Consider the following 72,089-nt stretch of genomic DNA (forward strand, 5'->3'; position numbering starts at 1 on the left):
CGTTAAAACTCTCTTCTTCTCGTGTGTGTGTGTGTGGGTATGGGTGTGCCAATAAAAAGAGGAAAATGGTTTAACCTTTCTATCACCCAAGTGTGGTAGATTGGTTATGCCATTTCCCTCTTTAATAACAGGACTTGAGTTCAACTCCTCGTCGGCTAGATCTTTAAGGGCTCTTGAATTAGTTTCCTACGACGTTAAATTAAACTCTCTTCTTGTCGAGTGTGTGTGTGTGGGTGTGTGTGCAGACCAATAAAATGAGGAAAATGGTATAACCTTTCTATCACACAAGTGTGATAGATTGGTTATGCCATTTCCCTCTTGAATAACAGGTCTTGAGTTCAACTCCTCGTCGACTAGATCTTTAAGGTCTCTTGGGATATTTCCTATGACGTTAAGACTCTCTTCTTCTTCTTCTTCTCTCTCTCTCTCTCTCTCTCTCTCTCTCTCTCTCTTTGTTTTATTTTCTTCTCTCTCTCTCTCTCTCTCTCTCTCTCTCTCTCTCTCTCTCTCTCTCTCTCTTTTCCTCTCTCAATGTGTGTGTATGCATTCTTTGTTTATGCATGTGTGTGTGCGTTTTTGGTTTATGCATGCGCTCTCTCTCTCTCTCTCTCTCTCTCTCTCTCTCTCTCTTTCAAAAACACAATGTGTGTGTGTGTGTGTGTGTGTGTGTGTGAGAGAGAGAGAGAGAGAGAGAGAGAGAGAGAGAGAGAGAGAGGGAGAGAGAAAGAGGGGAAGGGAACATGAGAGTGAAGAGAGGGAAGGAGCATACTTGGCTCTCCTTCCTCTCCTCGTGTGTGTGTGTGTCTGTGTGTGTGTTTGGAGAAGAAAGAGAGAGAGAGAGCGCGGGTTACCTTTGCTTGCTTGAGCGCGCGCCGAAAACTTAGATATGAGATCCGAGTTTTTGGATGCTCCTGGGTATTTTTAAACCTCTGTCGGCATCACTATAGGCGTTGTTATGAGCGTCGCTAAGTTACCCATAGCGACGCCGTGGGTTTTCACTTTTGAGCGTCGCACTGCGAGCATCGCTAATATTAAGTACCTCTTGTAGTGAGGGAGGTGCCGTCGGTGCGAGGCTCTGTAGGTAAGGAGTCCCTCCCTGACTCCCCCATGGTGTAGTCTACGGAGAAATTCCGTAGATCGTAAGCTGCTGCTGCGGAGTGTAGCGGACAAACAAATCCTCCGTTGAATGGAGGTACTACTCTCCTAAAGAGATGGCCCGCTGTAAGTCAGGATTTACGACCGGTGGAGGAATCTGAGAAGAGTAGATGTAGGATGGCCATGCCTGCAAATAACAAAAGGAAAAACTATGACACTCATGGTTTATGATAAACTACGTAGACACATTATTTATTTCGTTGCTTGTTCTCACCGACTCAAGACTCGAGTCCACTGGAGGTAATGTCCACCCCGGGTGGGAGCCCACCTAAGATGTGAACCAACCAAAAGAAGAGCCAGCTGGCTTCTCCTCACCAGTTGGTTTGTCGTCTGACATCTACATTACAAAGAGCAATATAAGATTAAGCTTTCTACCCTACTCACTCATCTATAAATACGTACACAAGTATATTACCACACAAACATGTAGATACGTATACATACTAGTAGACCTAAGTAGAGGCTAGTAGTGCCAAAGGTCAACTACACCTCTTTAGATATCATCGCAGTCTCAACCGTGGTAAAACCAAAGGTACGTTGCGGTAATCCATGCATGAGTGGATCAATGACCACAACACCACGATTAAAAAAGGACTATACCCAAGAGGAAGTGTCTTACCTTCGGATGCTATGCTCCCGTATTTAGTGCCTACATACATGCATAAACAGATATATATGTTCACACATATATATGTTAAGGTTGTAAATGTAGCCATCGTTTTGTGTTGGGCTGCACCTAAATTCAACGTCTAAGTGATCAATTGATCATAACATTACAATTCTCTCCCAGAGGATATATTAGCACACAAACACGTAGATACATACACAAACTAGTAGACCTAAGTAGAGGCTAGTAGTGCCGAAGGTCAACTGGATATCATCGCAGTCTCAACCGTGGTAAAACCAAAGGTACATTGCGGTAATCCATGCATGAGTGGATCAATGACTGTAACGCCACAATTAAAAAAGGACTATACCCAAGAGGAAGCGTCTAACCTTCGGATGCTATGCTCCCATACTTAATGCCTACATACATGCATAAACAGATATATATGTACACACACATATATATTAAGGTTGTAAATATAGCCATCATTTTGTGCTGGCTGCACCTAAATTCAATATTTAAGTGATCAATTGATCGTAACATTACAATTCTAATGTAATGAAATAAGTAATTCTATTTCTCTCACTGAGTCTCTCTCTCTCCATCCCAGATTCATGTCTGCGCCTCCATGTAAAGCAAGCACTCTCAGAGATGAGAAGCCAAACATGGACGACATCTTCTGTCAAGGCATGGAGGTCACGGCTAAGGTCATGGTGGCTTTGGACTCGGGTACCACTTTTTTGGGCTTCACGTATGTCCACAAGAGCGACCCTAGGGACATCCCCCATGTCCTAGAATGGCCTCAAAAACTGAGGTAGCCGCTTCATCCCGTTATTGCAAAACATAGATCAGCATGTTTTACAAGTGGAACCCATTGTCTTCTACCTACATCCTCCAAGCTTGGGGATGGGTTGCCCTTCGCTTTCTCCTCTTTCTCTACCTCTTTCCCTCTATCTCTCTCTTTCTCTCCCTCTTTCCCTCTCTATCTCTCTATCTCTATTCCTCTCTTTCTCTCCCTCTCTATCTACTCTCTCTCTTTCCCTATCCCTATTTCCCTCAATCTCTCCCTTTATCTCTCTCTCTCTCTCTCTCTCTCTCTCTCTTCCTCTTTCCCTCTATTTCTCTCTTTCTCTCCCTCTTTCCCACTCTCACTCTATCTCTCTTTCTTTCTTTCTCTACCTATTTTTCTCTCCCTCTCTCACTCTATCTTTTTCTCCCTCTATCTCTCTCTCTTTCCTTCTCTCACTCTATCTACTCTCTCTCTTTTCCTATCCCTAATTCCCTCTATCTCTCCCTCTTTCCCTCTCTCACTCTATCTCTCCCTCTCTATCTACTCTCTCTCTTTCCCTATCCCTATCCTTATTTCCCTCTTTCTCTCCCTCTATCTACTCTCTCTCTCTCTCTCTCTCTCTCTCTCTCTCTCCCCCTCTCCCCCTCTTTCCCTCTCTCTCTCTCTCTCTCTCTCTCTCTCTCTCTCTCTCTTTTCCTCTTTCCCTATTTTGCTATCACTCTCTCTCTTTCCCTCACTCTCTCTCTCTCTCTCTCTCTCTCTCTCTCTCCCTCCCCCTATTTCTATCTCTCTCTCTTTCTCTCCCTATTTCTATCTCCATATCTCTCTCTCTCTCTCTCTCTCTCTTTCCCTATTTTGCTATCTCTCTCTCTCTCTCTCTATTTATCTACCTCTATCCCTATTTCTCTCTCTCTCTCTCTCTCTCTCTCTCTCTCTCTCTCTCTCTCTCTCTCTATGTAACATTTCTCTCCCTCTCTCACTCTCTTTATCTATTTCTCTCTCTCCCTCTCTCTCTCTCTATCTAACATTTCTTTCCCTCTCTTTAAGTCTCTCTCTCTCTCTCTCTCTCTCTCTCTATTTATCTACCTCTATCCCTCTCTTTCTCTCACTCTCTTTATCTATTTCTCTCTCTCTCTCTCTCTCTCTCTCTCTCTATCTAGCACTTCTCTCCCTCTTTATCTATTTCTTTCTCTCTATCTAACATTTACCTCTCTTTATCTAACATTTCTCTCTCTCTCTCTCTCTCTCTCTCTCTCTCTCTCTCTCTCTCTCTCTCACACACACACACACACACACACACACACACACATCTAACACTATCTAAACAATCATTTTCAAAACGTGCATGACAAATCAATCATTTCCAAACGTGCGTAGCAAAGCAACCATTTTTGAACGTGCTTAGTAAAGCAACCATTTCAGACAAGCGGTGCGAAATAAACATTTCCTAATGAATGAGGTATGTTATAATGGATTCTCTATTTCCTCTATTTTTAAAAAATTTATGTGTGTGTGTGTGTGTGTGTATGTGTGTGTAGTAGAAAACAAAAGGGGAGGAGGGAGGATGTGCTTTTGTGTTTACCTCTTCTTTGTAGGGCGGTTGAGCTTGGAATAGGTTGAGCGTCCAAAGAAGATGGCGAAATACCCCCTTGCTGAAACATGGACGAAACCCTCTTCGACAAAACTTGAGAAGCTTGGAGAAGGAGAGAGAAGGGGGGGGGGGGGGGGGGGGGGGGGGAGGGAGATGGGGGGTAGGGGAGGGGAAGGGGGGGAAGCTTGGAAGCGACGACAGAGACCAAAAACGTAGGGCATGCTGCAAAAATGTGGCATACTCTGCCTTCTTTCCTTTTTTAGGCGCCAGTTATTACCGCGCCTATTAACGTCCATATTACCTCGGCCACTCATTTCAAACGGATACATGCGAATCCGAGGTTGCAAGGGGGGGGGGGGGGGGGGGGTTACAAACCACCCCCCTACCCTCAGCAATACATTATTTCATTTTTTAGCCTTTTGAGTTTTTTGATGAAGATTTTTAATTTTTTTGTAGTACTTTTAAATGTTTATTAATTGAATTTTTAAAGATCTCTTCTAGTTACAAATAATTTTAACACTCATTGTCATTTATTCCCTTTGACTTTTACTATATGTAATTTTTCTTAATGGAATTAAGTGTTTTTCTAATTATTTATTTTTTAGGACACATGACTAAATAAACAACCTTTCGCGTGTGCAGGACATTGACTAGGATGATCGTGGTCCTTCTGGAGGCTCTGAGCAAGATTGTTGGCTCAAGGAAAAACTAACTTGTCCTTGGCCAAGTGCAAAAGGGCAATTCTTGGCTTGAGGCGCATTGCTTTGCAGCACGTGGAGAACGAAGGGCTTTGGCATCTTCAAAAAAGCGCTCAGAGAGATGATAGTGCGACTCATCCGTTGCTTGAGGAGGTGCCCCATTGGTCTGTGATCGGTGGTGGTGCACCAGCGCGCAAGACCGAACGGCAGAGGCAAGAGCGACTGGGAGATTTGGGTGCACCGCATGGTGATCCTGCCGTTGGCTCTGCGTCGGCAGCTCCTACGGCGTTGGAGAGGGGAAATGGGGGAACACACCCGGCATGAACGCAAGGGCCTCTCTATAGCTTAGGGCATTCAAAACACCCCTATCCTCTCGGAAAACACCTTCAAACACACAACTCACACTAGCAGACCACCACCTGCTCGATTGCCACTGCTCACACACTCCACAAAACCACCACACGACGCACACCTGTTGCCATGGCCTGTCTCCACCCTTGCACACGCACACAACAACTCAATCTCACTCTCCCACACAACACCATCGGTCCGGGGGGGCACACACTTCCACACAGCTGGCACCGGAGAGAATCATGAAAGCAGGAGAAAGAGAAGGGGGGAAGGGGAAACCACAGCAAGAGAGGAAACAACCGCTCGATTGCACTTCACCAAACACTTATACAAACTCACATTGCCATCACCATGGCCATTTACACAAGAAAAATGCAAAGGGCTTGACAGGCACACCCCTCTGTCCAAAAGCTCCACTTTGCAGGCTTCAAAACGGGTTCCTCAAGCCAAAAAAAAGCCCCTAATTTGATCAATTTTTGACTTTGATAGGGTGGGGGGTTCAATTTGGGAAATTGCACTTTCATTGGTCCATGGGGCACCCATTTTTGGTATTTCTTGGGAAGGGGGGCACCGCTTTTTTCCATCTGCTCTCTTTCTCTCTTTTGCTCTTTGGGCGAGGGGGGAGGGGGGGGGGGGGGGGCATTAGCGACGTCGCTATTGCCCCTTGGTATTTTTTTATTTTTTATCTTCTTCATTTTTACCCCTTATGGCCTCAACCTTACACTGCTCCATTTTTGACTTTGGCTCTCCCTTTCCTCTATCCGCTCCTCTTTTGCCCTTGGCTTCCTTGGCCCTGCCACTTGGTTTGTCCTTCTTTGTCCGGCCACTTGGCCTTGCCCACCCAACTCTCTCTCTCTCTCTCTCTCTCTCTCTCTCTCTCTCTCTCTCTCTCTCTCTCTCTCTCTCTCTGACCCTTGCCCGCTGCTGTGGGACCTTCCCCTTACCTGAGGGGGGGAGGCAATAGTGATGTCGCTATTGCCCCCTCCCTTCGCCTCAAAATTTCGGGCCACCGCGGTAACTCACTGGTGCCGGGCTCCCTTGCCACGTCACCTCCTGCCCCTCCTTTCCTACGTGGGTGCGCCACCTGCGCCGCCCCGCTTCGCCGGCCGCCGGCCGCCGCCGCCAAAACCTCCTCAATTTCCGCCTGCGCAGCGCCACTGGTGCTCACGCCATAGCCCACGAGCTCCAAGAGCTCTCCACCTTACGATACCAATGGGAGGTACTCGCCCCAGCCTTTATAGTGTGCGCCCATGCCTTCTCTCTGCCCATGTGGGGTTTGTACCCCGCCACGTGGCAGTTCCTGGTGTGAGCATCCTTCACGCCCTCACAAAACCCACCATTTAAACTGAAAAAAACCTCATTTTCACTTGCATTGGGTACTCTGCTTTGCCTTTCTCAGTCGGCCTATGCACTGGCCTTGGAGCCCGACCACTAGTCCACCGCGTCCACTTTCAAATCCTCTGCCTGCGGCCCCATTTTGGGATTTTCAATGCCATCATTCGAGGCAACAAAAAAGTCAAAAAGCACCTGCAAACCTCCCACTGTCAAATGCTCTTGACTTCGTCTTGCCGTATCTAACCGACCGAATATCCGATTGACGTGTAGTCGATTCGTGCAAGCTCCACATAATGCACACTTCCACCGAGAACCTTGGCGAGGCCGCAAAACTGCCATATGACACATCCTCCAATGCGATCAAGTGAGCACAAACCCGGCCCCTGGAAAATCTTCTAATGGCCATAACTTGCCATCCAGAGCTTTGATTCGCATTCTGAGAAGACACGCATGCTCCACAACTCGAGCACTACACATGTACACACTGACACCAACCCGGGCCACCTGACACCAACTGCCCTGTCCGTCGGGGATCTGCTACACACTTCAACTTTAAACTGCAATATCTTGAGCACTAGGGCTCCATTTGACGAGCCGTCTGGACCGGCTTCTAGAGCACACTGATCACTACACTATAGCACAAAAAAAACCACATCTCGGGCATAGAAGGCCACCAAACTGCTTGGCTCTTTGCAGTACACCTTTGGCCTAAAAAACCGCTTCAAGCATACACCTCCGCTATCCTTTGGCTGCCTAGGGCCTTGGCACCTGCCCTAGCCTTCTGCATTGCACTCACATGCTGCCTCTTCCTGGCATTGACCATCTCCTAGCTTGGACCATTTTTAGCTACACCATCATTGCCCACCCCCTCGTTGAACATTTATGTTTAACCACACATGGCCTTATTTCACTAAAAAACTGCACACCACAAACAAACTCTCTGTACACTGCAAAAACACCTAACATATGTACAAAACTGGCACCTACTACCCGCTTTCCTCATTCACAAGGGTTGCCCAACCCCCTGCTTTACTTGTAATCACCCTCCTGGGTCAAACACTTTGCATTGGTCTCTTCCATCCACCTGCAACAACAGCTTTGCATAGTGCCACACCAAGGCACACACCCAAATGCATATCCAAACTGCCAACCACATGCTTCTACCACTCCAAGCACTCCTTGGCAAACTGCCCATTTGCAACAGAGCACTTTGAAGAACACCAAATAGACCACCTTCGTGCTCACCATCCAAAGACCTGCTTGTACCATCTCTCGCACCAAGCAAACCTAACACATCTGACCCGCCCTCCTATCCATGTAAAGCTAGATCCTCGTCTAACAAATCCTGTACCTGTTCAACATCATACCCTGCTTGGCTCTTTGCAGCACACCTTTGGCCTAAAAAACCGCTTCGAGCATACACCTCCGCTATCCTTTGGCTGCCTAGGGCCTTGGCACCTGCCCTAGCCTTCTGCACTACACTCACATGCTGCCTTTGCCTAGCGTTGACCATCTCCTAGCTTGGACCAAGTTTAGCTGCACCAGCGTCTTCATCGCACTTTGAGGTAGAGGATGAGTACATGTTTGACATGTGTGATGAGTCACTAGCTCATGAGTGCGGCGTGTGCAAAGAGGATTGTCAGCTCTGCACTAAACGAGTTGCCAAAACGGAGGATGGATTGATGACGAGTGCCCGAACACCTCTTTGCAAGGTGCATGGTACTCAGTGCTCCGAGCATCGTTGGAAGTACTCAACTTGCAAGAAAAATTCGGTTGGATTAATGCAAGTGTCGATGCACTACTTCTGTAAGTATGGAATGTAGCTTTTTCATACTCTCTCCCTCTCTCTTTATGGTGTCGTCTTCTAGGAATTATACTAATACGCATGTTTGTTGTAGTTTGATGGGCAAAATGTTGCTAGTTGATCACCACATGCCTCCAGATTGTCGATGAGCTAGACGTATGTCACTGCACTTGGAATGGAGTATGATCACATCCTTGCATTCGTCAACGATTGCATGCTATACCGTAATGAGCATGCATATGCTACCTCATGTCCCGTGTGCGGAGAGGCATGATACAAGACAGGTGTGAACGGGGCACACCTACCCCGCAAGGTATTAAGACATTTTCCATTAATTTCTCGCATCCAACACATGTTTAAAAGCAGGTCTACCATGGAGCTTCTCGCGTGGCACGCAAACCATCGCTCAAATGATGGAATGATGCGTGTCCCTATCGATTCACGTGCATGGAGGCACATCAAAAATCAATGGCCAGAGTTTGGGTTGGATCCTTGACACTTGAGGCTTGGGTTAGCAAGTGATGGTGTCAACCCCTTCGGCACTAAGTCTACTTCATGGAGCACTTGGCCTGTGGTGATCGTCAACTACAATATTCCACCATGGGAGACAACCAAGAAGGGCAATATACTTCTTTCCTTGCTTGTGCCAGGGAAGTACAAAGTGTCTGATATTGACATTTACCTCAAGCCCCTCATCGAGGTGTCGGAGGAGTTATGGAGAGGCATTCCTATTGTCGATGTCTCACTTGCAAAGGGGGGGCAGAGAGGCTCAAGTGAGGGAAATCCTTATGTGGACTATGCACGAGAGATTTCTGGTAACCCCCTGTCCTCTATCTCTCATTCCCTCATTCCCTCTCTCCCTTTAGCTCACTTTAGTTCACTCATCTCTCTAACCGTATGATATGTATGCAGGGTTGTCCACATCAGGCCACAATGCATGTCCTACTTGCGGGCCATCGTTGGTGATGGAGAGGCCAGATTCCTTGCGCAAGGTAATCTATCCAAACAACCATCGTTTCTTACCCCAAGGGCATATCAAGCACAAGGCTCCAACAAATGGGAAGGCTCTTAAAAGCTCAGAATGGTGGATTGGGCAACCATTTGGGAGGAACACCACAACAACAATCTGGCTCTGTGTCCTCCACCAAAAGGTATGTCAAGGTATTCCATATTTTTAAGGCTTCCATATTGGAAGGATTTTAAAATACAACACCTCTTGGATCCCATGCACATATTCAAGAATGTAGCCCAAACACTATGGGACCACATTATTGGCAAGAAGGACTCTTTGGGTGCGAGGGAGGATTTGAGGCTTTTAAAATGTCTCCCCACCTCTGCCACTCCACGGTGTGCCCCAAATGGAAAGATTGCGCTTCCTAAAGCACCATGGATGCTAGCAAAAGATGAATTAGATAAGGTGAAGGGTACCCTCGCCTCTATTCGCACACCAACAGGATACATGAGGTCGCTAAAGGGAGCTTTCACAAAAGCGAAGAAGGGTGGAAGCATTCAATTGTATGGTTTGAAGTCCCACGATTGGCACAAGATGCTTCAGGTAATCTTCATACTGCCTATTCTATCTATAGTTTGTGTGTATTCATGACTATCACTCACTTTCCCTTTCCCTCATTTACATTGTAGTTCATTCTGCCGGCGAGTATGTGTATATGTCAGGACAAGAAAGTCGGGGATGCTATTTTCAAATTAGGAGATCTAGTAAGGTACACCACAAGACTCCACTCAACTACACCTTTTTTATGTACACAATAATTTCAACTAGCACTTAGTGTATCCTTGTGTGTTTTCTTGCAGATTTGTGAGCTCCAAGGAAATTGAAATAGATGCTATCACTACTGCTCAAACACTTGCAACAGAAACTGTGTGTGCCATTGAAGATGCATTTCCTCGATCGGTCCTTCTTAGTCAAATTCACCTCTTGGTTCACGTGGTGGAGGAGATAGCTATATGTGGAGTAGTGCACACACGATGGATGTTCTTCTTAGAAAGGTTTTTAAAGACTTTCAAAGATTTTGTGCGGCTATGGTCTCAACCAGAGGCATGTATGGCCGAAGGGTGGATTGTTCAAGAGGCATTTGCTTACATATCAGAGTATTTGGCATAAGTTGATCCTTCAATGCCTCGCACGTGGTCACACGAGGAAGATTCAAGGATGACTTCACACTTGACAAGTGGAAATGGGAAACTACTTAACATGGATATGAATCTATCTCGAGTGGTCAATAACTTTTGCATTCTCAATGCAAAGATTATGACCAAGTGGGTGGACATGTGGACAGTGGCAAAGGCCAGTCGTTTGCAAGAGAGGGAAGCATGCAAACAAGCACATGGAGAAAGGAGGGCACCCCCAGTGCCTAGACACGTTGCATGTTTCCCAAAACTCATTCGTGCAGACTGGATTCATGAGAGAATGACCGAGGCAAAAGCGCGCGGAGAAGACATCACCAACAAAGAATGGGAGTATGCACGAGGCTGTGTACCAAAGGTAGAGTACTCATATACCTAAACCATATTGTCTCACTATTTCTTGAAATTATCTTTAATATGTATTCGATAAATTAATATAATTTTCTATTTTGTAGTGCCTTTCCTTTAACTCTATGTGGTCAAAGGGTTGTCACTTTCGTACGCGCCACATTGACGAGCGTAGAACCACCATGAATTGTGCCATCATGGGCAACTTTGACACAGATAGTGATGAAGCCAGGTACTACGAAACTATTGAAAGGATATTAAATGTTAATTTTAGAACCTTTCATAGCTTTATCTTCGAGTGCAAGTGGTTTGCAAATGTGTCTAGACAACATGAGAATGGCCTCTACATGGTGGACTCTAGTGTGCATCACACAGGGAGGTATGACAATTTAGTTTTACCATGCAATTGTGAGCAAGTGAGTGACATGTACCTTTTTTATTCTTATTTACTTGTTGTAGCATTAGTTATACCAATGTTACTCACTTTGAGCTTCTATTTTATAGGTCATCTATATCCCAGCAATCCACCAACCAAAACTTTGGTTCGTAATTCCCGTAACACCTCGGGGGAGAACCATTTTTTCCACTAATGAAGTGGAGACTATCTTCGACCCTCTTCCACCTCCGACATTGGATGAAATGGAAACAGAGGAGAGGGAGGTCGATGAATCAAGTCCAATGGCAGCAAGTATTAGCGAGGATGATTATCATGATGATGAAGATGATGAGATGGAGGATGAAGATGATGAGATGACGACGATGATGATGAAGATGATGAGATGGAGGATGACGAACTCGAAGATGATGAAGCCAGCAATGTATCCACAAATGACAATTCCATTTCTCTCTTTATTAATTTAGGAGCCATGGGCTTAGAATTGGATGGTGCTTCATGTAGAGATCTTTTGGAAGATGATTCATAAACATTTTGCAATTATGAAGTTTTTTGGTCGTGTAATCCATTCACCTCTCTCTCTCTCCTCTTCCTCTCTTTAGATTTGAGAATATGCTCAATTATGTTAATCAATTGACAATGAGTGTTTTAGTTGTAACCAAGGGTAATCTTAAGCTAGGTTCAGACGAGGTTGGAGGAAGAAAGGCTTTCTGGAAGTCTACCACTGCCTCGTCTGAACAATGTTGGAGGAAGAAGAGCGAAAAACAGAGAGAGGTGGAGAGAGGCCAATAGCTCTTCCGAGGGAGGGGGGGGGGGGGGGGGGGGGGAAGAAAAATGGCGGGCCCGGAGGAAGATGATACCTGCTCTGCAGCAAATAGGCTTTTGCCACCCAGCTTAGATGCCCCTATGGGAAGCATTTCTGCCACAACGTCTGAACCGCTATCATACAGCTTCTCTCCCATGCTAAGAAAGATGCCAGGAAAATGCACATCAAGTTTGTTTGAAGCTTACAGGATTAATGAACAGTGACTAGGGCCTGGTAAGAGGCCAAGTTCAATGCTGAATGTATGACAAATGCGGTTGAAAGAGCCAAAACATTCCTTAATGATGCTAAAAAATGATATTCTTGAAGTGGGCACAGATGGGATATTGTGACCTAGAACTGTAGTGCTTGAAGTGCTCTGTCGGCCTGTCTTTACAGCTCGTCGATTGGAGCTACGCTGAAGAAGTTATGGCATATTGAAGTTTGAGTCGATTTAGATCCGTACCGGATTGGGCAACTGCAGTTTAGGTGATAGAAATGGAATGAATGCACGGGCCTGAAGTGCTCAATTTCTGGAGCGCGTCGGTCTTTTCAGATCGACGATTGGATTTACGGTTGCCAAGTTATTGGCCGTTAAAGATTCACCGGGGGCCGGTTCCGTACCAATCTGGTCGGCTCAGCCGGAGTGCCATCTGGGAATTTTGAGCTTCATCTGGGTTCTGGAAAATGGTATACGTGCTCGAGGAATATCTTGTTCAGAATTGAATCTCTTGCAGTGCATTGATTTAGTTAATGCTCCAGTTGAATTGAATTTGTCGGCTAAAACATGATGTGCTTAACAAAGCTTTGGAGGGAGGTTCATATTAATTTACAGTAATGCTAAAAGACTTTGGAGCCGAATGCCAAGCTTAACATTGCTTGGCTGACTTGTATGCCAAATGTGGTGCCCTTACAAAGCTGCCCGCCCAAATGAAGCCTAAAGCCACCCAAGCCAAATTAAGTTGGCCGCCCAATGATCACCCAAAAGGGGCTTAATGCAAGTGGGAAAGGGAAGAAAAAGCTTCATGGCGGGCAAGCAGGCAACGTGCAGTGAACTGCGCAGGTGAAGAATGGCTCGCGCCGGCCTGTACGAGCGGAAAATGGAAGTGCTGCAGTGACGAGAAAGCACCTCCTCGCCATGGCGATCATTTTTGGTCCAAGTCCCACGACATTTTGTGCAGGTCGAATGTCCGCCTTGCCACATCATCAAGAGGAGGTTTTTACGCCTCCCTAGCAACGACGGCGCCGTCGTTGCTAAGGGAGAGAGAAGCTATTAATAGGGTGTTTTTTTACATGAAAGAAAAGGGTATTATTCACCTGCGAGAGAGGTTGAAGGGCATTAAGGGAAGAAAATGAGCAAGGAAGCAAAGAGGCAAGGAAGTCTCTCTCTCTCTCTCTCTCTCTCTCTCTCTCTCTCTCTCTCTCGCTTGAAGGACTTGGAGACGCGGCGTACTCTCTCTCTCTCTCTCTCTCTATCGGGCTTGCACAAAAAGCCTACCTCTCTCCGAGCTAGAGAAGGGGCAAGAAGGAGGAGTCGAAGCCGAGCTAGATAAAGAGGCTAGGAAGCAAGGGTAATCTCTCTCTCGGCCCTTGAGAAGAAAAGGGAGATGGAGAAGGGCATCGAGCAAGGAGGATAGCAAGGAGGAGGGCAAGCAAAATAGGGAAGGATATTGAAGCTTTTCCGAAGCAACTAAGGCGGGAAATTTATGGAAAGCAAAATAAGATTGAGAAGGAGAGACCTCAGAACTCTTGAATGAGCTCGGAAGAGGAAAGCACAAGGCAGGCTAAGCAAATGTATTGATCAAGCAAGCGTTAAAGCTTCGGATAGCAATTGAAGAGCAGGAGGAAGTTAAAGTGCAGAGCATAAAGAGCAGGAAGTTGCAGGATAATCGATAATAATTGAGGCTTGATGATTGAGGCAGTGAACTGACTTGAAGCTTGCAGAATCTAATGGAACTTGAAGCAGATAAAGAGACAAGAGATAATTACCATCATCATCATCAGCTAGAGATTGATTTAGCATTTTGTTAAGTTCGGTGTCGTTAACGGCCCGGTTAATCCTATTAAACGGGAGCTTAAACTCCTACTTAGCAGATGATCCAAGTGACGGTGCTGTTAACAGCCCCCCTTGGCTAAAGATTAAGTTGTACTTAGAGCATTAATCAATTAATTGATGATTACGGTGATTGCGAGAGTCAGTTGCATCATTGTCTCTTGTTCTCTTTCTTTCACACCTCCCACAGGCAGAGGCCCGGCGCCTGCCCGGCTCACGTAGCGAATACATATCCCCCGACACCGGGCCTTATATCCCCGGCCTCCTTCTCCCCCCTCTTTCTCTTTCTCTCACTCTCTTTCTTTCTCTTCTTTTTTATATTTAAAAATTATATACAATATTCTTTAATTTTTATTGAGAGGTGGGAAACACCAAAATTTCAAGGGGGGGGGGGGGGGAGTTAATCCAGAATTTGAAAGTTTAGGCGTTAAATTTGGGCAGCGGATGTAACGACGATAATAACAGCGAATAAAGTCGCGGTAATACTTTAAACACAAAAAAACCCCTCCCTCCTCTCTCTTGTTTCTCTCATTGAATTTACACATTCTCTCTACAAAACGTGGTAAAACAGCATGGTAAACACTTGGAGATTTTCATAGTGTGAGAGAGTTCCCATGGCCTTCTTTTTTCTCTCTCTCTAAAGCGCTATTGAGAGGTTTCTTGAAAAGCATGGCTTGGAGATTAGATGTGAGCTCTTAAAGGAATCAAAACAAGTGATTCATAAGAGGAGAGAGAGAAGTATGTTTGGAATTTGTAAGAAAGTAATCTAAAGATAATAAACATCCTAGTAACAATTGGCTTAAAGGTATTTGTGTATGTTTGTGATAGAGATTTTTAAAAAGCACTATTGAACATTCTAAAGAACCATAACAATTCACAATTGAAAATGTGTAACTGTCTAAATCCATTAAAAAAAGACTAGAAAAAATTTAGAACAAAGACTCGAGTTAAAACTATAATTCAATCCTTGTTCAGTAGGAGGAAACAAGGTTGTAAGCTAGTCTCTGTTGATAACCTTGAGCGGGTAAAAATGTGATAATAATAACATTTCTTTTGATAGGCAAGAAAAATAGGTTAATTACATTTAATGGGTTACTTGATACAAGCTAAGGAGCACCAATTTGCTAGCTATTGATGCTTTAAAAATACATGCATGCTTCTAGCTTCATCCATGCAAATATTCTCGTTAAGCTAGTAACGAGATCCTTGTTTAGTGGTTGGCCCTAATCTATGTCGAAAGACTTCAATGAGCTATAATAAAGAAATGGGTATACATATATAAACTATGGCAGTACCACCACTCATGTCACACTTAGAATTGCATACCATCAATTGATTGAGTCAAAATATAAAAATTATACCTCAAAGAGTTGGGAAACATGTAAATGTAAAGATAGAAGGATGCATGGCCAATGTAGAAATTATAATGCTAGCACTATCAATAATGTTTATGAATCTGCTAACTCAAAAGAAGCCTCTAAACATGTTGATACCCTATGTTCATGAGTAAAACCTTTAAACATCACCACCATCTCACATTTTCAGCCTTGAAAATCAAAGTGGTGGTACATTTCAAATTTTCATTTTCAATGAGTACCATATATTTATCTAATGGCTTCATTCCTTACATTGTAGACTATGGGTCAATAGCATGAATAGATGGTTAAACCAAAGGATTAATATCATGAATAGATGGCTTACAAAAAGATCCCCATGGACACCTGCTACTACTACTGCTACTGGAACATGTCTTCACATTTTCAACATAATCTTATTTCGATGTTTTATAATCTGGTTAACTAAGGTGCAACTCTTTGTAAGTATAATATTCAATTTGAGAATTTTGAATTAGTTCTTTATCATACAATCATTTTTGGATGTTCTTTCATATAGTTATATCCACCATCATATAATTACCATAATCTTAGAATTGCAAGCACTCTTTGCAATAATTAGTAATTAACTGTCAATTTCTCTGCCAAAAACTTATTAGGTAATTCATATCAAGACATCTTCTCCTTGCAATATGTTGACATAGGAAAGCTATGTGTGTGTGTGTGTGTGTGTGTGAGAGAGAGAGAGAGAGAGAGAGAGAGAGAGAGAGAGAGAGAGAGAGAGAGAGAGAGAGAAGATGCTACATAAGCTAGAGGGCATGATGACAATCAATACTGCTGATCATGGTGTTCGCATGAGTGATATAATCAACTAGTGGCCTAGAATCTTGTGGGCATGTACAAATGGTTTCATCTTTCAGGACATACGGACTTCACTCAGCCGCAAATGTTCCATGCCTCAACAAATATACAAACACCCTTTGAAATTGTTAAAATGGTTGGAACTTGCTGCATGTGTGGATAATTTGTTGCATTTGAGAATTCCCTAATAATACACATGCTACACAGATGCACACACACATTTATGCAAGATAAGAGTTCCTTGGGATGATGAAAAATCGGAGTTTTTTTGGAAATGTTGAGCGATAGTGCTTTGAGAGGTAGAGAATTATCAGCTATTGAAAATCTTACTATTATTCTTTTATGTCCAATCAAAATCTTAAGCTCAAATCATTGTGATCACTTTGCATGCCCTAATGACCACAAATTGCACAATGCCCTCTGAAGGCATGGATCATTAGCTCCATCATTAGATAATCTGCCACATCTTAGGACTCCATCCTTTGAAGGATATACTCAAGAGGCCCAAGGGAGTCTATTTCAAAGAATGTGAAGCCAGAGTTTGTCACAAAATTTTATATTCTTTAAGGGCACTTGTAGGAGGATATTCTCAAAGAGACAGTCAAGAAAGACTTTTGACTATTTCAAGTGCAATGACCTATATTTGCATCTGCAAGAAATTTGATGTTATGTAAGGAGCTGATATATGCAAACAAATATACCACAAATCACAAGTCAGGGGCCACCAAATATAATAATGTCCTTGAATTATGTGATTGGAGATTTGCTATGTGGCATGATATGCATGTCATATTGTTACTTGGAATCTAGTTTGGTTTTGAGGTCTCTTGAGTTGATTTGCTAGGTTACTTTCAGATTATGGCAGGTATGTTTTTTGCTATTCTTCAGAATATGATGTTCAATCAAAACTAATTAGAAATAGTGATTTTTAAAAAGTTATAATTTAGGCTAATAAGAGATGTACATGAGCATGCTTTCCCACAAGAAAATATGTGCATGCATGTTACATTTGATTGTCTGGTGATTGAAGGAATACACAATCTAATGTAGACATTTCTCATGCCACACTAATATTTGAAAACACCGTTCTAGTGTAATACAAGCATTAAAAAGCTCAAAAATAACGTTTGAGTTTCAAAAGCTCGAAAACAAAAGCTCGCAAATATAGAATCCCCTTGTTTGACTTGTCTTCTTGAGTGGGAGTGTTTGGTTTCAGTTATGGTTGACGTGTTCAAACAACATCTTTGTAATTTCTTTGAATGTTTGTTTTGTAGTAGCAAAATGGCTCCCATAGTGATGTCTAAATGCTTTAGCCAGGGGAATGAGGTTTTGGCCATAGCGTTCAATAATATCGCGACATGATTGTCCAGGGATGAACGGGAACTCTTTTAGTTAGAAATTGGGACCAAAGTCTTTGTCATACCAGGAAGCACAACTTGTTGGAAGAGTGTTGACCGTAGTTACCTTACCCGTCACCAAGAACCCTTCCGTCAATTCTTCATTTATATTGACGACAGTCCAAGAGATTGGTTTGCCAACCTCAAACTACTTCAACTCAGAATATGGTTAGGCATAGAAGACATGTTCTACTACTTGGCGATGTGTTCCCAAATGTTAAGAATTGCCGAAGTCACTAAGAAGTTTGAAGCTCTAGCAGTTATCATAGGAAAAGAAAAGTTGGAAGATAACTACAGACCACGTTATCGCGTGGGAGGTATGAGAGAATACCCTGTTATGAGAGTTAAAAGAATATTTAGAGAATTAGCTCCAAGACACCCATAATATTGTAATGAGATCATAAAAATCAAATTTTGATGACTAAAAGAAGCATAGACCCAGATTTGGTTCACATGTGTACTAGGTTTTCTCTCTCTCATTGTCTTGTTTTAGATGGATCTTCTTAATTGTCTAGATAAGCTCCCGAGTGACTTTCCACAAAGAGCCTTTTTTTATGCGGTTGAATTTAGTCTCCATTGGGGAATCGAAGTGGTTCGAGTTTCAAAGGGGACTAGAGATTACCTTGTACCCAACACTTATGTAGCATGGGAGTTATATATTGAAGCTCATCCTGAACATCGAACACAAGTTCCTGATAGTTTTATGACCAACCCACAACTTTGGGTGAAGGAAAAGATCCAAGAAGGCAATGTTAAAGAGCAAGGATATGTTCTTTACCTTAACTTATACTCTCTTTTGGACATACTGAGTCGTGAACTCATACTTAGTAAGAAGGCTCTTAGTGAGAAGGTCATAATCAAAGTGTGAAAGAAGTCAAATGGCGGTAACCAATTCTATTATGTACCCCAGGATTGGTTCAATAAAGTCAATGGACCTATCCTCAAATATAGCCCTCACAATGTCACCATTACCTTTGATTACTGCGAGAAACCAAGGTGCATTGGTGACTTTGCCCAAGCACAACCAATAGCAATGAACTCGATTAGATATTTCTACAGCAATGATGTAAATGAATGACATGCCCATGTAAACTGCTTTACTGGATTATCACCCAAGGATGTATCACGGGGGGAAGAATGGTACGAAAACAAAGACGTGACTTTTAGTGCACAGGTTGAAGTTCTAACCTTTGACACCCGAGATGTGAACAAGTATAGGGGTAGAACCTCAGTTGTAGGAACCAATAATTGATTCATCGGAACCTTTCATATTTATGTATCTCCCTAGAAACACTATGTATCTTTTTGTCTTCTACGGTTATAAAAATTTGATTTTTATATAATAATTTGAGGATATAATAATTGAGTTTGAATCTTGGTTTTATCAGTCTAACTAACTTGAATGATGGGGTGTGTGTATAGATGACTAGCATCTTACCTCAAGGGATATGGGCGGATATACTCTGTCGCCTTATGGTGGTGGAAGAGCATTTCCAAACTAGCATGGAATGGAATTACAAAGACTTGTCACTACCATGCATAACAGAGAAGCTGTTGCCACTTTATATTGATCCTAGGAATAGAGTGCTTCTGTACAATAGTACACTGAACTGATACTAGGGCTACTTATGAGACTGGTACTAGTGCTAATTGTGTGCTGGTAATGAACACGTTATGGTACTTAGATTATTTGTTTAATATAAAAGACTAGAATGGTGCTATTTTGTGTACTGGTACTGGTGCCAATTGTGTATTAGTGCTGTACTGATATTGGTATTGGTACTGGATTATACTGAACTGATACTGATGCTACTTGGGTACTAGGGATAATGGTTCTGGTGTAAAAAATGGGTGGACCTGTTGCCCGGCTAGGATAGTATAAGGAGAGTGTGTAAATGTCCTTGGGAATTATTTACTGGGGCGAGTTTCGCTAGGGAGTACTTGGTGTATTATAGTTACTAGTACTGTAACTGGTGTTGTTTGGATACATTATTATACTGGAGTGGTATTGGTGCTACTTGTAAAAATCGTACTGGTATTGTATTGTTTTGCCATTAACACACACACACACACACACACACACACACACACACACACACACACACACACACACACACACTTTGTATTGTGTTAATTTATATATATTGACACTGGGGCTACTGATATTGGAGCCAGTTCTGGTACTGATGCTACTTGTGGACTGGTCTTGATACTGGTGCTATATTATACTAGTTTGATACCAGTACGATATTATACTAGACTGATACTAGTGTTGCAAATGTACTTGTGGTGATGCTACGTGGGTATATATTGTACTGACAGTGGAATTGAATTATACTCAATTAGTACAACTGCTACTAGTGTGATATACTGGTAGTATAACTGGTGAGGTTTTATAGTGAACTGGTATTGGTGCTACTTATACTAGTACTTATGTTGTACGGGCATTGAATTTGTACTGGTTCAATAAGGCTTTTATACTATAAAATACTGGATGAGTGCTACTTGTATACTAGTACTGGTGCCACTTGTGGATATATACTACACTGATCCGGTACTGGTGATACACCATGAGTACCTTCTTCTCTTCTTCTACTCCTTCTTCTTCTTCTTCACAGCAAAACAGGCTTTTTCACTTTCACTTCACTTCATTCCACTTTCATTTCACTTTACATGTATTATATTTATAAAATATATACATTAAATCACTAAACATGTATTATATTTATAGAATATATACAATAAACACTTATAAAATATATACTGGCTCTCAACAAGACCCTTATAGAATTGGCTATTTCCTATCTTTGAGGGTCAAACTCTTGGTTTTGACATTGTTCAAATATTTGTGAAATAACAATATGTCAGGGAACTGGTAAACCATTAAACTGCATGTAGACCAAAAAAGTAATAAAGTAGTATCAATACTAGTACTACTAAAATTTGAGACTGGTACGAGTACTGGTACCTGTGTATCAGACTATAAAAAGTTTGTTTAAAATGATGTAATTGGATACCAAAGTCTCTTGAAATTTTGCTTTCAATTATAAGGTTACTTACACAAAAAGGTAGTACCTATGTGAAATGGATAACAGCTAGTGTACCAATTTACCAGGATAGCAGGATAGCAGTACCAGTACTATTAGTACTAGTACTGGCACTAGAAATTTGAGATTGGTACCAATACTAGTACCAGTACCAATACTAGTACCAATACCAATACTAAGTATGCCAATTGGTATACCAGTTTATAAGCATCGCAATTTCAGTACAAGTACTAACAATACTGGTACTACTAGTACTGGTACTACCACTACGAGTACTAGCACTGGCTAATACCAGTACAAGTACAAGTATACCAGACCTATATCAGTACCAGTATACGGGCTCTTTGCAAGCATTATGGAATTACCTATCTCCTATATAAGAGTACTAGCTTATACACCTTTTTGGTATTCTCGACATAAACAATGTCTGGAAATCAGTTTGCCAATAAACTAGTATAACATTATGACAATATAGACTTGTAGCAGTATCAATAATAGTACTGCTAGTACCAGTGCTAGCACTCAGAGTATGAGACTAGTACCAGTACTAGTATACCAACTGACCAGGATTGCGGGATAGAAGTACTTGTACTACTAGTACCAGTACTGGCATTGAAAATTTGAGAATGGTACCAATACCAGTACCAGTACCAGTGTACGAGACTGTAAAAAGTTTGTTCAAAATGATGTAATTGGCTACCAAAGTCTCTCAAAATTTTACTTTCAATTATAAGGTTACTTACACAAAAAGGTAGTACCTATGTGAAATGGATAACAACTAGTGTACTGATTTATCAGGATAGCAGTACCAGTACTTGCACTAGAAATCTGAGACTGGTGTCAGTACTAGTACGAGTACCAATACTAAGTATGCTAGCTAGTATACCAGTTTAAAAGTATTGCAATTTCAATCCCAGTACTAACAGTACTGAGTAGGCTGAAAGCAAAGGATGGTGGTACAAAAAAGGGCCAATTTTTTTTCCACTTGTTTGGTCCTTTGGAGGGAAAGTTTTGAGGCCCAAAAGTTTTGGAATTTGTATTTTTTAGCTATAATTGTATCTCAAAAATACAAGTTGTGCAGTTTCACAATGGGCAAGCCCGTGTGAGAGTAGTGGTGTAATTAGTAAATGTAGTGGCGTCCGTTTGAATTGAGTGCTTTCTGCCAGCGCTTGGGCTCTCTCTCTCTCTCTCCCCTGAGACTCATAGTAGAGCTGCTCTCTCTCTCTCTCTTTGTCTCTCTCTCTCTCTCTCTCTCTCTCTCTCTCTCTCTCTCTCTCTCTCTCTCTCTCTCTCTCTCTCTCTCTCTCTCTCTCTGAGCATTGTAGCAGAGCTGCTATCGTGTGAGTTCTCCCACCATGAGGACCCCAAAGGCCAAGGGAGATGCTGCCAGCAGAGCGTCACCTTCAACACGCAAACAGAAAGGGAAGGCCAAGGAGGGAATGCCCACCCATGGGAGAAGCAATAGCAAAGGTTCTTCCACCCCCGCCTCTCAACAAACAGAGCTGGAGAACAAAAGTAGTCCCAACACAAGGGCTAGTGCAAAAAAGTTCAAGGCTTCTGAAACTGACTCCGAACGGACCTCACACCGTGTCGATGAGGATGAATCAAAATCTGCCAACAAGTCAAGATGTGGTAAGCTATTCATTGGAATCAGGCTTGTGTTAATTAGATGATGTAAAATTTTGAAGTTAAATGTTCAGTGTAAAATTTGATACCTTGGAGCATCGCATTTGTAATCCATATGCATATGAGAGAAAAATTAGAAAATTGACTTGGACCATGCTAATTATCCAGCTTGCTCTATATTATTAAGTGTATTTTTCTAGGATATTCTAGAAAAGTGGTTGTGGAGCTTCAATGTTTGTGGATAGAAAGGTTTAGCTGAGACAATGTACACGATTCTATAGTTTCCCTGCTTTACGTTAGAGCTTTGTATATCACATGCTAAGGATTAAAACTGAATTTATTGCAGACTATTGTTGAAGGTGGAAATAGAGTATGGATAAATCATATTGTAAACACATTAGTTATTAGTTATTAAATGTACAGTAACAAATGTGGTACTTTGGATTTGTTTCACAATAATTTCTGATTTGTTTGACATTTCAGGTAAGAATAAAATGGAGGAGTACCCTCAACAAACCAGGTTCTGTTATACAGCAGAGGACTTGCATGAGGAGTATGGCCTTAGTCTAGAAGGACCTGACTGATGAGGACTTGCCATCCGAGCAGTGGTTATCTATTTTCAAGTACAAGTTCCAAAAGAACATCAAAATTTATTTAAATCATTTGCACCCACATCTGGTGGATGACTGCAGATTTCTATTCTTCAAAGTTTATCAGGGACCCCCTTCATGTGGTGAGCTGACCACCAAATTTTCTAAGGGTTATGCGTTCGAGAAATGTGATGCAGCAAGAAAAGACCCAACACGGCATAGAATAGTGTCATAATAATCAATATCTAATTCTCCTAAATGATTTTCTCATATTAAACTGATCATTTAATGTGGGGAGGTACCAGGGGAGAAAAAGCTAGAATATTGGTTAAGCTAGCAGACCGGCCGCAGTAGGGATCCAAAGGAGGGAAAATAGGGATCCAAAGGGGGGGCCATCTGCAAAAGAGCCATGTGCAACAATGGGCTAAAAAGACCCTAAGGTTCAGCCCATTAAGACTTCCAAAATTCAAAGGTTGTGTCCAAAGGTCAACCCTAGGAAAAATTGGATGCTTTGTGTGTGCTCTAAAAGTCTTTGCACATCCCTACATGGGAGGGGGCGAGCCCTAAAGGTAGGGGATGAGAGAGAAAGCCACACACACACACACAGGCTCCCTTTTCACAAAGGGAATTAGGGACACATGTCAGCTCCCTAGGCCAGATGCCCACAAGGTGTGCCCAATTCTTATTGGAAGACCCTTGAAGTGGACCAATGAGAATTAAGTTAGAGTAAATCTAGTTTAATTAATTTAAAAACATTTAATAAAATAAACCAATGAGAATTAAGTCTCCTAGAAGACTATTGGGCAGTCTCCCAAGGGGTCCAATGAGCATTCAGGAGCCCAATGGCTTGCCTGATTCCTATTGGCCAGGAGGCAAAGGGGTCCAATGAGAGTTTAGTTTAATTATTTAATTACCTAAAGATCTCACAAAAGGGGAAAGGGGGACACATGTTAGAAGGCTATCACTTATGCTGCTTAATTGTAATTGGCTTGACTTGGGGAGGGCCAATGAGGCTTCAGCAAGAGCAATTAGCAAGAGGGCTCGCCCAAGAGAGAGAGGGGGCTGATTTTTGCAAGGCATTATCACAAACACACTCACACAAGCTCATGTGTGAAGAAAGAGAAGACTATCTCTTCCCAAGCTTTAATGGAGAACTCATCACCTACTCCAAGCTTGTGAGATAGAAGCCTACATCAACACTCTCTTGGCATGTGGATGCAAATCCAACCAAGAGCCAAGCTTCAATGCATGCTCATCTCCTCTACCAAGCTAATTACTAAGCTAAGCTATGCTACATATGAGTGATTATGTGAGGAGATGTACATCTTTCTCGTAAGATACTCCTTCTTCCTCTCACTCTACTCTCATACTCTGCTAGCTCTGACCATCTTCGAAGGTGTGTGAGGTCTTGGGTCTGAGAACGGGGATAATTCAAGTTGTGTTTGTTAAGTGTTTTGCTTAGTGCATGAAGTTTCCATCTTCATTGCACTAGCTAGTCTTGAAGGAACACAAAGAATTGTATTGTACAATGTCTCTCTTGATGGGAGAAACCATAATACAAAGCCTTTTGGAGGGGGGACCGGCTCCATGAAAATCCGGTCCTCAACTGTTGTCAATAGCTTAATTTCTCTCTCTTTTGAAAGTATTGTCGATGCTATCTAACTAGGTGTTATGGTTTTTGTTGCTCTCTCCACCCAAGCACTCTTGTAATTCTCATTAGTAATCTATTCTAATGAAATGCCCACTATGTTTATGCTAATTTCCGCTACACATAAGTTATTAGGCCATTAAATGTTACATTGGTATCAGAGCTCAAGGTTTCTCTTTTCTTGCTCAAGAAGGGAGGTCCTCAAGCTAGCTACAAATGGTTGGTATTATTAATTGCCTGTGAGTAAGTAGAATAGGGATTTTTCAGCCTTGCAGTGCGCCTGCCTTCGTGTAGTTAACGGGGCATCATCGTCGAGAGCTATGGTCTTAATAGTGGAGTCCTACGGGGCTTTCCTACGGCATAACCACTATTGAGCTATTAGAAGCTTGACAGGAGCCGGTGCTGTTTTGGTGTCGAAAGACCCCCTCTTCTATTCCTTGCAATTAATGGTATTCGAGCCGCATGTATAGTAGCTTGAGTGCTTTTTCTAAAGGGGTAAAGAGGAGTAGCAACTAGGGCTTGAAGTGCCAAAGTACACCTAAAAAGTTTACACCTAAAAGGTGTTAGAATGGCTGACAATAGTAAAGAGAATGAAATTAATGTTGATAACTTTGATTTTTCTCACGAGCAAGCTACTAATGATGCTTCAATGCTTGTTAACTATCTTGTTTCTAGGCTTCAACAAGCCATGGGCAATCCATCTCTCCAAAGTGAAGTGCAACGGCAACTCCGTGCTCACGGGATTCTCCAAGCTCATCACCATGACGAGAGAGCACCTAGGAAGCCTCCTTGTGAGACTACCAAAAGAGGTCTCTCTCCAATTCGGGAAGAAGAAGAGAATCCTTATGAAGGGCTCAAAACTTTACTTCTTGATGATGTATCTCCTTCCCAAAGGAGAACTCAAGAGCCTCCACCAAAGGAACGAGAAAGAAGTGAGTCTCCTGCCACCTCGGTGGAGATGGCTCCACGAAGACGGCGGGCTAAACGCTCTCCATCACCACCAAAGCGGAGAAGACCATCATATTCTTCTCCCCACCACAATTCAAAGAGGGATGATAAAAAGAAAGAGAAGAAAAAGGCGAGAAAGAGGACACCCTCTTCTCCATCTTCTTCATCCTCTTCCTCTTATGACAGCTATGGTGAAGATGACAAAGATCAAGACAAGAAAAAGGCGAGAAAGAGGTCACCCTCTTCTCCACCTTATTCAAATTCTTCACCCTTTGAAGAAAGTGATGGTGCAACCTTTGAACCATCAAAAAGAAGAGGCCATAGGAAATCCTATGCCGCATGGAAGAGGTAGTCCAAGTTGAAGAAATTCAAAGAGGGAGGGAAGAGCATCTCTTTCCTTACCTATGATGGTACCTTTGGTGCTACGGACAAAGTCTTGGCCTTTATCCAGCAATTCGATGCGGCGTTTGGAGATGAGGGCTTCACGGAGTCCTCTAAGCTACGCCATGTAGCTATGCACTTTCAAAAGTCCGCCAGACAATGGTGGTCTAGCCTCCCCGAACATGAAAAGCTTTAAGAGCTTCCATTATGAAGCAGTTTTTGGCCACCGATGCCAAAGACAAAGTACTCACCGAATGGCGAAGCTTAAAGCTCTCTCCCAATGAATCCATACACAAATATGTAGACAAGTTTTGGGACTTACAACTCAAAGCCATTGTCTTCAAAAGGTTGGATTTTGGAGAGCAAAAGCAACAATTTTGTGCGGGCTTAACCGAAGAAATGGTGGAGTATGTCAACTCCCAAAGACCACGTACCATATCGGCGGTAATACACCACACTATGGTCACCTCTCGAATCAATTTCCAAATGGGGGCAAAAAGAAATAATAAGCCCCCGGAAAACAAGGGTTCCAATGAGCCTAAGGGGAAGGACAATGTCCAAAAGTCTCCTAAGGGCAACTTCAACAAAGCTAAAGAGAAGGGAGTTTACAAAGGTAAGAATAAACTCTCTCCTGAAGAGCTTGAGCGTTATCGTAAGGATAACCGGTGTTTCAAGTGCGGCGAACAAGGGCACGCGTATTGCGCTTGTCCCCAAAAGAACAACCGCCAAGATCCTCCTAGAGCTTCCTTGGTTGAAATCCAAGAGGAGGAGACTCACCAAACTCACCACAAAGGATCTCCTCTATGCCATGCTTGGGGAAAGGTAAGAGAACATGATGATTTTATTCTCTTTGACCCTGGTTCTACTCACAATTTTATATCTATAGAGTTGGCCACCAATCTAGGAATACAATCCTACGAGATGGGAGATGTCCTACCCGCAGACAGTGCCTTCAAGGGGAAAGAAGCTTCAGTCACTCCCTTAATCGGGAAATTGAGGCTTCATGTCCAAGGCTATGTGGACAAGGAGGACTTCTTTATCTCTCCTCTCAAGCATGAGGATGTAATCCTAGGGGCACCATGGTTTGACCGCCTGGCTGCCGATGTTAAATTTCCTGAAAGGAGAATCTCCTTTAAGTTCAGGGAAAAAGACATGTATATAGATGCTAAGGAAATGGGTAACACCATCCTCATTGTACATACACCAGCTTTCAACAAGTCAATAAAGAGCTCTATTTCCGTGTACATGATTTTTGTTAAAGATTCTCAAAATGAACCTAATGCTTTAACAAACGAAAATAAAAGCAACCAAAAGGAATTAGAGTTATCCAATTTTCTCAAGGGGTTTCAAGATGTTTTTATTGACGACATCCCTTGTGAGCTACCTCCTAAACGAGGTAATGATGACCATACAATTGAACTTCTTCCAGGAAGTTCACCGCCTAATAAACCTCCTTATAGAGTTTCTCAAGCTCAACAAGAGGAGATTATGTGGCAAGTGCATGAGTTAGTTGAGAAGGGTATGGTTAGGCCAAGCTCATCTCCATTTTGCTCACCTGTGCTATTAGTGCAAAAGAAAGACGGCACATATCGTATGTGTGTCGACTATAGAGCACTAAATAGGATCACTATCAAGAATAGGTTTCCCGTTCCATGGGTAGAAGACCTATTTGATAAGCTACAAGGATCGACCTACTTCAGTAGGGTTGACCTAAAAAGTGGCTATCATCAAATAAGGATAGTTGATCAAGACATTGTAAAGACAGCATTTCGTACTACATTTGGTCTTTACGAATACATTGTCATGCCTTTTGGCTTGACCAATGCACCAGCCACATTCAACCGCTTGATGGAGAAGCTATTCAGGCCTCATCGAACCTTCACTGGAGTGTTCTTTGATGATATTATCATCTACTCTAATTCATTGGAGGAACACAAGCAACATCTCCAGGTAATATTTCAAGTTTTAAGAGAGAATAAACTTTATGTTAATCGAAAGAAAAGTGAATTTTTCTTGCAAGAGATTCAGTATTTAGGTCACATTATCTCTCAAGATGGCATCCAAATGGATCCATCCAAGTTAGAGGTAATAAAAGGATGGCCTAAACCAAGGAATCTGCATGAACTAAGAAGCTTCATAGGTATGTGTGCATACTATAGGCGCTTCATAGAAAAGTTCTCACAAATTGCGGGACCATTACACGACCTAACAAAAAAAAGCATTAGGTATACATGGTCTTCTAAGGAGAACAATGCTTTCAAAAAGCTTATCTCTCAACCTTTGCTTACACTACCGGATATCTCAAAACCATTTGAGGTCCAATGTGATGCTTGTGGTGATTTCCTTGGAGCTGTTTTCCTCCAAGAAGGGCACGCCATAGGCTATGAGAGCCGAAGGCTCGACCCTGTTGAGCAAGCTCTAGGCATATACGAAAAGGAACTCCTTGCAGTTCTACATGCCTTAGACTCATGGAAGCACTATTTATTGGGGACTCCTTTCATTCTGCGAACGGATCACCAAAGTCTTAAGTACTTCATGATGCAGACCAAGCTCTCCGACAAACAAATGAGGTGGGCAAATTTCCTTTCGCAATTTCATTTCAATTGCTCACATTGCTGGCAAGCATAATCAAGTAGCTGATGCACTCTCAAGACGGATGAGAGTGAATGCGGTTTCCATAGCAACTCACAATGATCTATCTTCAATGATAGATGAGTATGCTATTGATCCCGATTTTAGAGATGTGATTTCAGCCCTTACATTAGGGAAGAAAGAAGAACCATTTACTTTACAAGATGATTATCTTCTCTATGGCAATAGACTATGCGTTACTAGCTCCCTGCGTGAGAAAGTAATGTATGAATCTCATGATCCCCCGTATGCGGAGCATAGAGGGATTCAGTCTACCTTAAAGGGAATTGAAACATATTTCTATTGGCCTACCATGAAAGTGAACATACAAGAGTATGTTTCCAAATGCGTGGTATGTCAAAAGACAAAATTTGATAGAGGGAAGTACCTGGATTGCTTCAACCCTTGCCAATCCCTAATTCACCATGGGAGAGCATATCCATGGATTTTATCTTTGGATTGCCTAAGTCAATCCATGGGAATACGGGAATATGGACGATAGTAGACAGGTTCAGTAAACAAGCTCATTTTATACCTGTCAAAAAGACTATCAAAGCCCATCAAATGGCAACCCTCTTCATTTCACAAATTTTCAAGTACCATGGCTTGCCCATGTCCATAGTGTCGGATAGAGATCCTAGAATGACCAGTAATTTCTGGAAGGGTCTCTTTGAGAATTTAGGAACGAGGCTAAACTTCTCTTCGGCCTATCATCCACAAACTGATGACCAAAGTGAAATAGCTAACCTAACCATTCTCGATCTACTAAAAGCCTATGTAACAGAAGTAGATCAAAGACCCCAATGGGAGAAGTACTTACCCTTAGTGGAGTATGCTTACAATAACACTGTACATACTTCCACAGGAAAAGCACGTTTCGAGGTAATTGAGGGAAGATCAAAAAGTCCCTTGCTACTTAAGGTACATGGGAAGATCTTCGCTGCAGATGAGTATAGCCGAGACCTACAAGAATCTTTCCAAAAGATTAAGGATGCTATCTCTATCTCACAGCAAAGGCAAAAGGCTGCTGCTGACAAGCACAGAAGAGCCCAAGACTTTAAAGAAAACGATTGGGTCTTGTTAAAGTTTCCCAAGGCTCGATTAAGGCACACAACGGGCAAGAATCCTACGGGTCACCAAAAGTACTATGCTAAACTAGCAAAAAGGTACTATGGTCCCTTCCAAATTCTTAGGCCAATCAATGACATGGCCTATCAACTTAAGCTGCCCAATCATTGGCTCATACACAATGCTTTTCATGTGAGACTATTAAAGCCTTACAAAGGAGAGCCACCTCAAGAACCAACTATTGAAGACCCACCGGAGATCGAGGACCAAGAGGAGGTGCTGCAGCCCGAGTCCATTCTCCGACATGAAGACAAGGTACTAAGAGGCGGTAAGACTATCCGACGATATCTTATTAAGTTTAAGAATTATCCTTTTGAAGATGCTAGATGGATGCAAGGCATACAATTAAAGGATAACCTAAACCTTGTCAATGCTTACAATGCTTCCCAAGAGTAAGCAAATGTACAAAATGTTAAAAATGAACAAAATTTTTGTCTTATAAGACTCTCTTTTTCGTGCAAAAAAATGAAGTAGTATGCATGCTTAGATCAAGTTTGTGGAGACGACGTCTCCCAAACACCAAGTAGAGCTTGTCACTCTACTATGGAAGACTGATAGGACTGATGTGCAGACATGCTTGCGGCAGCCTCAGGCTCTCAAGCGCCAAATGGACTAGTCATCCATTATGGAATGATGTCGTAGGGTAACATAGGGATCCTCTACCCGCTAAGAAAAGGACTCATGAATATGCTTTATCTTCTCTACACCATAGTCGAGGACGACTTTGATTTCAAGAGAGAGGTAATGTCATAATAATCAATATCTAATTCTCCTAAATGATTTTCTCATATTAAACTGATCATTTAATGTGGGGAGGTACCAGGGCAGAAAAAGCTAGAATATTGGTTAAGCTAGCAGACCGGCCACAGTAGGGATCCAAAGGCGGGAAAATAGGGATCTAAAGGGGGGGCCATCTGCAAAAGAGCCATGTGCAACAATGGGCTAAAAAGACCCTAAGGTTCAGCCCATTAAGACTTCCAAAATGCTAAGGTTCCAAAATTCAAAGGTTGTGTCCAAAGGTCAACCCTAGGGAAAATTGGATGCTTTGTGTGTGCCCTAAAAGTCTTTGCACATCCCTACATGGGAGGGGGCGAGCCCTAAAGGTAGGGGATGAGAGAGAAAAGCCACACACACACACACACAGGCTCCCTTTTCACAAAGGGAATTAGGGACACATGTCAGCTCCCTAGGCCAGATGCCCACAAGGTGTGCCCAATTCTTATTGGAAGACCCTTGAAGTGGACTAATGAGAATTAAGCTAGAGTAAATCTAGTTTAATTAATTTAAAAACATTTAATAAAATAAACCAATGAGAATTAAGTCTCCTAGAAGACTATTGGGCAGTCTCCCAAGGGGTCCAATGAGCATTCAGGAGCCCAATGGCTTGCCTGATTCCTATTGGCCAGGAGGAAAAGGGGTCCAATGAGAGTTTAGTTTAATTATTTAATTACCTAAAGCTCTCACAAAAGGGGAAAGGGGGACACATGTCAGAAGGCTATCACTTATGCTGCTTAATTGTAATTGGCTTGACTTGGGGAGGGCCAATGAGGCTTCAGCAAGAGCAATTAGCAAGAGGGCTCGCACAAGTAAGAGAGGGGGCTGATTTTTGCAAGGCATTATCACACACACACTCACACAAGCTCATGTGTGAAGAAAGAGAAGACTATCTCTTCCCAAGCTTTAATGGAGAACTCATCACCTACTCCAAGCTTGTGAGATAGAAGCCTACATCAACACTCTCTTGGCATGTGGATGCAAATCCAACCAAGAGCCAAGCTTCAATGCATGCTCATCTCCTCTACCAAGCTAATTAATAAGCTAAGCTATGCTACATATGAGTGATTATGTGAGGAGATGTACATCTTTCTCGTAAGATACTCCTTCCTCTCACTCTACTCTCATACCCTGCTAGCTCTGACCATTTTCGAAGGTGTGTGAGGTCTTGGGTCTGAGAACGGGGATAATTCAAGTTGTGTTTGTTAAGTGTTTTGCTTAGTGCATGAAGTTTCCATCTTCATTGCACTAGCTAGTCTTGAAGGAACACAAAGAATTGTATTGTACAATGTCTCTCTTGATGGGAGAAACCATAATACAAAGCCTTTTGGAGGGGGGACCGGCTCCATGAAAATCCGGTCCTCAACTGTTGTCAATAGCTTAATTTCTCTCTCTTTTGAAAGTATTGTCGATGCTATCTAACTAGGTGTTATGGTTTTTGTTGCTCTCTCCACCCAAGCACTCTTGTAATTCTCATTAGGAATCTATTCTAATGAAAAGCCCACTATGTTCATGCTAATTTCCGCTACACATAAGTTATTAGGCCATTAAATGTTAGAATAGCATGGGCCTGGTTTGGGGAAGGAGTGTTGCAGATGATATCATTTAGGAGTGGCGGTCTTGACTGTAAAGTTGAGACATGGAGGAAGCAAAATGCTTTCTCCCCTGGAACTGTCTCGCAGTCAGTTAAGAAGGCCCGCATGACTCAAAGTGGCAGCAACATCTGTACAGAACCAGAGCAAGGTGTCAGAGGGGCAGTGGTTGACTACCTACCTGACTTAGAGGCATTGCTCCAAAGACTCCAAAATCAGGTGTCACATCCAAAGTCATCAAAACTAACAGACCTGAAGGCCACTATTCAAGTAAACAAGGACTAGCTCTACTGGTATACGAGGGTAAAGAGGGCATGGCGAAAAGTTTGATGGAGGATATTGATACCCTGTAGGCGCATCGGTGTGCTGCAGCAACAAATACCTATCCCTGATGAAGAGATCAGAGAGGTGGAGGCTGAGCTGGGAGCAAGTTAGCGCTTGTTACGACGGCACGAGGTTTTCAAAAATATCAAGAAGCTCCAAGCTGAGGTTGAACAGCAGGAGGTATTGTATTTTTGGCTTATTGCATTGTGTAGGACCGTTGAAAGTTTTTATTCTGCACAAGGTTTGGGGATTTGGCATGTTTCACTTCTTGACTGGTTTATTTGCTGACATTTTTATGGGTTTTAGTACTATCTTGGACTGGTTTGGTACTCTCTCTAACTGTTTTGGTACTTTTATTTAACACTAAGGGTAGTGCTAGAACTTTCCTTAGTACTTTATGCTGCTGCTTCATTTCATTTGGTACTAATTTGAACTACTTGGTACTATATTGGTACTTCCTTGTTTCTAATTTTGAGTCTTACACTGTACTATTTGTTTTGTTTTGGATTCTATAATGGCACAATCCATGGTACTTTTGGTGCTTTTCTGATCATTTGGTCTTTTTCAATTCTATTTTGGGACTGCTATGGTACATGTTTCTTAGTGCTTTGGTATCTTCTTTAAATGTCTTGGTACTTTCCATTTTTTTTTGAAAGTGGTTTGCTTATTTTTGGACTGTTTTGGTACTTTTTAAATTGATTTGGGTATTTAATCGAACACTAACTGGTATGTTCGTACTTCCCTTGTAACCTTTTGGTGCTTAGTTATTTTAATTGGTTCTCTCTTTGATCATTCTGGTATTGGCTTGAGAATTTTTGGTACTCATATAGTTTACAGATATTGTCTTGGGTGCTATGTGTCACAATCTTTGGTACTCTGGGTGCTTTGCTGTTCATTGGGTACTCTTATTACTTATTTTGGAACTTTCTAGTTACAGTCTTATACTGTAATGTTGAGTTTGACTTGGGTACTTTTGGTGCTTGATACTGCTTTGGTACTCTTGAAACATTTGGTACTTCAACCTATTTTGGTACTTTTGGTACTTCCCTTGTAACCTTTTGTGCTTCTTTATTTTATTTGGTTCTCTCTTTGACCATTTTGGTACTGCCTTGAGAATTTTTGGTACTCATATAGTCTACAGATTTGCCTTGGGTGCTATGTGGCACAATCTTTGGTACTCTGGGTGCTTATCTGTTCATTGGGTAGTCTGATTACTTATTTTGGTACTTTCTAGTTACAGTCTTATACTGTAATGGTGAGTATGACTTGGGTACTTTTGGTGCTTGATACTGATTTGGTACTGTTGAAACATTTGGTACTTCAACCTATTTTGGTACTTTCCTTGTAACCTTTTGTGCTCATTTATTTTATTTGGTTCTCTCTTTGACCATTTTGGCACTGCCTTGAAAATTTTGGTACTCATATAGTTTACAGATTTTCCTTGTGTGCTATGTGGCACAATCCTTGGTACTCTGGGTATTTATCTGCTCTTTGGGTAGTCTGACTACTTATTTTGGTACTTTCTAGTTACTGTCTTATACTGTAATGTTGAGTATGACTTGGGTACTTTTGGTGCTTGAAACTGCTCTGATACTGTTGAAACTTTTGGTACTTTTGGTATTTATAGTACCTTGATACTACATTGGTATTTTCTTCTAATACTGTTTTCTTTGCTAATTGTTTGATTTGGTATTATCTTGGTTCTATTTTGCAACTGTTGCAATAATATTTTGGTACTGCATGTGTTATTCCTTGCTGATGAAGGAGTACGAGCGGAAGTGCAATGCGAGAGAGAGTGCGGGACGAAGAGCACGACGATATGGTGAACTCGCTCTACTGTAATGTGTAGAGCATAGTGAGTTCTTATTAGGTTTTTACAAAAGAATATGTATACATACCTGGCGGCCCGCCCACTTACCTGGGTGACCACATTGGGCTTTATACCCCAACAACCTCCCACTTAAAGTCCAATGTGGTACTTTAAGTGTGAGAGAAGCTACTATACAAGCTAATATACAAGAGATGTAGAGAAGTGATGTACTACCCTACACCTAACTGCTTGCGAAAATGCGCAAAGCTCTCTGAGGGAAGTCCTTTTGTAAGTAGATCAGCAGGATTTTCTGTGGTGTGAACTTTGACAAGCTGAATTTGCTTATCCTCGAGCATTTCCCTGATGAAATGATACTTCACATCCACATGCTTTGTCTTTGAGTGATAAATTGGATTGCGAGCCAATTGTATAGCACTTTGACTATCACAATATAACACAAGCATCTCTTCTTTGATTCCCAAATCTTCTGGTTTTATCCCCTTGAGCTTTATAGGTTTTATCTGCTTCTTTTGTACCAACACATGCCAAATCTTCTTCTTCCACAATGGGAAATTGGTTCCATCCAGCTTCTTGATATTGTAAAGAGCAGTGTTCTATGATCCAGCCATAGCTACGCTTCACAGTAGTTTACTTTCCTGGGAAAAATTCGGCAGAGTTTCCCCTGTAAACTGACCTCTGAAACAATATCAACCTGTCAAATGAACCAAGAAAGCTTCAGATTCTGCAGAAATTTTGGCAGAGTCTCCTTTGTAAAATGGCTCTAGTGTACTCAAAAAAAAGACCAAAAACAGCTCAAAAAACCACTGTCTCTCTAACACTGTAATCTGTGGGTAAACCTGTCCTGCACCTGTACTGTCTCTCACTTTCTTGTAATAAGCATAGACTGCGACAATGCCTCAACGGCAGTAAAGCAAAGATGCAATCCCAACTGTCTAACTCACAGTCAATACATCCTAGCTGCCTATCTAAGGGTGCTCGAGGGATCGCTCCAAGACCTGTATAACCGAAAGGATCTCAACATTCGAGAATCCCCCAGCTCAATAAAACCTCACTCGACCCTCAACAAAGGCTGCAGTAAATCTGACAATACATAGACTTCCCACAAAGTCATACATCCACAAATTTCCCACTGTATGCTGTAACCGCTGCGGCGGTTGTTTGCTGCGTGAATCATAGCCAGCAAACCCTCAACAGACATACATCATCTCTGACAATACATCCCATGTGGAAGTACCTGCAATTTCAGGATGAAATCTGGAATATCAAGCAACAAACACAAGCTACCTGATGAACTAGTGGATGTCGCCTACAGTCTGTGTGTAGGTGCGCCCGTGTCGTATGTGACATGCCTCCAAGAACTGTGAGCCGTCCTTTGTTGTGTAGCCAGCCACAAATTAGCACTCTGGAAGTACAAATATCCTCAGCACTTGCAGTCCTAGGCCGAAACCCCAAATTTGCAGAGTCAGATCTGCACCCGCGGAGACCACGTAGTCGAAAATGGCATGCGTAGAACTTTGTCAAAGCCGAACGGTGGCTGAGATGAGCTCAGAATGAAAATCTGAGAACACCAAGTCCTTTGGGCTTTCCACAGGATTTGGGACCGTGTCTTTGCCTGTCGAATCTCACTCCAATCTGAGCAGGTGACTCTGGCTACCTGCAAATGCTGCCCCGAGCCTCAATCTGAGCTCTGATACCAGTTGAAGGAGTACGAGCGGAAGTGCGATGCGAGAGAGAGTGCGAGAAGAAGAGCACGAAGATATGGTGAACTCGCTCTACTGTAATGTGTAGAGCATAGTGAGTTCTTATTAGGTTTTTACAAAAGAATATGTGTACATACCTGGCGGCCCGCCCACTTACCTGGGCGACCACATTGGGCTTTATACCCCAACAGCTAGCAATCAATTTTGGTACTATTTTGGTGCATGTTAGGTACTGTTTTGTTCTATTTTGGTACTCTTTCAATAATTTTGTGCTATTGCATGTGTTCTTCCATGCATCTTGGTTGTTTTGGTGAGTAAATTACAAGAGCATTCTGTTTTGCAGAGAGAGTATGCCAGGCTCTACAACGAGTCCCTGGAAACCCAAGACCATTACAAATTTGTAAGCAAGCTCTCTGCTGGTGCGAAGAGAGGGATGACTCACACGTTGACTCCAAGGCCTCATGTTGTGGACCCTGAAAACACAATACATGTGTTTGGTTCTTGTGTTGCCTGTGGGGAGGCTTTGAAGGCTTCTTACATGGTTGGTATCTTCATGCTTCCCTGCAGGCATCAGTACCATCCACTGTATTTTGCAGGTGTATTGAGAATGGAAGATACATGCGTGAAGGCACTTTGCAACACTGCAATCCCTTCGGAGGCAAAGGCCTAGATTTCAGGGATGGTCATTATTGAAGAGTGAGTGGGGTGTTTGTGTTGGACACTACATGATTATAATATCAGTTGAATTTATGCTTTAATTCTTTCTTTCATCTTTGTGTATATGTAGGGAGAGGATCTTTCGGTGTGGACACCCATGACAACACCAACACCCCTGTGGATTGGAAGGATCTTCCTGGATACGGCAAGTCAGATGCTAGTCACATGTTCCGGGAAGATCCTTATAAGTCAGTGCATGAAGTACTGCATGACATTGGTGCCAACACAATGAAAGGCAAAAAGGGTGAGCCTGCTCTAAACTCTAGTTTGGAGGAAGATAACACTAAAGCCGAAGTGCAGGAAAGCCAGCAAGGCCCTAATGCCAGCACAGTGGAAGGGAAAGGGTATGAGGCTCATGTGGGCTCTGGTATGACATAAGCTAAACTGAAAACTGAAGTACAGGAGAAGGATAAACAGGAAAGCGAACCGATTGAGGAAGCTGATGACATTCACAATCTGATGACCATACTGCATGCTTGATTCCCTAAGTTGATGAAGATGCAAAGTCTCTTTTTAGGTATGAATCCCTTAACTTCCAAACTCATTTGGCTGATTTTGGTACTATATCTACCTTTGCTATTGATTTGTACATATTCTGGTACTATTGGTTCTTTTTGTACTACTTGGTACTATCGTGTATAGGATTTGGTACTGTTTGTACAAATTGATACTGTCCACACAATTTTGGTAATGTTAGCACAATTTGGTACTGTTTGCACAATTGGGTACTATTTGTTTCTTTTGGTTCTTTTTGGTTATTTTTATTCATTTGGTCCTTTGGTACATTTGGTACTTTTGGTACTGTTTGCACAACTTGATACTGTCCATACAACCTGGTACTATTTGCACAGCTTACTTTGGTACTTTGGTACTATTATGTACAGAACTTGCTGATTTAAGTCCTTTGGTACTTTGGTACTGATATGTACAGAACTTACTGTTTTTCTTTTTTTTTGGTGATTTAAGTCCTTTGGTACTTTGGTAATGTTATGTACAGGACTTGCTTTTTTTTTCAGACTTTGGTGATTAAGTCCTTTGGTACTTTTGGTACTTTGGTACTTTGGTGCTTTGGTACTGTTATGTACACAACTTGTTGCTATTTTTCAGACTTTGGTACTCTGAACTGTATACCTGCTCTAACAACTTAGTTTACTTGACACACATATTTTTGACCAGTCCCATTGTGAAAAATGGGCTTCCTCTATGAAGGATGTGGCAGGCCGTTTGGGGCAGTTCGACGACAATCCCATTTTCTTGAAGCTCCTGTGAAAAAATTGGCGCAAGCACCCTCAATTTAATGAAGCCAGCACGCTCCTTGTGGATGACACAAGATACAAATCAGTGAAGAACGATTATGAGTCGTGCTGCTGCATTCAGACATATGAGCCAAAATATTACGATCAGAACAAGCCGAAGTATCTCATGGATGTCATTCTACCATGGATCATAGGATGGCTAGATGAGAAGTTCCCCACCGCTTATAGCCGGCGCGCACCCCTGTTTGATGTAGAAGATGACATCTCCCTATATGTTGATGACTACTTTGTATCTTTGGAAGGGTACTCGTACCGGGTTGACCCCCCTAATGTGTAAAAGATTCTGTAAAAGACTGGCATTTTCGTGTAATAAGAAATTATTGCTGGGCATGAACCTTCGTCTACAAAAGTTTTACACATGCACTTAATTTTTATGCACATGATCTTTTTCTTGCCACTTCTTTGGTAATTTTTCTGTTGCTATTTGCATGTGAAGCCTGAATCAGCAAAAATGTCAAATAACCCACAAGAATTGATTACTCCTTCCCACTTTAATTTCTGTCCCATTGATAACTAAACCCGGATTCTTGCACCTGCCTAAGATATTTTCAACCATATTAAAGTATCCTGCTATCAAACAAGTATTAGGCAGTCTGGCTATCAAATTTGGTACTACAAGAGTCAGCTGAAAAACAAATTAGCAAGTACACACTACTCATCACAAGTAAGATTCTATTCAAGAGAATTACAACTGTTGCTGCCAGTGGCTAGACTCGTAGTTGGGGTTTATGCTGTATGGCTCCCCTCGTGGTCACTCCCTTTGTCATATGGCTTACTATTGTAGATATTTTCATATATCTCTGAGGATAGTTTAAAATGGTTATGTAGGCCCGGTATGACCTCCATGGGGAACCGTATGGCTCTAACAAGATGGGAGTAGATCATGACCAGTGGTTTCTTATTCAATAGGGTATAAGTATCAACTTTGCCCTCAACTAGGGCATAGTACAAACCCTCAACCAGAATTCCACCCTTTATGATCTTGTTATGCCAAAGGTCCTTCAGTACTCTTGGTGCCTGGTACATGGTTTTGGTGCACTTTAGAAGGTAGAAGTCCTCTTTCTCCTCGGCTGCTTTCACTGCGAAGTTATCCCCAATGGATAGTAATTGGCTCAGCACCTTAGGGTCTCCTTCATACATAGGCATGGTTAAATCCACACTCACTTGGGAGGAAAGTAGATCATTGTAGTTCTCCTCATCATCCTCGTCCTCATCACTACCTACTTGTACAGACTCTGTCAATGGCTCAATGGAGAGATATTTCCATTCTTCAGTGCGTTGTTTATTATTGCATCTCCTCCGTTGCCCATGCACATAAGGATCATAAAAGCAAGACAGCTTCCGAAAACACACATCACATGGATTGTGTGTTGAGTAGCCGTCAACACAATGGAATGAGCGAGACCCTGCAATTGTTTTGTAGTCCCATAGTGGAGAACGCAACACATCATTCAACCAGAAGACCCTTCTTGTGCTAGCACCCCCACCTTCCATCGCTGTGTTAAACCTCGCGTTTAGAAAATTGACCACATCAACTGCACACTTCATGGGCCAGCCATCGGACTTTAGCTCCTCATGCGTCAAGGTTCTCTTGATAACAACACCTGCACCATCATGCTCTCCTTTTCCATGTCCTGAAGCGGAGAAGTTGTGCATCATATGCAATTCTGTCAACTGATAATACTTGGCTACAAAATAGTATGGTCGTCTTGCCTTGAACTGTGAAGCGGCACCATCTGACCAAACCCAATGATAACGGAAACAATGTCCTTGTTGTTTCATCCAACTGTCATGCAAGAGAAAACAATGTTGAACAAAGAGCGTGTCATGGAGCTTATCGCCTGATATGTATAAATTCAGAGTCTTCTCAATGGCTCCTACTGAATTTCTGATATAAAAGATGTGCACCAGTATTGTGACCTGTTTTGACCACCAATGCATGGACTGGATCTCATTCAGCACTTTAAAGCTATAATTCTCTGCAAAATCAACAACAGAAACCACAACGTCGCTTAGAAACTTTAGCAAGCAGTCTTTAAATTGCTGGGCTTGCCACCTAAAAACAAAGTTGTGCTTGAAAAAGCTTTTCACATGATCTGAAAAAAGATGAATGAAAGTTACACTTTTCATCCTTTCCACGACTAACTCCTTTCTCTTCTTCTTGTTTCCTTCAGCATTAACCTGTCCAATACGCACATCCTTAAATATCTTAACAATCACCTCCCTGCTATTTGCTGCAATCTCGTCTGGGCAGAATGACAACTTCCTTACACCACATCTAGGGCACTCTCCCAGCAAGCATCTCTGTGCATGATATTCATGATCCTTAGGGTGAGGGCACAATATGAAATCTAGCAAGATACTTATGTGCTGAAAAACTGCCAGGTTTGCAGAACACTCACCTACTTCACACTGTGTACCACAAATGGAGCATGTACATGGATGTTCCTTTGCGTGATGCCCAAACTTGTTCTGGCGCATTTGATTGAAAGCATCCCTGAAGTATACCATTTGGATATGGTAAATATAGCAGCAAGTATAGCGCTCCTTTAATTTTCGGACAATGAATTCCTTGAGTGTCTCAAAGGACCTAAGTGACAACTCCACCGCAGGATACATGCTTTTGAATCTTATGTAGAGCTCCACCTATATACAAAATTCGATCCACATTAGAGCTCAGAATATTACTATAAAATAGCAAAGAACCAAAGTAGTTTACAGTACCAAAATTAACAATGTAAACCACCAACTCATTCTAAAATACCAAATTTGGCACTGTATTGCCAGATTTCAGGCTATAGTACCAAATTAAGTGCAGAAAAGCACCAAACTGGATTGATAGTACCAAACTGGATTCATAGTACCAAAGTGGGTACATTTTTGTACATTGCATAGAACCAACTTGTATTCATAGGACCAAGCAGGGTCCATAGTACCAAATTATGTACATTGCATAGTACCAACCGAATCCATAGTACAAAACAGGGTCCCTACTACCAAATTCTGTACATTGCATGGTACCAGCCTAAATTCAGAGTACCAAAAAGGATCCCTAGTACCAAGTTTCGTACATTGCATGGTACTAGCCTGAGTTCATAGTACCAAGCAGGATCTCTAGTACCAAATTCTATATGTTGCATGGTACCAGCCCTAATTCATAGTACCAAACCTAGTACCAAACATGATCCCTAATACCAAATTTTGTACATTGCATGGTACCAGCCGGAATTCATAGTACCAAACATGATCCCCAGTACCAAATTCTCTACATTGCATGCTACCAGCCTAAATTCATAGTACCCAAAAGGATCATTAGTACCAAATACTGTACATTGCATAGTACTAGCTTCAATTCATAGTACCAAAAAGGATCCCTAGTACCAAATCCTGTACATTGCATAGTACTAGCTTGAATTCATAGTACCAAAAAGGATCCCTAGTACCAAATCGTGTACATTGCATAGTACTAGCTTGAATTCATAGTACCAAAAAGGATCCCTAGTACCAAATCCTGTACATTGCATAGTACCAGCCTGAATTAATAGTATCAAACAGTATCCCTAGTATGAAATTCTGTACATTGCATAGTACCAGCCTAAATTCACAGTATCAAACAGGATCCCTAGTGCCAAAGTGGGTACATGTCTGTACCCTGCATAGTACCAATTTGGAAACCTAGTACCAATTTGGGTACTTTTTTGTATACTGCAAAGCTACAAAATGGATCCATAGTTCCAAAATAACAACTTTCCAGATACAAAAAAGTACCTAATTGGGACTGTGCATCTTTACTTTGGAGAATTTCTACCAAACAATGGTACTATGCATCTGTTTGGTACTATTCAGAATCTAGAGAAGCTTCAAATTCCGTACTACTGAGGTAGGAATTGGTACCAAAATGATACCAGGTTTGGCATGTTGGGAATTGGTCAAATTTTGGCATGCTGGAAATGGTACTATGGAGCTGAGTATTCGTACAATGATTGTTGGCTAACAAGTTGTGGTATTCTGTCTTAATCCAAGAGTAAAAAGGCGAGCAAGGATTACAATGTGGGCAACACATATTACGTGAGAATCATCTAGAAGATGTATGGGATGTTTGATGACACATTTTGACTCGATCCTGTGCTTACATATATCCTTTTAGTTAGGAGAAACTCTTGTCTCGGATTCCCAGAAAGCGGCCACCAAATCTCTAGTTTCGATTGTGATACTTGTATGAAGAGGCAACTGTCTCTGACAAGAACTAAGTGGAAACACTTCATACTCATCTTTCATTCCCAGTCAAGTGCTTCCTGCCGCTATAAGACAACGATGAACACCCAAGGCAACAACAATTTTGGACTGGTTCATAGTGGTTATGCTTTGATCACCATTGTTCAGTATCATCGTCAAAGAGGTTCTCTTCACGAAAAGCTCAGTTGAAGAGTGGGGCACTTTCAGCTGAGTCAATGTGTTGTGAACACCGGAAAGAAGACTCGATTGCACATCCGAACTCCTCAACTTGGAGAATGGCTGATGATGCATGATCTGCTCTAGAATTTCTTATTGTTCTAGTGTTGTTAGTCCTTGGGTCTGCCGACGCCAACATCTAGCCATGGCTTTGCATGTATTGTTCCTTGATCTGGTTGTAGCAAGTTCAACTCTCTTAGCAGGGTTGCGCTCCTTGTGTTGTTTCTCACGCTTATTTTGTGCCCAATAGTCCCGTAAAAATACTTGGTTGCTGACAGGTTCATGAATGCTCGTGGTTTCCATCAGAGCACCCTCTGTAGATGCAGGTACCCCTGACTCGAGATAGGTGAAGGAATCACGCTCAGTATCCATCGTCATCTCTGAAGATATGGTACTGTCCTGAGCTACCATGACTGTATGGTGGGAGATAGAGAGATAGAGATAGAGATAGATAGATAGATAGATAGATAGATAGATAGATAGATAGATAGAGAGAGAGAGAGAGAGAGAGAGAGAGAGAGAGAGAGAGAGAGAGAGAGAGAGAGAGAGAGAGAGAGAGAGAGAGAGAGAGAGACAGAATGGTGGACCTTCAAAAAACCTTGGCCTAAAACCTCCATGACACAATAGATAGTAGGTTGGACAAGTGGTGGACCTCTGCCCCATACCATCCATGGTAGTAGAAAAAGTAGCTACACTGCATTCACACATTGACCTTCAAACAATAGAGATAACTTCTTTATAAACAAGCTAGCTTAAACAGGTGGTGGACCTTCAAACAATCTTGGGCTAAAACCTCCATAACACAATGGATAGTAGGTTGGACAAGTGGTGGACCTTTGCCCCAAACCATCCATGGTAGTAAACAAAGTAGCTACACTCCATTCACACACTGACTTTAAAACAATAGAGATAGCTTTGTTTAATAGATCTAGCTTGAATAGGTGCTAAACCATCAAACCAACCTGGGCTAAAACCTTTTGAACACAATGGAAAGTAGGTTGGACAAGTGGTGGACCTCTGCCCATGGTAGTAAACATAGTAGCTATACTCCATTCACAAATTGACCTTCAAACAATAGAGATAGATTTTCTCAATAGAGCGAGCTTGGACAGGTGGTGGACCTTCAAACCACCTTGGACTTAAACCTCCATAACACAATGGATAGGAGGTTGGACAAGTGGTGGATCTCTACCCCAAACCATCCATGGTAGTAAACATAGTAGCTACACTCCATTCACACATTGACCTTCAAACAATAGAGATAGCTTCTTTCAATAGATCTAGCTTGGATAGGTGGTGGACCTTCAAACTGCCTTGGGCTAAAACCTCCATAACACAATGGATAGTAGGTTGGACAAGTTTTGGACCTCTAGTCAAAACCATCCATGCTATTAGAGTAGAGATAAGACTATTCAATAGAGCAAGCTTGGACAGATGGTTGACCTTCAAACCACATTGGGGTAAAATCTACATAGTACAATGGCTAGTAGGTTGGACAGGTGATGGTCCTCTACCCAAACCATCCATGGTACTAAACATAGTAGTTAAACTCCATTTACACATTAACCTTCAAACAATAGAGATAGCTTCTTTCAATAGAGCTAGCTTGGACAGGTGTTGGACCTTCAAACCACCTTGGGATAAAAAGATGAATAACACAATTGATAGTAGGTTGGACAAGTGGGACCTCTACCCCAAACCATCCACACTATAAGAGCAGGGATAGGACTATTCAATAGAGCTAACTTGGACAGGTGGTGGACCTTCAAACCACCTTGGACTAGAATCTCCATAACACAATGGTTAGTAGGTTGGACAAGTGATGGACCTCTATCCCAAATCCTCCATGGTAGTAAACAAAGTAGATAGACTCCATTCACACTTTACCATTCAAACAATAGTGATTGAACCTCTCAATAGAGCTAGCTTGGATAGGTGGTGGATCTTCAAACAACTTTGGGCTAAAACCTCCATAACGCAATGTTTAGTAGGTTGGACAGTTGTCCCAAACCATCAATGGTAGTAAACATAGTAGCTCTACTCCATTCACACATTGACCTTCAAACAATAGAGATAGCTTCTTAAAATGGATCTAGCTTGGACAGGTGGTGGACCTTCAAACCACCTTAGGCTAAAACCTCAATAACACAATGGATATCAGGTTGGAAAAGTGTTGGACCTCTACTCCAAACCATCGAGGTCATCAGACTAGAGATAGGACTATTCAATAGAGCTAGCTTGGACAGGTGATGGTCCTTCAAACCACCATGGGCTAAAACCTCCATAACACAATGGTTAGTAAGTTGGACAAGTACCCCAAACCATCCAAGTGATCAGACTAGAGATATGACTATTCAATAAAGCTAGCTTGGAGAGGTGGTGGACGTAACAAAAAACCTTAGACTAGAACCTCAATAACACAATAGATAGTAGGTTGGACAAGTGGTGGAACTCTTCCACAAACCATCCATGGTAGTAAAAAAAGTAGTACACTCCATTCACACATTGACCTTGAAAAACAAGAGTTAGATTCTTTCAAAGGAGCTAGCTTGGACAGGTGGTGGACCTTCAAACAATTTTGGGCTAAAACCTTCATAGCACAATGGATAGTAGGTTGGAAAAGTGGTGGATCTTTACCCTAGACTATCCATGGTAGTAAACAAAGTATCCACACTCCATCCACACACTGACTTTGAAACAATAGAGATAGCTTTGTTTAATAGGTCTAGTTCGGATAGGTGGTGGACATTCAAACTAACTTGGGCTAAAACCTCCATAAAAAAATGGAAAGTAGGTTGAACAAGTGGTGACCTCTGTCCCAAAACATCCACGGTAGTAAATATAGTAGCTACACTCTATTCACAATTAAACCTTCAAACAATAGAGATAGCTTTTTTCAATAGCTAGCTTGGACAGATAGTGGACCTTCAAACCACCTTGGACTTACACGTTCATAACACAATGGACAGTATGTTCGACAAGTGGTGGAGCTCTACCCTTAATCATCCATGGTAGTAAACATAGTAGCTACACTTCATTCACACATTGAACTTCAAACAATAGAGATAGTTTCTTTCAATATATCTAGCTTGGATAGGTGGTGGACCTTCAAACTGCCTTGGCCTAAAACATCCATAGCACAATGGATAGTAGGTTGGACAAGTGTTGGACCTCTACCCAAAGCCATCCATGCTATTAGAGTAGAGATAGGACTATTCAATAGAGGGATCTTGGATAGGAGGTTGACCTTCAAACCAGATAGAGCTAGAACCTGCATAACACAATGACTAGTAGGTTGGACAATTGATGGTCCTCTGTCCAAACCATCAGTTGTACTTGGACAGGAGGTTGACCTTCAAACCAGATAGAGCTAAAATCTTTATAAAACAATGACTAGTAGGTTGGACAACTGATGGTCCTCTGCCCAAACCATCCATGGTAGTAAACATAGTAGCTCAACTCCTTCACACATTGACCTTCAAACAATAGAGATAGTTTCTTTCAATAGAGCTAGCTTGGACAAGTGGTGGACTGTTAAACCACCTTGGCTAAAACCTCAATAACACAATGGATAGTACATGTGTTAGAACTCTATCCCAAACCATCCATGCTATAAGAGTAGAGAGAGGACTATTCAATAGAGCTAGCTTGGACAGATGGTGGACCTTCAAACCACCTTGTATTAAAACCTCCATAACACAATGGTTAGTAGGTTGGACAAGTGATGGACCTCTGTCCCAAACCCTCTATGGTAGTGAGCATAGTAGCTAGACTCTATTCACACTTTAACCTTCAAACAATATTGATAGATTCTTTCAATAGAGCTAGCTTGAATAGGTGGTGGATCTTTAAACAATCTTGGGCTAAAACCTCCATAATGAAATGGTTAGTAGGTTGGACAAGTGGTGTACCTTTGTCCTAAACCATCAATGGTTGTGAACATAGTAGCTTTAATCCATTCACACATTGACCTTCAAACAATAAAGATAGATTTTGTCAATGGATCTAGCTTGGACAGGTGGTGGGTCTTCAAACCACCTTGGACTAAATAATCAATAACACAATGGATAGTAGGTTGGAAAAGTGCTTTACCTCTAACCCAAACCATCCACGTGATCAGACTACAGATAGGAATATTCAATAGAGCTAGCTTGGATAGGTGGTGGACTTCAAACCACCTTGGACTAAAACCTTCATTACACAATGGTTAGTAGGTTGGACAAGTGGCGGGCCTCTACCCCAAATCATCCATGTTAGTAAACATAGTAGCTACACTCCATTCATAGATTGATCTTAAAACCACATAGGTCTAAAACCTCCATAAGACAATGGATAGTAGGTTGGATAAGTGGTGGATGTCTACCCCAAACCATCCATGATAGTAAACATAGTAGCTACACTCCATTCACACATTGACCTTCAAAGAATATAGATAGCTTCTTTGAATAGAGCTAGCTTAGACATGTGGTGGACGTTCAGACCACCTTGGGCTATAAAATTTATAACACAATGGATAGTAAGTTGGATAAGTGGTGGATGTCTTCTCCAGACCATCCATGGTAGTAAACATAATAGCTACACTACATTCACACATTGACCTTCAAAAAATAGAGATACAACTATTGTGAATAAAGCTAGCTTAGTGGATCTTCAAACCACCTTGGGATAAACCCACCATAACACAAGGGATAGTAGGATGGACAAGTCATGGACCTATGTCCCAAACCATATATGGTAATAGAGATAGTAGCTACACTCCATTCACACATTGAACTTGAAACATTAGAGATATCTTAAACAGGTGGTCCACCTTAAGACATCCATAACACAATGGATAGTAGGTTGGAAAAGTGGTGGACCTCATCCACATAATATCCATGGTAATAAACATAGTAGCTACACTCCATTTACACATTGACCTTCAAATAATTGACATAGCTTCTTTCAATAGAGCTAGTTTGGACAGGTCGTGGACCTTAAAATAACCTTGGGCTAAAACCTCCATAACACAATGGATAGTAGGTTGGACAAGTGGTTGACCTCTTCCCCAAACCATCCATGGTAGTAAAAAAAGTAGCTACGCTCTATTCATACATTGACCTTGAAACAATAGAGATAGCTTCTTTCAATAGAGATAGCTTGAATAGGTGGTGGACCTTCAAAAAATCTTGAGCGAAAACCTCCATAACACAATGGATAGTAGGTTGGACCAGTGGTGGAGCGTTGCCCGAAACCAACCATGGTAGTACGCAAAGTAGCTACACTCCATTCACACATTGAATTTGTAACAATAGAGATAGCTTTGTGCAATTTATCTATCTTAGACAAGTGGTGGACCTTCAAACCAACCTCAGCTAAAACCTCAAGAACACAATGGATAGTAGGTTGGACAAGTGGTGGACCTCTCCCCCAAACCCTCCATGGTAGGAAATCTAGTAGCTACACTCCATTCATAATATGACCTTCAAACAATAGAGATAGGACTATTCAATAGAGCTAGCTTGGACAAATGGTGGAACTTTAAACCACCCTGGGCTAAAACCTCCATAACACAATGATTAGTAGGTTGGACAAGGGGTGGACCTCTGTACCAAGCCATCAATGGTAGTAAACATAGTAGCTACACTCCTTTCACACATTGATCTTGAAACAATAGAGATAGGTTCTTTCAATAGATCTAGCTTGTACAGGTGGTGGACCTTCAAACCACCTATAGCAAAAACCTCCAGAACACAATGGATAGTAGGTTGGACAAGCGGTCGACCTCTTCCCCAAACCATCCGTGCTAATAGACATATTAGCTACACTCCATTCACACATTGACCTTGAAACAACATAGATAGCTTGTTTCAATAGAACTATCTTGGACATGTGGTGGACCTTCAAACCGCCTTGGGCTAAAACCTCCATAATACAATGGATAGTAGGCTAGACAAGGGGTGGACCTATGCCCCAAACCATCCATGCTACACTCAATTCACACGTTGACCTTGAAATAATAGAGATAGCATGTTTCAATAGAGCTAGCTTGGATAGGCGGTGGACCTTCAAGCTAGCTTGGTCTAAAGCCTCCATAACACAATGGATAGTAGGTTGGACAAGTGGTGGAACTTTTTCCCAAACCATTCATGCTAATAGACATAGTAGCTACACTCCATTCACACACTGACCTTGGAACAATAGAAATAGCTTGTTTCAGTAGAGCTAGCTTGGACAAGTGGTGGACCTACAAACCACCTTGGAAGTAGGTTGGACAACTGGTGGACTATATTATTTAGTAACAATTGAATTTTTTTTTTTTCTAGGAAGATATGGCACAAAAGAAATGTTAGAAGGGTGGCTGTCTCAATTGACTATACTTGCAATGATCAAAGGAATTGGTATCTAGATATACATGGCATGGAGGGTGCACAATTTCATAAGGTGCATCCGTTTATTACAAAGAAAGAGAATGACAATCTATTTGAAGATGTTGGCCAAGTAGTGGAAGCCTCTATCTCTATAGTTCTTGGTCATCCACAGGTAGAATGCATTGATATTCTAGTCCCAATGAATCAAGAATTCCAATTATCTCCATGAGCAAATGCATTTTCACGGATGTCTCAAAATAGATGAGACAATGCTTTCTCGAGGATGGAAGATTGAAGAGTCAAGTCAAGGTTTCACAACAAATCAACTTGAAAGCTCCATCATAGCCACACTATAGGGAAAGAAGGTGAAAGCTTTACGACCACCTATAAACAAAACAGTCAAAGTACAAAAAGTAGCACCTAAGGACACTAGTTCTATTTTGGATGTAGACAATGGATAGTAGGTTGTACAAGTGTTGGACCTCTACCCAAACCATCCACGCTATTAGAGTAGAGATAAGACTATTCAATAAAGCTATTTTGGACAAGTGGTCGGCCTTCAAACCACCTTGGGGTAAAACCTCCATAACACAATGGTTAGTAGGTTTGACAAGTGATGGACCTCTACCCCAAACCATCCTTGGTAGGAAACATAGTAGTTACACTCCATTCAAACATTAACCTTCAAACAATAGTGATAGATTCTTTCAATAGAGCTAGCTTGGATAGGTGGTGGACCTTCAAACAACTTTGGTCTATAACCTCCATAACGCAATGATTACTAGGTTGGACAAGTGGTTGACTTAGATCCCAAACCATTCATGGTAGTAAACATAGTAGCTCCACTCCATTCACACATTAACCTTCAAACAAAAGAGATAGATTTTTGCAATAGATCGAACTTGGACTGGTGGTGGACCTTCAAACCACTTTGGGCTAAAACCTCAATAACACAATGGATAGTAGGTTGGAAAAGTGTTGGACCTCTACCCCAAACCATCAACGTGATTAGACTAGAGATAGGATGATTCAATAGAGCTAGCTTGTATAGGTGGTGGACCTTCAAACCACCTTGGGCTAAAACCTCCATTAAAAAATGGTTAGTAGGTTAGACAAGTGGTGGACCTTTGTCCCTAACCATCCATGGTAGTAAACATAGTAGTTACACTCCATTCATAGATTGACCTTTAAACGACCTAGGGCTAAAACCTCCATAGCACAATGGATAGTAGGTTGGACAAGCGGTGGACCTCTACCCCAAACCATCCATGGTAGTACACTCCATTCACACATTGACCTTCAAACAATAGAGATAGATTCTTTCAATAGGGCTAGCTAGGACAGGTGACCTTGGGCTAAACAATTTATAACACAAGGGATAATAGGTTGGACAATTGGTGGACCTCTACCCCAGGCCAACCATGGTAGTAAACATAGTAGCTACACTCCATTTATGTATTGATATTCAAACAATAGAGATAGTACTATTGAATAGTGCTAGCTTGGACAAGTGGTGGACCTTCAGACCACCTTGGGCTAAACCCACCATAACACAAGGGATAGTAGGTTGGACAAGGGGTGGACCTATGTCCCAAACCATCCATGGTAATAGAGATAGTAGTTACACTCGTGTCACAAATTAACCTTGAAATAATAGAGCTAGCTTGGATAGGTGGTGGACCTTCAAACCACCTTGAACTTAAACCTCCATAAGACAATGGATAGTAGGTTGGAGAAGTGGTGGATCTCTACCCCAAACCATCCATGGTAGTAAACATAGTAGCTACACTCCATTCCCACATTGACCTTCAAAAAATAAAGATAGCTTCTTTCAATGGAGCTATCTTGAAACCACCTTGTGCTTAAGCCTCCATGACACAATGGATAGTAGGTTGAACAAGTGGTGGACCTCTGCCCCAAACCATCCATGGTAGTAAACAAACTAGCTATACTCCATTCACACATTGACTTTGAAACAATAGAGATAACTTATTTCAATGGAGCTAGCTTGAACAGGTGGTAGATCTTCAAACAAAGTTGGGCTAAAACCTCCATAACACAATGGATAGTAGGATGGAAGGTTGGTGGACGTTTGCCCCAAACTATCCATAGTAGTAAACAAAGTAGCTATACTCCATTCACACATTGACTTCAAAACAATAGAGATAGCTTTGTTCAATAGATCTATCTTGGACAAGTAGTGGACCTTCAAACCAACCTCGGCTAAAACCTCCATAACACAATAATTAGTAGGTTGGAAAAGTGGTGGACCTCTGGCCCAAACCATCCATGCTTATAAACCAAGTAGCTACAATCCATTGGCACATTGACCTTCAAACAATAGAGGTAGGAATTCTCCATAGGGATAGCTAGGACAGGTGGTGGACCCTCGAACCACTTAGGGCTAAAACCTTCATAACACAATGGATAGCAGGTTGGACAAATGGTGGACATTTGTCCCAAGCCGTCCATGGTATTAACATGGTAGCTACACTAAATTCACACCTTGACCTACAAACAATAGAGATATAACTATTCAATAGAGCTAGCTTGGACAGTTGATGAACCCGTAAACCACCATCGGTTAAAACCTACATAACACAATGGCTAGTAGGGTGGACAAGTGGTGGACCTCTACCCCAAACCATCCATGTGAAGACTAGAGATAGGACTATTCAATAGAGCTAGCTTGGATAGGTGGTGGACCTTCAAAAAACCTTCGGCTAAAACCTCCATAACACAATAGATAGTAGGTTGGACAAGTGGTGGACCTCTGCCCCAAACCATCCATGGTAGTAGAAAAAGTAGTTACACTCCATTCACACATTGACCTTCAAACAATAGAGATAGATTCTTTGAAAGAAGCTATCTTAAACAGGTGGTGGACCTTCAAACAATCTTGGGCTAAAACCTCCATAACACAATGGCTAGTAGGTTGGACAAGTGGTGGACCTTTGCTCCAAACCATCCATGGTAGTAAACAAAGTAGATTCACACAATGACTTTGAAACAATAGAGATAGCTTTTCTTAATAGATCTAGCTGGGATAGGTGCTAGACCTTCAAACCAACCTGGGCTAAAACCTTCTGAACACAATGGAAAGTAGGTTGGACAAGTGGTGGACCTCTGCCCATGGTAGTAAACATAGTAGCTATACTCCGTTCACAAATTGACCTTCAAAAAATAGAGATAGAGTTTCTCAATAGAGCTAGCTTGGACAGGTTGTGGACCTTCAAACCACCTTGGACTTAAACCTCCATAACACAATGGATAGTAGTTTGGACAAGTGGTGGATCTCTACCCCAAACCATCCATGGTAGTAAACATAGTAGCTACACTCCATTCACACATTGACCTTCAAACAATAGAGATAGCTTCTTTCAATAGATCTAGCTTGGATAGGTAGTGGACCTTCAAACCGCCTTGGGCTAAAACCTCCATAACACAATGGATAGTAGGTTGGACAAGTTTTGGACCTCTAGTCGAAACCATCCATGCTATCAGAGTAGAGATAGGACTATTCAATAGAGCAATCTTGGACAGGTGGCTGACCTTCAAACCACATAGGGCTAAAAATTGCATAATACAATGGCTAGTAGGTTGGACAAGTGATGGTCCTCTACCCAAACCATCCATGGTACTAAACTTAGTAGTTAAACTCCATTCACATATTAAACTCAAACTAAAGAGATATATTCTTTCAATAGAGCTAGCTTGGACAGGTGGTGGACGTTCAAACTACCTTGGGATAAAAACTCAATAACACAATTGATAGTATGTTAGACAAGTGGGACCTCTACCCCAAACCATCCACACGATAAGAGCAGGGATAGGACTATTCAATAGAGCTAACTTGGACAGGTGGTGGACCTTCAAACCACCTTGGACTAGAACCTCCATAACACAATGGTTAGTAGGTTGGACAAGTGATGGACCTCTATCCCAAATTCTCCATGGTAGTAAAAAAAGTAGCTAGAATCCATTCACACTTTAACCTTCAAACAATAATGATAGACTCTTTTAATAGAGCTAGCTTGGATAGGTGGTGGATCTTCAAACAACCTTGGGCTAAAACCTCCATAATGCAATGTTTAGTAGGTTGGACAAGTGGTGGACCTTTGTCCCAAACCATCAATGGTAGAAAACATAGTAGTTGCACTCCATTCACAATTTGACCTTCAAACAGTAGAGATAGCTTCTTGAAATGGATCTACCTTGGGCAGGTGGTGGACATTCAAACCAAATTGGGCTAAAACCTCAATAACATAATGGATATTAGGTTGAAAAAGTGTTGGACCTCTACTCCAAACCATCCATGTCTTTAGACTAGAGATAGGACTATTGAATAGAGCTAGCTTGGATAGGTGATGGTACTTCAAACCACCATGGGCTAAAACCTCCATAACACAATGGTTAGTAGGTTGGACAAGTACCCCAAACCATCCAAGGGATTAGACTAAAGATAGGACTATTCAATAGAGCTAGCTTGGAGAGGTGGTAGACCTAACAAAAACCCTTAGGCTAAACCCTCAATAACATAATAGATAGTAGGTTGGACAAGTGGTGGACCTCTATCACAAACCATCCATGGTAGTAAAAAAAATAGCTACACTCCATTCACACATTGACCTTGAAAAAATAGAGATAGCTTCTTTCAAAGGATCTAGCATGGACAGGTGGTGGACCTTTAAACAATCTTGGGCTAAAACCTCCATAGCGCAATGGATAATAGGTTGGACAAGTGGTGAACCTTTGCTCCAAACCATCCATGGTAGTAAAAAAAGTAGCTACACTCCATTCACACAATGACTTTGAAACAATAGAGATATATTTGTTTAATAGATCTAGTTTGGATAGGTGGTGGACCTTCAAACTAACCTGGGCTAAAGCCTCCAAAACACAATCAAAAGTAGGTTGGACAAGTTGTGGATCTCTGTCCCAAACCATCCACGATAGTAAACATAGTATCTACACTCTATTCACAAATTGACCTTCAAACAATAGAGAAAGCTTTTTTCAATAGCTAGCTTGGACATGTAATGAACCTTCAAACCACCTTGGACTTAAACCTCCATAACACAATGGATAGTAGGTTCGACAAGTGGTGGCGCTCTACCACAAACCATCCAAGGTAGTAAACATAGTAGCCACACTCCATTTTCACATTGACGTTCAAACGATAGAGATAGTTTCTTTCAATATATCTAGCTTGGGTAGGTTGTGGACCTTCAAACTACCTTGGCCTAAAACATCCATAGCACAATGGCTAGTAGGTTGGACAAGTGTTGGACCTCTAGCCAAAACCATCCATGCTACTAGAGTAGAGATAGGACTATTCAATAAAGGGAGCTTGGACAAGTGGTTGACCTTCAAACCACATAGGGCTAAAACCTGCATAACACAATGGCTAGTAGGTTGGACAACTCATGGTCCTTTGCACAAACCATCCATGGTAGTAAACATAGTAGTTCAACGCCTGCACACATTGACCTTCAAACAATAGAGATAGCTTCTTTCAATAGAGCTATCTTGGACAAGTGGTGGACTTTTAAACCACCTTGGCTAAAACCTCAATAACAAAATGGATAGTACAGGTGTTAGAACTCTATCCCAAACCATCCACGCTATAAGAGTAGAGATAGGACTATTCAATAGAGCTAGCTTGGACAGGTGGTGGACCTTCAAACCAGCTTGAGCTAAAACCTCCATAACACAATGGTTAGTAGGTTGGACAAGTGATGGACCTCTGTCCCGAACCCTCTATGGTAGTAAACATAGTAGCTAGACTCTATTCACACTTTAACCTTCAAACAATATTGATAGATTCTTTCAATAGAGCTAGCTTAAATAGGTGGTGGATCTTCAAACAATATTAGGCTAAAACCTCCATAATGCAATGGTTAGTAGGTTGGACAAGTGGTGGACCTTTGTCCCAAACCATCAATGGTTGTGAACATAGTAGCTCTACTCCATTCACACATTGACAAACAATAGAGATATATTTTGTCAATGGATCTAGCTTGGACAGGTGGTGGACCTTCAAACCACCTTGGGCTAAAAACTCAATAACACAATGGATAGTAGGTTGGAAAAGTGTTGGACCTCTACCCCAAACCATCCACGTGATCAGCCTACAGATAGGACTATTCAATAAAGCTAGCTTGGATAGGTGGTGGACTTCAAACCTTCTTGGATTAAAACCTTCATTACACAATGGTTAGTAGGTTGGACAAGTGGTGGGCCTCTACCCCAAACCATCCATGTTAGTAAACATAGTAGCTACACTCCATTCATAGATTGATCTTAAAACCGCATAGGGCTAAAACCTCCATAAAACAATGGATAGTAGGTTGGATAAGAGGGGGATCTCTACCTCAAACCATCCATAGTAGTAAACATAGTAGCTACACTCCATTCACACATTGATCTTCAAAGAATATAAATAGCTTCTTTCAATAGAGATAGCTTAGACATGTGGTGGACCTTCAAACCACCTTGGGCTATAAAATTTATAACACAATGGATAGTAAGTTGGATAAGTGGTGGATGTCTTCTCCAGACCATCCATGGTAGTAAACATAATAGCTACACCGCATTCACACATTGACCTTCACAAAATAGAGATACAACTATTGTGAATAAAGAGAGCTTGGACAGGTGGTGTACCTTCAAACCACCTTGGGCTAAACCCACCATAACACAAGGGATAGTAGGTTGGACAAGTTGTGGACGTATGTCCCAAACCATCTATGGTAATAGAGATAGTAGCTACACTCCATTCACACATTGACCTTGAAACATTAGAGATATCTTAAACAGGTGGTCCACCTTGAAACCACCCAGGGCTAAAACATCCATAACACAATGGATAGTAGGTTGGACAAGTGGTGGACCTCAGCCACATAATATCCATGGTAATAAACATAGTAGCTACACTCCATTCACACATTGACCTTCAAATAATTGACATAGCTTCTTTCAATAGAGCTGCAGCTTGGACAGGTGGTGGATCTTAAAACACCCTTGGGCTAAAACCTCCATAACACAATGGATAGTAGGTTGGAAAAGTGGTTGACCTCTACCCCAAACCATCCATGGTAGTAAAAAAAGTAGCTACACTCCATTCATACATTGACCTTGAAACAATAGAGATAGATTCTTTCAATGGAGCTAGCTTGAACAGGTGGTGGACCTTCAAACAATCTTGGGCTAAAACCTCCATAACACAATGGATAGTAGGTTGGACAAGTGGTGGATCTTTGCCCCAAACCATCCATGGTAGAAAGCAAAGTAGCCACACTCCATTCAGACATTGAATTTGAAACAATAGAGATAGCTTTGTGAAATTTATCTATCTTGGACAGGGTAAATTTTATTTGCGAGTTAATCAATTCGTGTTTTTTTGCTACAGGTGATGCTTTTTCGAGTTTATAGAAGCATGGATTTCACTCATATGTATTCTCTCTAAGGTGGCATTGTGGTATGTTAAATAAGTACCGAGGGAAGGAGAGAGAAGAAGGATTAGACGGAGAGAGAAAAACATACTTGTGAAATAGAGATAGGATCGGGGTGTGAGAGTACCGACAATGAGAGAGAGAGAGAGAGAGAGAGAGAGAGAGAGAGAGAGAGTGTGGGAGATGAGGGGGAGAGAGAAAAGATAGGTTCAAAATGAAAAAAGTCCGGCTCAAGTTTGGGCAAGAAGGTTCTCAAGCCGGTTCAGGTTATTTCATTTAGTAACTTGGTATAGAATTGTTTATGTGTTGGTTTAATGTATATATTTTATAAATATCCCACATTTTAATTGAGATGAAAGTGGAGTTAAGTAAAAGTGGAGTTTTGTTGTGAATAAGGAGGTTGTGTGCACGTTTTCTACTCACGCGTGTGTGTGTGTGTGTGTGTGTGTGTGTGTGTGTGTGTGTGAGAGAGAGAGAGAGAGAGAGAGAGAGAGAGAGAGAGAGAGAGAGAGAGTTTGCCTGTTCATATGCGTGTGAAAAGGTTTCAAAGCCGGGTCCACAAATAATGTTTTCCGAGCCCTTAGAGAGGCAGTTAGTGGTGGTTACTCATTGCACTATTATATGCCTATAATATTCATAGGGGAATAATAATCATAGTGTTTCCCGAGCCCTTAGAGAGGCAGTTAGTGGTGTCTACTCATTGCACTATTAGATGCTTATAAATCTTATAGGGGAATAATAATCGTAGTGACAAATCATGCATATTTTATTGCACGTCCCACTTTAAAAGTTAGTGGTGGAGTAGTAGATGATTATAATATTCATATTGACAAATAATGCATATATTATTGCAGGCTCCAATTTAGTAGTTAGCATATGTTGCGTGGGACCCCTCATGTCACTAACGCATGCTACTATTCCATCACTATCAATGCTTTTTGAGAGCATGCTGCTTTAGCCTATATAAATGTTACAAGGCAAGCAGCATATGCTGCACAAGTGAATCGGAGGTGCTAATCAAGAGAGATTTTTTCATTTTCCCTATACTTATACAATGCCTATAGGATATGCAACTACTGGTAATGAGGTAGTTGCAAAAATCCATGAAGAGCTTCACAAACTCCCCCCCAATGCACCCCTTGAAGAAAAGAAGACGTTTACACATAGAGAGCGTGACACAAACAAGGTGATCCGGATGTTCAACCACCTTAATCGCGCTCCCAACACTGAAGACCAGGAACTAAATGATGGCTTTGAGACAATGCGAGAAGCTCTGGGCAAGTGGGAGACATGGGGGTACATAGACAACTCTCGAAGGGCCGCTTTACAGGCGGAGATTGACCATTTGCTTGTCTGCAAACGCATAATCAACCTGGTCGACATCTCTGGCTCTAATGTGGTAGAAGATTGAGGCAAGATTTAAATAATTATGCACTAAATATATATAGTTAAATAAATATGAACTAGCACATGATAAATTATACTCGTGTGATGCAAGTTGTACTTTGTGTGTGTGTGTGTGTGCAGGTTTGATTCTCTAATGTGGTAGAAGATTGAGTCAAGATTTAAATAATTATGCACTAAATATATATAGTTAAATAAATATGAACTAGCACATGATAAATTATACTAGTGTGATGCGCGCAAGTTGTACTTTGTGTGTGTGTGTGTGCAGGTTTGATTCCCTACCTAATCATGTAAACAAATTATTTTAATTATATGATGCTTATTTTAACTATATGATGGTGTTTCACTCTTCAGTGCCTTGGTGAGAATAATTCATATGTCTCTGTTTGACTTATTATTATTGAAGTAGCTGTGATACTTTTAATCGGCCTGGTCTACTCGCACATCTTCAAGATCTGTCATAATTTAGGGTATTGTTGATATCTTGTAGCTAAACTGAACCGCCAAATGTAACTACAAGCTATTTGAAAGCCAAACGTAAAGAAAATCGATGTGAGGTTTTATATAATGCAAGAGAAAGATGAACATGTCCTTAGTATTTACCCTACTTTTAGTAGAATATACTTTCCTGTCCATGTAGGTGTTGTTGCAAACAAGGATGAATGCCTAATAAGCCAATTTGAAACTAGGAATCTAAAAAATATTGATGCTTGTACTTGTTTGGGCGAAGACCTCAAAGTAATGAAACACGCATAGACTCTTGCATATAAAATAGTAATTAAGAACACTTTACTGAGTTGAAGAACTGCATACATACATAAACACACACGTATAAATAACTATATATATTGTATAAACAAGTACTTAAAAACACTTTATCGAGTTGAAGATCTCCTTACGTACATAAACACACACATATAAATAAATAAATAAAAAGATATTATATATATTATATAAATATTATATATAAAACTATATATATTCTTAGACCGGCAACATAAAGAAATACTGACAAGCAAATGAAATTTTAACAGCATAACAACGTGAAAAATTAAAAAAAAACCTATTCCATACTTGCTTCTGTGAAAGCTTGCCTAACATTCGTTAAGCTTTCCTATTCTATACTTGCTTCCGTGAAGCTTGCCTAACTTTTGTGTATACATGAAACCATGATTATGTTTCTAAACATGAACTAAAAGCATGATTATATTCACAAGCAATCAAAATTTCGGCAGCATAATGGTGTGAAAATACAAACAAAAAGTTTCCCATTCCATACTTGCTTCCGTGAAGCTTGACTAACTTTTCTGTATACATGAAACCATGATTATGTTTTCAAACATGAACAAAAAGCATGATTATATTGACAAGCAATCAAAATTTTGGCAGCATAACGGCATGAAAATTCAAACTAAAAAAATTCCATTCCATACTTGCTTCCGTGCAGCAGAGAATGCTCACGGGAAGAAGAAATTACATACGCAAAAAAACATGTGTTGGTATATTACTTTGGTAAATCCAAAGCTCTCAACTAACTTCTATCTAGCATAATAAATATGAAATCATGGTTGAATTGATAAGGACAATCAACACCAACAACATGTCTTCAGTAATACCAAAAAAGTGGCACCCAAACACCATGGTCACACATCGTTCCATAAAAATCACAAACTAGAAAAAACGATAGATAATACCAATGTTGATGTCAATCAAGGGCAATGTGATCCGGGATCATATTGTTGCCAATCAGTCTCCTCATCGCTATCTGCATCAACTGCTGAAATAGCACGTACACATGGATCCTTGAAGCGTGAAAGATGTTGATGGAAGACCTCTGGATCACTATCTATGCAGAGACAGTGTCTAGAAAACTCAACGCAAACATTGCCCAAGCCACCATATCCAGAAAACATATCAACAATGTAGGTGTGCTCCGCAGTAAATGTCCGCACAAGCCAGCTAAAAAAAGCAAAAAATATGCGCATTTTTACTTTATGTAACATAGTCCAATAGCGCATAGTAGGAAGCATATATTCTTACCGAAAGAAGTCAAGGCTACGCGGCACCTCTAAGAGCGCGTCCTCCAATGTACTCTCCGTCGGCGCACTCCACCAGTATTCCGGACTTGGCATCGAAAGAGTTGTTGTCCACGCTCTCTCCATCTCGTCGATCGTAGATAGTACATTGACCCTTATGATAAAACAATCCTAGCAATAGTGTTTCCACCTACAAATTACAATTAGAATGTGATCTAATTGAAGAAAACTACGAGCATGCTTTTCAATCAACAAATAAATTTACTTACTCTCTCAATCTCAATGGTCTTTCGCACATAACCATCGGGGATCAAAATAAGGATGGTGTGCATCATTTTGAATCCCATCTCGATGGCATGGCTAGACACAATGCCAAAGTGATCAGTGGAGCTTAGGGTGATGTACCACCCATTGTCTGCCAGATACTTTGAAGCTATTACGGCCACTTTCTTACTTAATTTTTGAGAGAATTGATTCCATGGAGGGACTTGTATAATACGCATTGTTAATTTAATTAAAGTTACAAAACTATCATAGACTGCCCATTGTGGTTTTGAAGGATGCATACCTCGTTCTCCGAAAAATTTTCAACTTTAAAGTTTGTTGGAAAATCTGCAAACAAAAGAGAGGCCACTTCATTGCTCTTTTCCCCATCAACATGGGCTGAATGAAGAAAATCCAAGATCCTGCATACGATCAAATACATGTATTTCAAACATTCACAACACATACCACACATAGTTAGTCTTTCTCTTTACATGTGTTTACCATTTCTCATCATCGAGATAAATTTTGTAAACATCTAGCATGTTGCCAACAACGGTCACATCACAATCTATGGAAGGCCCTGCATAATCAGAAAATAAAATATTTCATCAATAATTTTTGAGTAGAAAGAAAGTGACATCTAGATATCTATACAAGCAAGTTTACCTGTGGATCCTTGAGCACCTTTTTGGTTCTTTTTGGGAGACTTCTTGGGTTTCTTGGATCTAACAAAATCCAATCGTTTCTTTATAGAGGAGATTGTACTATTGTTTACTCTTTTCGAAGAGGTGGCTTTCTTGGAAGCTGAGCCAATCTCCTCAATACCATTTTCATTTCTTTCAAGAACGTGCTCTAAAGCAAACAAAAATATATTTCTCACAAACATAATATAAATAGTATGAGCACTTTAACAATTTTTTAGTTTTTATAAATGCCAAAAATAACCTTTATATAAGCTCCCTTCATCACGTGGGTAGGTGCCTCGATTGTAATCTATCCACCAAGGGCAGTACTCAATTTCCCAGGCAATCAAACCATAATCTCTCATCCATAGTGGATACATACACTCTTCACAAGAGAGGTCCCTCCAACTTTCAACAGCAATTGGCAACTTCTCCAACAAAGTTTGATCGTAAAGCTGAATTAGCCATCTACATAAAATGCAGTTAACTTTATTTGAGCTCCTTTCCTAAGTGACTTATTTATTATACATACTATAAGTAAAAAATAGAATAACAACCATAAAGATATCAATTGTATTACCTGAATAATACTCTCCTCGAAGATTCCATAAGCTTTGGAATTTTTTCATCCGACTCTTTTGTGTTGAGCTTACTCCAAAGCTCCACAAAAGCTTTATCAATGTGGTCCCTCAATTGGTGATGAAACCATGCTTCAACGCCCTCCGGAATTTCTTCAATCATTTTCCCTTTGATCCTCAAGCATTGCTTCAAGATACTTCCCCAATACCACTCTTTACGCAAGTACATTCTAAATTTCATTGCACTAATATAACGCTCAGAAGTAACATCATCTACACGGCAATGCATCAAAGAGTGCAATATTTCATTTTTCCTATAGAGAAAACAATAAACAAACCATAAATGCATTGATTCATTTGATGATTTCATGTGTATTCTTTATCCAAAAATTATTACCTCTCTGGTGATATTTTAGAAGTTGCCAAAGAGTGGACCTTGTCTCTTGTAAGGCCCACTTGATCCTTTTCTCTTATCCTAATGAAGTTAAATAATAAAGAGAAGAACCCCAGGCCATTGGTGGGGTTGGCAATGGCCAACTTCTATGTTGCATTAGCACGAGATCAAATCAAATCAAATTTTCAATCAAATAAATCAAATTCAAATGACATGTCAACTTACAATTTTGTAGAAATTCAAACATGAACGGTGAGAAGAGAAAGTGTTTACCTTATAAGCTCTTTCTTTGAATATTTTTTCTACTCTTCCTCGAGCAACCATTTCCTTTTCTGGCAGTGAAATCGAGGGATCATTGATCTCTTGCATCTCTTTGATAAGAGACAAGTCAAAGTATTCCTTTTGTAGAGCAAATGAAAAAAAAAGTAAGATTTTACAAAATAATGTCAAGTTTTAGAAATTACATAAAAAGTGTACTTTAAGGCAAAAAAATATACCTTCCATATGAGCATTGCTAAAAAAAGAGCAGGAGCGTTGTACCAACTCTCTTTAGATGCATTCTTCTCACAAGCAAGCTCTACCTCTATCCATCGAATCCAATCTTGGGGAAAGTCTTTCATTAAAGAATCTTTGCTTGCCACAGCCAGTTTTTGGAACAAGAAGATCTCCTGCCCAAAATTTGTGCTCACAGTGGTTCTACCAATCCTAAACCACAATATCTTAAATTAAATGGCAGTAGAATGACATCAATAAAGTAATAGCAATAACTTTCAAAACAAGAAATGTGCCTACTCATTTTGAGAGCGCAAAACTAGCATAAGCTCCCCCTCTGCACTTCTATCAACATTGACAAATTGACACTTCACATAACAATGTCTCCACTTTATCATTGAAAATTCTACAACAACAAAAAAGAAAATTAGAAAGCATAGAGTAATACAAGTCAACTTTACATTAAACAAAAAAGAAATCACTTACGTGTTTTTATTAAGCGCATCCAAGTTTTCAAACGGTGATTACCATCCCAAACGATAAAATTTTTTCCCCTTAAGTCTTCCCACTCAAGGGGAAGGGAATTATCAAAATCAACGCTTATTTCTCGCCAAATAGGCCCCCATTCATCTTTTTCTAAGTCGGAAACATAATGTTGATCATGGCCTGGCTTCTTAAATGACACAAGAAATGGAGCTCCAAGCACACTGTATCCAGACATCTCAAACCTTTTCACCAAGCCCTCAGTGCCTGGACCCACCGCTCTAATGGCTTCATTTCCCATCAATCTGCAGAGAGCAATGCGAGGAAGTTCCCCACCTCTCTTTACAATAAAACCCTCTACAATCTCCTCCAATATTTGACCATGAACATCCTTTCCAAATATTGTTGGATGATCGGGAGGTTTAGCAAAGATTGTTGTTGCTTCAGACACGCTGTGAGCCACCAATTCACCTTGTGTAGCATGAATATCTATGAACACCTCTTCTTCATGCACATCACTCAATATATCCTCTTCTTCATGCACATCACCCAAAATATCCTCCTTTCGACGGACATTGGAAGAAGCAATGGAAGATTGTGCATTGGCCCTATGCCCTGTAGTGCCAGACCTTAATGTGTATCCTACTCCTACAAGCAAAAAACAATAAGAACACAACTATTTTAGTGAGTATGATGAGACAAAAAAAAAAAGAACACAAATAGCTTAATGTATTTGAACTTACTTTGAGAGACACCTATCCTGCCACGTTTAGATAGTGTACGAGCCATAATCTATCAACCACAAACAAAACAAATATTCTTAGCAATGAGAATACAAATATAAATGTCATAAAATCTAATATCTAACCAACCCAAATGATTTTCTGATATTAAATTGATCACTTAATGTGGGAGAATAAACGAGAACAAGTGTTAAGATATAGATATGTGCTTATAGATCTATCTCAACACGGGGCCAAGGGTAAAGGGGCCCAAAAGGGAGATGGTCTATCAAAGAGCAAGGCTAACCAATGGAGCATAAGACCTTAGTGTTAGCTTCATTGAAGACCTCCAATAAATGTGTGTAAAAGTCCTTTGACCTTAGGTAAGCTAGGGCTGAGCTTGAGGTTGGAACCCGGCCCAAGCTCGAGGTGCTTGTCCTGCTTGAGGTGCTTGTCGTGCTTGAGGTGTTTGTCATGATTGAGGTGCTTGATTAAGATGCTTGAGGTGCTTGACTGGCTCCATGCTTGAGGTGCTTGACTTGCTGCATGATTAAGGTACTTGGGGTGCCTTGAGAAGCTTGCCTGAGATGCTTGTGGGAACACCCCCTAGTTCAAGTGCTTTGTCATGCTTGGTGAGTAAGGTGCTTGATCACCTAAAGTCAAAAGCATTCCTACAAGAGGGGGGGGCGATCCCTTTTCCTAGGGGCTAGAGAGAGAACACCCACTCACACACACAAGGGAAGCCCCAACTTGAAGAGGCAGCAAGGAAACATGTCAGGCCCCTACCCATGTTACCTTCATGTGTTGCTTGAAGCCTATTGGCTAAGCTTCAAAGGGGTCCAATGATAAATTACATGAATTATCTAATTGTTTTAGCATTTATCTAGCCCTCTCTCTCAAAAAGGAAAGGGGGACACTTGTCTCAAGGCTACCCCTACTGCTTGTAATGCCTCCTGCTCATGATTGGCTAGGCCCAGGAGGGTCCAATGAGCTACAAGGGGGGGTCGACCCAAGCTAGCTAGGGGCTTGCTTGAGGGGTATACTCACCCACACACACTCACAATCACTCTCATTGTGTGCTATGCAAAGTGCAAGAGCTCCCTCTCCAAGCAAGTAGAGGTTGAGAGCCTACACCAACACTCTTGGCTATGGAGTGCAAATCCAACCAAGAGCCATGCTTCAATGCTTAAGCTTGACATCTCCTTCTTCTTCATTACTATGCCATTATGTATGCTAGCAACAAGAGTATGATAAGTGAGGAACTAGTTCTTTCTCCTATGAAATGTTTCTTCTTCCTCTTCCCTACCCTCATTCCCTGCTAGCTCTCTCCACCTTCGAAGGTGTTTGAGGTCTTGGGACTGAGGCTTGGGACAATTAAAGCTTTCTTCAAGTTCATGTTATGCTATGATTGTGATGCATGAAGCTTTCCATCTTCGTTGCATCACCTAGGTCACAAGGAACACAAAGAATGTATTGTAACAAGTCTCTCTTAATGGGAGAAATCATAATACAAATGCCTATAGGAGGGGGGACCGGCTCCACATAAATCCGGTCCTCAACTATTGTCATGTTCTCTAAATTCTCTCTCTTGCAAAAGTATTGTTCATGCCAAGTTAACTAATTGCTATGTTTATGTTGCTATCTTCAATTATGTCTACCCGCTATGCTCACAAAGTTATTTCTCGAAAGAATTCTCATTAATTTCCGCTATTCTCAAGTTGAATAGGCTAATTCCATTACATTGGTATCAGAGCTTTTGGTTTCTCTTTTCTTGCTTAAGAAGAGAGGTCCTTAAGTAGCCTATAAGTGGTTGATGTTGTTAATTATAATAGGGTAAGTGGAACTGGGATCTAATATCGGTTTTGTTAAGCCCACTATGTGGGGGATGGTGCATACCTCGGGAGCTTTGGACTTAATAATGGAGTCTTTTTAGACTTGCCTACGGCTTTACCATTATTGAGCCATAAGAAGTCCGAAAGGAGCTAGCCCTTGGCAACTCTGCTATGTTAGACATACTACTCTACTCTCTATAATTAACCACTTTGAGCCGTGGGTGTAGATACTTAAGAGCCAATTTTCAAAGGCTAAGAGGAGTGGCAACTAAGGTTTTGAATTGCCAAAGCATACACTAAGTACATACATAAAATTTTGTTAACATGGTTGACAATAATCAAGAGAGTAGAATGAACATTGATAACTTTGATTTTGCACATGAAGGTGCTAATGATGATGCTCCCATGTTTGTGAATTATCTTGTGACTAGGTTGCAACAAGCTATGGGAAACCCTACCTTGCAAGCCGAAGTTACTCAACAACTTTGTGCCTATGGAATCTCCCTTCCTCTCCAAGAGGAGAGAGAGCTTAGGAGGCCTCTTAAAGAGACCCCCAAAAGAAGACTCTCTCCCATTCGAGAGGAGGAATCCAAAGAGAAAGAAAGCAATGAAAGTCTAAGTTCTTCTGAAGATGTGGCTCCACGAAGAAGGCGGTCTAGACGATCGCCTACTCCTCTTAAGAGGAAAAGAGCAACCCATAGTCCTTCTCCTCATCACTTTGAAAGGCAAGAGAGGAAACAAAGGGCTAGGAAGAGGTCACCCTCTTCTCCTTCTTCTTGACCTTCCTCCTCTTCCAATGAAAGTTATGGCTATTCTCCTAGAGAATACAAGAGGGGAGGACATCGCAAATCATTTCCTGCATGGCGAAGGTCACAAAAGCTAAAGAAGTTCAAGGAGGGAGGAAAGAGTATCTCTTTTCTCACCTACGATGGAACCTTTGGTGCTACCGACAAAGTCTTGGCCTTCATCCAGCAATTTGACGCGGCCTTTGGGGACGAGGGCTTCACAAAGTCCTCCAAGAAACGTCATGTAGCTATGCACTTCCAAAAATCAGCTCGTCAATGGTGGGCTAGCCTTCGTGGCAATGGAGAAGCCCCAAAGACATGGAAAACTCTATGAATTTCCATCATGAAGCAATTTCTGCCAAGCGATACTAAAGATAAAGTTCTTACCGAATGGCGTAGCTTGAAGCTTCTCTCTCATGAGTCTATCAACAAGTATGTAGACAAGTTTTGGGATTTACATCTCAAAGCTACTGTCTTTCAAAAGATAGACTTTGCCGAGCAAAGACAACAATTCTGTGCGGGATTACCTGAAGAGATGGCCGAATACATCAACTCTCAACGGCCCGGTACTATTACCGAAGTAATCCACCACACCATGGTTGCTTCACGCATCAATTTCCATCAAGGGGCTAGATGTAATGTCAAGCCCATAGAAAACAAAGATAAAAATGATGCAAAGGGGAAATCCAATGCTCAAAATAATTCCCAAGGCACTTCCAACAACAACAACAACAACAACAACAACAACAACAACAACAACAACAACAACAACAACAACAACAACAACAACAACAACAACAACAACAACAACAACAACAACAACAATCGGTCCAAGGAGAAGGGAGTTTACAAAGGTAAAAACAAACTCTCTCCTGAAGATCTTGAAGCTTTTTGCAAGGACCATAAGTGTTTCAAGTGTGGAGAGCAAGGACATGGCTATCGTTCTTGCCCCAAGAAGAATACTCGCAATGAGACTCCTAGAGCTTCCACCATCGAAGCTCCAAAAGAGGATGCTCATTGCAAAGGATCATCACTCTCCTATGCTTGGGGAAAGGTAAGAGAGCATGATGCCTTCATCTTGTTTGACCGTGGCTCTACTCTTAACTTCATATCAATAGAGTTGGCCACCAAGTTGGGCATTCAAGCTTTTGAGATGGGAGATATAGTAGTCGTTGATGCAGCTTTCAAGGGACAACAAGCCTCTGTTACTCCCTTGATTGGGAAGTTGAGGCTTCATGTCCAAAGCTATGTCGACAAAGAAGACTTCTTCATCTCTCCTCTCCAACATCAGAATGTTATCCTAGGGGCACCATGGTTTGATCGCATGGCTGCCAACATGAAGTTCCCTGAAAGGAGAATTTACTTCGCTTACAGGGGAAAGAATATGTATATAGATGCTAGTGAGCGTGGTTGCACTATTCCACTTGTAAATCCTCTTTCTTTTGATAAGTCAATGAAGAGCTCAGTTTCTGCGTACATGATTTTTGTCAAAGAGTCTCCAAAAGATACTAATGTTTCATCAAATGTAAATGATAGGAATCAAGAAGAGTTAGACTTGTCTAATTTTCTAAAAGGATTCCAAGATGTGTTCATCGATGATATCCCTATGGACTTACCTCCAAAACGAGGGGATGATGACCATCATATTGAGCTCCTTCCTGGAAGCTCACCACCTAACAAGCGTCCTTATCAAGTCTCACAAGCTCAACAAGAGGAGATCATGAGGCAAGTACAAGAGCTGGTAGACAAAGATATGGTGAGGCCTAGTTCCTCTCCCTTTTGTTCTCCAGTCCTTTTAGTGCAAAAGAAAGATGGTACATACCGTATGTGTGTGGACTATCGAGCACTAAACCATATCACTATCAAAAACAGATTTCCCGTACCTCGGGTAGAAGATCTATTTGATAAGCTACAAGGCTCTACCTACTTCAGTAGGATTGACCTTAAGAGTGGCTATCATCCAATAAGGATAGAGGATGAAGATATCTTAAAGACCGCATTCCGCACAACGTTTGGTCTTTATGAATATCTAGTCATGCCTTTTGGCTTGACTAATGCACCAGCTACGTTCAATCGTTTGATGGAGAAATTTTTTAGACCATATCGAAAATTCACTGGAGTGTTCTTTGATGATATCATCATCTACTCCAAGTCTTTGGAGGAACATAAGCAGCATCTCCAAGTGATTTTTCAAGCATTGAGGGAGAACAAGCTTTATCTCAACCAAAAGAAAAGCGAATTCTTCCTTCAAGAGATTCAATACTTAGGTCATATTATCTCTAAAGATGGTATCCAAATGGATCCATCAAAGTTAGAGCTTTATTGGTATGTGTGCATACTATAGACGCTTCATAGAAAAATTCTCTCAAGTAGCAGGACCACTACACGACTTAACTAAGAAGAACGTTAAGTTTGTATGGACTGCTAAGGAGCAAAATGCTTTTGAAAAACTCAAAGAGAAGCTTACTTCCCAACCAGTCCTCGTGCCACCGGAACTCTCAAAGCCATTTGAGGTCCAATGTGATGCTTGTGGTGATTGCCTTGGAGCGGTTTTTCTTCAAGAAGGGCATGCCATAGCATATGAGAGCCGAAGGCTCAATGGTGATGAACGAGTCTTGGGCATTTATGAGAAAGAGCTTTTAGCCGTTCTACATGCCCTAAACACATGGAAGCACTACCTATTGGGGACTCCATTTATCCTACGAACCGACCACCAAAGTCTCAAGTATTTCATGACGCAAACCAAGCTTTCCGACAAACAAATGAGGTGGGCAAATTTTCTTTCGCAATTTAATTTCCATATTGCTCACATAGCTGGTAAGCACAATCAAGTTGCCGATGCACTTTCACGACGACCAAAAGTTAATGCGGTGTCTATAGCTACTCACAATGATCTATCCTCTATGATAGATGAGTATGCTACTGACCCTGACTTTAGAGACATAATGTCAGCCCTCGCTTTGGGCAAGAAAGAGGAACCATTCACCTTGCAGGATGGTTATCTTCTCCACGGCAATAGGCTATGTGTTACCCATTCCCTTCGTGAGAAGGTTATGTATGAATCCCATGCTCCTCCATATGCAGGGCATAGAGGTATTCAACCTACTCTCCGAGGAGTAGAGACGTATTTCTATTGGCCTACCATGGAAGTGGACATACAAGAGTATGTTTCAAAATGTGTAGTATGCCAAAAGACCAAGTATGATAGAGGGAAGCAACCTGGATTAATCCAGCCATTGCCTATTCCAAATTCACCATGGGAGAGTATATCCATGGATTTCATCTTTGGATTACCCAAGTCTATCCATGGGAATACAGGAATATGGACAATAGTCGACAGGTTTAGCAAGCAAGCACATTTTATTCCTGTCAAAAAGACTATTAAGGCACATCAAATGGCAACTCTCTTCATATCTCAGATTTTCAAACACCATGGATTACCCACATCCATCGTGTCAGATAGAGATCCTAGAATGACCAGTAATTTCTGGAAAGGTCTCTTTGAAAATCTAGGAACAAGATTGAATTTCTCTTCGGCCTATCACCCACAAACGGATGGCCAAAGTGAGATAGCCAATCTTACGATACTCGATCTACTCGAGAGTTATGTTACCAAAGTAGATCAACGCTCACAATGGGAAAACTATTTACCTCTAGTAGAGTATGCCTACAATAATACTGTACATACTTCTACGGGGAAAGCACCTTTCGAGATCATAGAGGGAAGACCTAAAAGTCCCTTGCTACTGAGAGTACATGGGAAGATCTTCGCCGCCGATGAGTATAGCCGTGACCTACAAGAATCTTTTCAAAAGATTAGGGAGGCTATAGCTATCTCTCAACAAAGACAAAAATCTGCTGCTGATAAGCACAGAAGAGCCTTAATGTTCAAAGAAAATGATTGGGTCTTACACAAGTTTCCTAAGGCTCGATTAAGGCAAACGACGGGCAAAAATCCTACGGGCCATCAAAAGTATTATGCTAAACTAGCAAAAAGATACTATGGTCCTTTCCAAATCTTGAAGCCTATCAATGAGACGGCTTATCAACTCAAGTTGCCCAACCATTGGCTTATACACAATGCCTTTCATGTAAGCTTACTTAAGCCCTACAAAGGAGAGCCACCAATTGAACCAATTATTGAAGACCCTCCCGAAGTCGAAGACCAAGAAGAGGTGCTACAACCTGAAGCTGTCCTTTGGCATGAAGACAAGGTACTACGACATGGTAAGATAATCCGACGGTATCTTATTAAGTTCAAAAAATATCCTGTTGAAGATGCTAAATGGATGCAAGGAGTACAACTTAAGGATAGTATGAACCTTGTCAATGCTTACAATGCTACATTAGAGTAAGCAAATGTACAAATTTCTTTTAAATGAATCATGTTTTTGTCTTATATGACTAGTCCTGTTTTTAATTGTGCACAAATTTAACTAGTATGCATGCTTAGAATCATGTTTATGATGACGACGTCTCTCAAACACCAAGTCGAATTTGTCACTCTACTTTGGGAGAATGAAATGGACTAAAGAGAAGACATGCTTGCGGCAGCTATGTCTCCCAAGCACCAAATGGATTAGTCATCCATCTTGGAAAGATGTCGTAGGGTAAAAAGGGATCCTTTACCCGCTAAGTACGATTGACTAATGACTAAGACTTTATCTCTTCTACCTCATAGTCGAAGACGACTATGATTTCAAGAGAGAGGTAATGTCATAAAATCTAATATCTAACCAACACAAATGATTTTCTCATATTAAATTGATCACTTAATGTGGGAGAATAAACGGGAGCAAGTGTTAAGATATAGATATGTGCTTATAGATCTATCTCAACACGGGGACAAGGGTAAAGGGGCCCAAAAGGGAGATGGTCTATCAAAGAGCAAGGTTAACCAATGGAGCATAAGACCTTAGGGTTAGCTTCATTGAAGACCTCCAATAAATGTGTGTAAAAGTCCTTTGACCTTAGGTAAGCTAGGGCTGATGAGCTTGAGGTGGGAACCCGGCCCAAGCTCGAGGTGCTTGTCCTGCTTGAGGTGCTTGTCGTGGTTGAGGTGTTTGTCATGATTGAGGTGCTTGATTAAGATGCTTGAGGTGCTTGACTGGCTCCATGCTTGAGGTGCTTGACTTGCTGCATGATTAAGGTACTTGAGGTGCCTTGAGAAGCTTGCCTGAGATGCTTGTGGGAACACCCCCTAGTTCAAGTGCTTTGTCATGCTTGGTGAGTAAGGTGCTTGATCACCTAAAGTCAAAAGCTTTCCTACAAGAGGGGGGGGCGAGCCCTTTTCCTAGGGGCTAGAGAGAGAACACCCACTCACACACACAAGGGAAGCCCCAACTTGAAGAGGCAGCAAGGACACATGTCAGGCCCCTACCCATGTTACCTTCATGTGTTGCTTGAAGCCTATTGGCTAAGCTTCAAAGGGGTCCAATGATAAATTACATGAATTATCTAATTGTTTTAGCATTTATCTAGCCCTCTCTCTCAAAAAGGAAAGGGGGACACTTGTCTCAAGGCTACCCCTACTGCTTGTAATGCCTCCTGCTCATGATTGGCTAGGCCTGGGAGGGTCCAATGAGCTTCAAGAATGAGCTACAAGGGGGGGTCGACCCAAGCTAGCTAGGGGCTTGCTTGAGGGGTATACTCACCCACACACACTCACAATCACTCTCATTGTGTGCTATGCAAAGTGCAAGAGCTCCCTCTCCAAGCAAGTAGAGGTTGAGAGCCTACACCAACACTCTTGGCTATGGAGTGCAAATCCAACCAAGAGCCATGCTTCAATGCTTAAGCTTGACATCTCCTTCTTCTTCATTACTATGCTATTATGTATGCTAGCAACAAGAGTATGATAAGTGAGGAACTAGTTCTTTCTCCTATGAAACGTTTCTTCTTCCTCTTCCCTACCCTCATTCCCTGCTAGCTCTCTCCACCTTCGAAGGTGTTTGAGGTCTTGGGACTGAGGCTTGGGACAATTAAAGCTTTCTTCAAGTTCATGTTATGCTATGATTGTGATGCATGAAGCTTTCCATCTTCGTTGCATCACCTAGGTCACAAGGAACACAAAGAATGTATTGTAACAAGTCTCTCTTAATGGGAGAAATCATAATACAAATGCCTATTGGAGGGGGGACCGGCTCCACATAAATCCGGTCCTCAACTGTTGTCATGTTCTCTAAATTCTCTCTCTTGCAAAAGTATTGTTCATGCCAAGTTAACTAATTGCTATG

This window comes from Adiantum capillus-veneris, chromosome 29 (genome assembly GCF_014529385.1).
Source record: "Adiantum capillus-veneris isolate H3 chromosome 29, ASM1452938v2, whole genome shotgun sequence".
Taxonomy (NCBI): domain Eukaryota; kingdom Viridiplantae; phylum Streptophyta; class Polypodiopsida; order Polypodiales; family Pteridaceae; genus Adiantum; species Adiantum capillus-veneris.